The 56,394-nt window shown below is 51.0% G+C and overlaps 1 protein-coding gene across 2 annotated transcripts; it reads right to left on the bottom strand.

Annotated features, from left to right (window-relative positions):
• Positions 1–4,804: 4,804 nt before the first annotated feature.
• SSUH2 (ssu-2 homolog) lies at positions 4,805–31,483 on the bottom strand. Of its 2 annotated transcripts, none has more exons than XM_038565267.1 (12): positions 31,430–31,483; positions 21,778–21,876; positions 21,324–21,405; positions 19,705–19,837; positions 18,502–18,562; positions 17,096–17,220; positions 16,004–16,066; positions 14,263–14,348; positions 12,820–12,912; positions 12,145–12,250; positions 10,168–10,275; positions 4,805–5,385 (listed from the first exon to the last, which is right to left on the bottom strand). In XM_038565267.1, the coding sequence occupies exons 1-12, from the start codon at positions 31,455–31,457 to the stop codon at positions 5,239–5,241; spliced, it is 1,131 nt and encodes a 376-aa protein (XP_038421195.1). In that variant the 5' UTR covers positions 31,458–31,483; the 3' UTR covers positions 4,805–5,238. The 2 variants fall into 2 exon arrangements, with proteins under 2 accessions (XP_038421195.1, XP_038421196.1); XM_038565268.1 differs by having other exon boundaries at positions 19,705–19,834.
• Positions 31,484–56,394: the final 24,911 nt, after the last annotated feature.

Raw genomic sequence — 56,394 nt, 5'->3', positions numbered from 1 at the left:
TTTAGGGTGCTTCTTCTCTATATACATCTTTCACTCTGAGAAAGAATCAGAAAATAAGCTCACATCAAGGGTTTAACTCTCTTTAAAAAAAAAATGACAAAGTTTTCAAGAGTGTCCTGTGGTCCATTAGAGATGCAGACTATCACCCAGAGAGACTCTGGGCTGGCCACGTTCAAGTGGGTGTCATGAGGTGAGAAGGGGGCAGACATCAGGGGACGGCTCTGGACCCCACCCATACCTCAGCCACAGCGGCACCACTTGGTCTATGAGCTGTGTTTAAATATCTGGGCCCCACATGAGATCTTATTTGAGGAGAAGGAAAGGGTACCATTAGAAAGAAAAGGAAAAAGTGATCCAACCAACTATTCATGGTACAAAAAGCAAATGGAAGCCCAAGAGGTAAAAGGGCTTATAGAGCATCACGCAGCTGGTGGAGACTGGGGTTAAAATGCAATGTTGGTTGTGTTACACCAGTATCCTGCTCCTTCATTCAGTCGATGAGTCACACTTGGTAGTATTTACTAAGGGCACCTAGATAACCCTGCAATGAGCAAGGATACAAGTCAAATCACGGGAAAAATACACCTGTAATTTCTGCTGAGATCCTAGCTCTGAGCAGGGGCAGCAGGGCTGGCCTGACCTGAAGGTGAGGAGAAACACTCTTGGGAAGGGGTGGTTGAGCTGAAGGATGAAGAAAGGGAGAGCTGGCAGGGAAGGGAGCTGCAGCCGTCACTGGGGTGCATGAGGCATGGCTCATCGTCACCAGGGGAGACCCTGTGACAGCCTTCAAGTGCTGCTCATCCGCCCCGTCCCCAGGGGGAGTTTCCTTCAGGGAGGACACAGCCTTTCCCTGTAATGAACACCCACTGCCACCGAGCTCTGCACACCTCATCCCTTGCCAAGCCACCCTGCAGAGCAAGTCATCCCCGTCACACAGCGAAGGTAGAGGGCTCGGCAAGGCTAAGTTGAATTGCCATGTCACACGGCAAGAGGCAGGGCCAGAGTTTCAACCAGAATGTATATGACCCCAGACCCCTGCCCTCTCCACGATCCCTGACCACTTGATGTGCGCAGAGGGAGACCAGACCTCCGATGTACCCACTGGAGCCAGAGGGTCTCTCCTGCTGAAAAACATTAACTCCACTTGGGTCGTTTGTCCTGACTGTGAAGAAAGCAGTTCTCTCATCATTCTCCGTACCAATGGCTGCACATGTCCTAGAAATTGAAGTTGGCCGTGGGCTCAACAAGCTAACCAAGTGACGAAGGCCGGGAACTACAGAGAAATGACAGGGGCCTGGAGCAAAGGGACGAAAAATAGGTCAGAGGAGGAAGCCCTTCCTGCCTTCTAAGCAGTATCCTCATCTGGCAAATACACACACACACACACACACACACACGCATGGGCACACATCCCCCATGCATACCCCATGCACACATAAGCACAAATACACACACATGCATGCACACCCCATGTGCATACACACAATATACACACATACATATGCACACATATACATACATATACATACATATATGTATGCAGGCATGCACACACACATAAACACAGATAAACCCTCTCTTACCAGGACCACATGCCTCCCCTGAGACCAAGATCAGTCCAAATTCTTATTTTAATAGCCAACCTGCGGAGGCGTAGCAACCCTACGACCCCAGCAAATACAGGGAAAGGACCGAGCCTTAATCTTACCCATCTGGCTCAGGATGTCATTTGGGGCAAAGTACACAGAAAACTCCTGAACACCATCCCTGGATAAACTCGGCACTTTCTGTGTGTGCCTCTAGTGGACCGATGCCCAGCTTCCGGTGCCCTTTCTGAGAGCCCCAGGCTGAGCCCAGCTTAAGGGGAGGGGTACATGTGACCAACTGAGTCGTTGCATTCACTGGTCAGTGATCGGTTCAAGAATGGGCATGTGACTCAATACAAGCCACTGAGAACCTTCCCGGGGATGTCTGTGGGAGTTTCTTTGGCAAAGCAGCTTGTAGCCCCCACTTTCCAGGGGTCACTGAGCTCTTATGATGAAATTCCAGAGCTGCTGGTAGCTGTCTTACTGCCAAAGTAGGGGAAATCTGCCTGAGAACAAAAGCAAAAGTGAGAAAAGCAGACAGGAGAGGCAGAAGGCAGGAGGGCCAGGGAGATCACATTCAAATGAAACCCTTCAAATCCCTGGATCCAGCTGTACCTGAAGCTGGAGAGCTCTATTAAGGGATAAGAACTAATCAATCACCTTTTCTGCTTAGGTCAATTTGAGTCTCTGTCCCCAGTAATCACTACCACTGACTTAGGGATCCTCAGCCTATAAAGCCACCTCTCACGTCCATGCTTTCACTTCCCTCTGCGTACATTCCCTCCTACTATCCTACAGCCTTAGGGCAGAGACTACCGATCCCCCTGAAACCTTCCCCAAGCCCAGCATCGTTCTGGCCACCCAGCGGATGGACCGTCAGTGACTAGTGAAGAGAAAGCAAAGCACTGGAGTCCAGCGTTCTTTTAAAGCTAAACAGAACTGAGACCAGAGTCACAGTCTGCGGTGGCCAGTGCTGGGGTCAGGCTGTCCTTGTGCTCTACTCTCTACCCCCCGGTGACTTCAGTTAGGTTTAGGGCTACACACAACCAGCCAATTCAGCCCTGGGATGATAGAAAGAGGCAGAAATAGAAAATGAAGTCATACCCTGGCTGCAGCGGGGGCCATAAAAATAGGTAACGCTACGAGGCAAAACATGCAAGAGTTATGAAACGGCTGGGCGACCCAGGATTTATTTGGGATTTCTGCCAGAACCAAGGGGACTCATGGCCCTGGAGCTAGTGACCCCTGGTGCCCAATGGGAACGGTGTCCCCTTGGCCCCGCTTTATTCCCGCTGGATTTTTCTCCTCGGGTTCACACATCTGCAGCACGTGCAGGTCACCGGGCCCCAACCTCTAACATACTTGAGGCTCCTTTTTTATCCCAAAATGACACTCACGTATAGTCCACTGACATCCCACGTTTTTAAACACACACACACACACAGACACACACACACACACACACACACACACACAAAGCGACTTAATGCCCAAACTGAAATATAACAGAGAAATGAGAAGAAAGTAACATCGCAGTGCACGTGGGGCGCTTCGTGAAGGCGCGGCCAGGACCGCGGGGGGGGCTGTACCCAAGTCGTCCGGGATTTACTGGTTTGGGCTCTCCGGGAAGTGAGAGGACCGGAGCCATCTCAAGCCACGCTTGCGCGGCAATCAAAGAACAGAGCTGAGCACACGAGGGAGCACTGCGGCCGTAGCCACCGATGAGGTGTCGTGCCACGAAGCTCCCCGTGAATGCGGGCGGCAGGGCGGGGGCAGGATCGGGGGTCTGCGAGTCACGGAAGATGTGAAACAGGCTGCGCTGCACAGATTGCTAGACATCCAGGTCGCAAATGCCGGTGGCGTCACTTCCAATCACGGCGACAACCAGAAACCGAGCCCTCCGCTTGTCCAACGCGCCCAGGGGCAGAAGCACCCCAGTGGAAGGCCACGGAGGCAGGCTGTCGGGACACCAGGGAGGTGCCACCACCCCCCCCCCCCCAGGCTTGCACACGACAGACAGAGCTTCAGGAGGCAGAGGAGGAAGGGGTCTCGTCGTCCAGGCGCCGCCCCGGGGCCAAGGACCGACCTCACCTGCCCTCAGCCTCCCCACATGCAGAGCGCGTGGCACTGGCCAGGGTCAGCTGGCGCGGGAGGCAGAGTCTGAACATGGAAGCCTGGCCGGGTCACGTCCCCTTGATTCTCAGTTCCCCCTCGTCTTCCATGCAATGGCAAGGGGGCTGGACACCCCTCCAAATGCTGCTGCTCCTGTGAGCAAGACGCCAGCAGAAGTTTGGCCAGACTCAGGTGGGGGTGGGGGCAGCAGTAACTGAACAGGATACGGGCATCCCGAGGCTGGGGCGCAACAGGTGAGGGTGCAAGTGCTCATCGGCCTATCATTTGTCACCAGTGCCCCAGGGATGGCCTCCCATTTCCCAAGCTTCCTTCAACGAGGCCCCCTGTGTCCACATCCTCCCATACCCAGGGAACAAGGGCTGTGGGCAAGAACTGGGGGGCCACGGGGGCCCAGGCTGGCCCCATCAGTGTGTGGCAGTCCCCATCCGGGTGGGGTGCGGATGGACTAAGATGACAGGGGCCTCAGGTTACCCCCAACTTGGTGCACAGTGGCCCACTTGGCCCCCAGAGCAGGGCATTCAGTCTGCAGAGAAGAGAACCCCCTGCACCCACCCAGCCTCGCTGCACAAAGTGGGAGCTCCCATGAACACATGACTGGGCGCACAGGACACCCAGTTCACGTCCCACTGATGTGCAGGTTCTAAGGTTGGCACGTGAAGAACCAATGTGTATCCAGAATCGCTCTCCAGAACCTCCCCTTGCAGAGGCAACATGTTAGATGCCAGCGCGCAGACCTTCAGCCCATCCAACTCAGCAGCGCTCTTCTCCAGCTGGGAAACACATCTGTTTCTTCAGTTGGCTGTGCATGACGGCCACTGCCCCTCAGAACCGCCCCAGGGGGTGGAGCCCAGGCTGCATGGAGAGGTGGCTTGCAGGTGTCCCAGCCAGCAGCCACTATCCACGGCCAGACCTCAGGGTGAACCAGCCTCCCACCAATAACCTCAGCTGCCCCCACCTGCTCCAGAGCCCACCCAGCCTTCACATCTTCCAGGTGAGATCCCAGATATCACAGAGCCCGACATAAATGATCTCCACTGTGTATCTGAAATCCTAACCCACAGAGCAGGGGGCGGGGGGGTGGGAGGCTTTGTTCTTGGTGCCTTAGAGCACCCTTCGGGACACATTAAGAGGCAGCCGGTTTGTAGGATATCTTTCAACATCTGAATAACGCTCAGCTTGGCAAAAGGCTCACCCTAGCATTGGCCCAGCAGAACTGAGACAAGCTAAAGGGAGAGGCAAAATCAAACCACACGCTCCATCGGGGCGAAAGCTTGGGAGACCAGGGGCCACTTAAATTATCTGTTCTAAAGAAATGTGTGTAGCTGGATTCTCGTAGGTTAAACACATGATGTGGATTCCTCTAGATGAGCTCTGGAAAGCTTGACAGGTGATTTGTTGAACTGTCTAGAAGGACATACTGGGATTTGTATATGATCGTCCAGTGTAGCCAGTCACTCAGGGACCTCATTTGTCCTCCTTGGGGAACAAGAGTGCAGGCTCTGGAGATAGCTGAGCCATGTCAGATGATGGTGCAGCCACAGCAGTACCGCTCAGGGTAGTCCACCACATACACCCTGTGGTCAGTGCCATAGATGTAGTAGACATAAGTCTGTCCTTGGTACCAGTAATGAACTTCTGTGAGGGGGATCAGCTCGATGGTCTGGCGCTGGGGAGACAATTGGGCAAGAAAAACCTCAGAGTTCTATTCAAGTCACTTGCCTGCTCAAGAACCTCCAGTAGCTCCCTACTACCTGTGGGATGAAGTTCACACTCTGGAGTTGGCCTTTTGGCTCCCATGTGCCCTTCTAGGTGTCTCTCCTATTACACTTCTTCACACACGCTAAGCTCTGGTCCAGACTAACTTCTCAGCTTTCACCACCATCTGATTCCATGTGTCACAAAGGGAGGGTACAGCCATCCCCGGGGGAGTCCCAGGATGTATGGAAAGCCACCAGCCAAACGGGACATCTTACAGAAACATTAGTTTTTAGATGGGGAGGAAGGGCAGGGAAAGGTGGAAAATAAAGTCATTTTAGGGCAGCCCCAGTGGTGCAGCGGTTTGGTGCTGCCTGCAGCCTGGGGTGTGATCCTGGAGTCCCGGGATCAAGTCCCGCGTCGGGCTCCCTGCATGGAGCCTGCTTCTCCCTCTGCCTGTGTCTCTGCCTCTCTCTCTCTCTGTGTCTCTCATGAATAAATAAATAAAATCTTTAAAAAATAAAATAAAATAAAATAAAGTCATTTTAAGCGTTTCTATATTAAAACAGCCATGGAATGAATGAATGAATGAATGAATGAATGAATGAATAAATAAATAAATAAATAAATAAATAAATAAATAAATAAATAAATAAATATCAGCCATGGAGATATTAGGGAGTAGATTATACAATTTGAATGAAATTTTAAGGTAAAACACTGACACTAAAGAAATTCCAAAGTCTAGTGGTCTGCCTCAGGCTTTTTTCTCGGGACCCTCCCTCACCACACTCTTGCACTGACCTTACTTTAAGAGAGGCCTTTCTCAAATCCTCCCTTTCTTTTAGAAACAGGGAAACTGAGGCCTGCAGGCTCATGGAATTTCAGGTTTGGAAGATGATCCAGGTCAAGCCCCAGGGGTTTAATGCTCAAATCCCCTCCCAGCACCACCCTGTACCTAAGAGCCTGGGCGCTCACTCCGCCAGCAGAGTGGTCCTAAAGCCCCTCATGCCCCCACCCCTGCTCTGAGCACTTGCTCTACTACCTCCCAAAATTGTGGGGCCGTGAGTGGAATGGAGGTGACACTACTAAGACACCCACCTCCATCAGCTTTGGATGCTGCTTGGTTAAGGGCAGCTGCACACAGCTAACGTAGGAAAGTTATTCCTAGTCGCTGAAGCTAAGCTTCCTTGGGGATGTACTGTGGTGCAGGCTCTGCGTCAAAGCCCCAAAGTTCTTCCGCACAAGATGCTTCTTTGTCCCAGACTCACATTTAAGGGTTCCCAAACCCAGAGGGAGGTGGTGTGGACAGCCCAGGGCTGGGTCCTTTTTGGGAATTTCAGGAAGTTCCACTCCTTGGGGACCGTTCCAAGTCCCCTCACTCTGTAGGTGACGGTCCAGGGGCCGCCGGAGAAGGGGAAACAGGCCAGGGAGCGGATTTTGAGAAGCGGGGTTCCTCACTCCACTGGAGGGACAGCCAAAGGGCAATGCGACATTGTGGCCAGAAGAGGGGACTCAGAGTCTTCCATGAAGTTCCCTGAGTGATCTCGTACTTGCTTTTTCTAGGAAATGGGGATCAAAGCTTCTATGCCACAGAGCTGCTGAGATAACCAGAGAAGACCCGGAGACTTCCTGTATGCCAGAAAGTGGTCTCTAAGTGATAATTTTGGAAATCACAGATAGAAGACCCCTCTGCGACATTTTGTTATAGAGGACATGAAATGGGGACTAGGAGACAAGAGAAGGTGGGAGCCCACGTCCCTGCTCCAAACGCCTGGGCAGACGGGTCAGGATCACTCTCGTTTCCAGGCTTTTCTACCAGGATCAAACAGGAAGCAATAGCCATACCACTCCCTTCCTGCCTCCATTTGCTTCTGATCCAAAAGGCCTCCAGAAAAAAAAAAAAAAAAAATTTTTAATTTAATTTAATTTTTAGAAAGGCCTCCGGGTCTGAGGCTACAGATTGGTTGGGACATCAGCTGCCATCGAGTGGCTGCCTTGTGATCAGCCACGGATCTGTGTGCATGCACACCTTGGCCATGACCCCAGGACCAGCAGTTTCCAGGTCTGAGAGCCATGGCGGGGGCACCGTGTCGTGACAGGCAGGTCTCCGGCTGACTCCACTCGCTGACTTCTCACTCCTGAACAGAGTGATCTTTGCCTGCAGAGGCAGGACCAAAAAGGTTCACCAAAGAGCCCTTCGCTCCCGCTGCTCTGAGATGTCCACCTGCCCCGGGTTTACCCTTCCCGCCTCCGGGACTGGTTCCCAGGGGCCTGTGTTGCCCAAGTCAGGACTGCGCTATAGGGGATGTACTCCCCAGGGGGAAGCCTGGGGACATCCGGGCCTGCCACCGACACGGCGTGATCTCGGGCAGCTCACTCCCCCTCTGCAGGCCTCAGTTTTCCCAGCTCCCACATCAAGGACCCAAAAAGGACTCAACTTGTCAGTCTTCGAAGTCAAAGAGGCTCAGAATAACCGCGAGTGTCTGCGAGCTGCTGAACTTGGGCCCTTATCTTCTTCCCCTTCCCAGTGACGTACCTCAATACTGGGGGCTCTTCGTGTGACCCACACCATTAATACTAGTGAGGCAAGACCAAAGTCCCCCAGGGACGATGCTCTGGGGGCTTCCATGGACAATGTTCTCGTCTCCCCCGTGTTCCCACAAATCTGCTGCTTCTCTGCTACTCACAGCCCATTGCTCTTCCTCGGGGTCCTGTCCTTGGATACAGACCCTCGCACACAGGAGCACAAAGTGCCTTGGAAGTTGTGCCCGATGATTGGATGGTGCCAAACAACAAAAGGCCAGCTCCCTCATCTGCAGGCACACGGTTGCTGAGGTGTAACCGGCGCTCAGAGCTCCGACGGGATGGGGCAGTCACTGATCCCTTGCCACACTGTGCCCTTGTGTGACCCCTGCCCCTCCAGCTCTGGCTCCCCTACTCCTTTACAGGCTTTTTCTCCTGGGAGCCCTTTCTTGATAAATGTCCTGCACACAAGCTCTCATCTTGAAGCTGCTTCTGCAGACCCCAATCTAAGGCAATGTCCAATCCAGCTCATTTTAAAGATGAGGACATTGAGGCCCTTAGAGGGCAAGAGCGTGGCTTGGGGCCATGAGTCATGCGCCAGAGCTGGCAAGCAGATGCTACCCTGGTAAATGAGCTGTCCCTGCAGTTTCTGGCCCTAAATCCCTGTCAGCTGACATATCCCAATAAACCTGCACTGGCTTTGAAGGAGTTACGTATCTTGAATGCAGTGAGTAATCACCTTAGGCTTGGCACTAGGGAAGTGGGTTCTGCTCCTGGGCTCTTCCACCAAGAAGCTGTGTCACTTTAAGTGAATTACTTCCACTCTCTGAGCTTCCTCTGATTTACTGGGAGACTCATGGGTTTGGGCTAGGCAGGGGTAGCCGACAATAGCCCACAGGCCAGAGCCAACCCATCAGCACATACAGTATTCCTAGCATTTTTTTTTCAGCTAGCTTTTTTTTTAATTTATGATAGGCACACAGTGAGAGAGAGAGAGGCAGAGACACAGGAGGAGGGAGAAGCAGGCTCCACGCACCGGGAGCCCGACGTGGGACTCGATCCCAGGTCTCCAGGATCGCGCCCTGGGCCAAAGGCAGGCGCTAAACCGCTGCACCACCCAGGGATCCCATTCCTAGCATTTTTAAACGTTTGTTCTCAATATGGAAAAATTAGAAGGTTTCATATAAAAATCCGTGTTTTTAGAAGATCTGAAATCTCTGCCCCTGTGCCGATGCAGAAGATGAGTGGTGGCCCACCCCTCTGGATAGGGAGGCTCTCCCACCCATGATTTCTGAGGCCCACTACAGCTCCAAGAGGGGCATCATTACTTTTTAATTAAATGTATCTTTTTCTCTCCTGCAAACAGGGGAGATGTGCAGAGAGAGAAGGGGAAGTACTGGTTGCAAAGGGACCAGAAGGAAAAGGGGCATTTTGAACACCAGGTTCCAAAGCAAATTATTGCATCTCTAGCAAACCCTGAGGTGGTGCCAGCGTCTCCTTTTCACTCATGAGAAATCGGACTTCAGGGAAGAAGTAGCTGGGCTACGACCACATTGAGACACAGGAGAACCAGGATATAAGCCCAGGCTATAAGACTCAGGGAGCCCGGGCGCTGGCCATTCCCTGGCCAACCCCTCTCCCCCGTCCCGGGTCCCCCCAGACACCTGCAGCCGTGACCACTCAAAGCCGCAAAGCAACACCGCCACCTCGTGGGCCTCCCAACACAGCACCGGAGCAACCCTTCCCTGGAAGCCATCCCAGCCTGGAGACGCCTGGGATTTGCAAAGTGCTCCCAGGGGCAGGACTTGGGGCTCCAGACTTGCCTACCACCCCGAGGCTTGCACTTTTCTTCCCCCTCTCTGAAGATGCTAACCCACGGGGTTAGAGTCAAACTCATGCTGAGCCACGGTCCTGCCTGAAACCCTACGATAGCTTCCAGTTGCTCAGGATAAGAATCCTGCTCTCTATGTCCAGGGGTCCCACCTGCCCCTGAGGCCCCACACTGCTCTGCTCTCTGCCCTCCGGCCACATGGCTCTGGTCAGTGTCAGGTACTCCCTCCGCTTCCTAAACCGGGGCTCCTTTCCGCCACCCTTCCCCTAGCCGACGCCTCCCTCCCTCCTCTGGAAGGGGCCCCCCAGCAGAGGGAACAGCCCATGCCCTCCTTCATGGGACCAGAGGGCCGGCCCCAGAAGTCTCCCAACGGGCCCCAGCCCCCACCCCACTCACCTGCTGCAGGACTCGGGCCCGGGAGGCCAGGGCAGCGCTGTGCTCCGCAATGCCCCTCTGGGAAGCCAGAGAGATCTCCCGCAGCGGGAAATCCACAATGGGGTACACCTGCCGGAGAGATGCAGTCGCCTCGCTGCCCTGACCCAAGGTGTCAGCACCTGAAGCCTTGCAGCTCTGATTCACAGGGGGCAGGAACACGAGCCCAGGTAGGAAAGGGCCTGAGGCCACTCAGTGTTTAACCTCCAGGGGACTTTGATTCCAACCAAGAAAGGGGGGCTGTGGGTAGAGATGACTCCTCTACCTGCACCCCCCTGCTGCCGTCTGACTCAGGCTTGGGGCGGGCAGGGGTGCTTCCTGAGGGGCCGATGCCTGAGCTGGGCCTTTAGGAAGCCACACTGATTTGGGGCAAAGGAAGGAGTCTGAGAATTACTATTCCACCATAAAAAAGAAGGAAACCCTGTCCTTTGTGACAACATGGATGGACACTGAGGCCATTGTGCTAAAGGACATAAATCAGTCAGAGAAAGACGAATACTGTAGGATCTCTATGCTGAATCTAAAAAACAAACTCACGGATACAAAGACAGATTGGTGGTCGGAGGGGAGAAGGTGGTGGAAAGGTACAAACTTAGTTATAAAGTCGGTCAGAAAAATAAATAAATAAATAAATAAATAAATAAATAAATAAATAAATAAATAAATAAATAAATAAAGTCGGTCAGTCCCGGGGATGTGCCGTACATCTTGGTGACTATACTTAACAATACTGTGTTGCATATTTGAAAGCTGCTAAGGGACCAGATCCTAAAAGTCCTCATCAGAGAAACTAAAAACCGTAAGTATGTGGTGAGAGATGTTAACTAGACATTGTGGGGATCATTTCACAACACATACAAATATCGAATCACTGTGTTGTACACCTGAAACTAATACGGTGTATGTCAATTATGCCTCGATTTTTAAATATACATGCTATAAAGTGAGGGGAAAAAAGCCAATCTGAAAAGGCTACTTACTGTAAAAAAGAGAGAGAGAGAGAGAGAGAGAGACAGAGAGAGAGAAAAGGAGGCTGAGCACCTGCCCTCTCAGAGAAAACAAGCCCTCTCAGATGTCCCATAAAAGCCAAGTTTCCTGCCAAGGCCTACAGCAGAGGTTGGCAAATCTCTTCTGTATAAGGCCACATAGTAACTATTTCAGGCTTCGTAGGCCATCGGGGTCTCTGTCTCAACTACTTGACTCTGCCCTTGCAGCAGGAAAGCAGTCACAGACATATGTCAACAAACAGGCATGGCTGTGTTTCAATAACACTTTATTTATAAAAGCAGGCCAAGGGCCAGAGTTTGCCAACCTCTGTCCCTGCAGGACCCCCCCCCCCCCCCCCCGCCGCCCCGATCTGGCCGCTGGCACCTCTCATGGCTTAGCTCCTTACTCTGCACAACCCACATCCCTCCTGTCCCACTGCCTTGTGCTGCTCCCTCTGCTGGACACCTTGGCTCCAGAGTCCACACTGTCCACACCCCCACTACACACTGTTCCAGTCTTTGCCCAGGGTCACCTCCCAGCCCCCCCCCCCCAAAACCCCACCCCACCCACTCCTGTCTCTTTACCCTGCTGGCATGTTTTCGGTGACCCTAACCACTCTCTGACATGAGGGCAAGACGTGATTACCTTCTCCCTTCACCAGACTATGAGATCGACCTGGGCGAGGGTTTTGTTTTACGGTATCCCCAGGGCACTATCCCCAGAATAGCGCCTGCTAGGAGAGGAGGGTCTCAAGCTTTGTGTCAGGGTGTGGAGGGAGGAAGGAAGGGGGTGAGCAGAGAACTGGCCCCGCGGGGTCCCAGCAGGCTCTCCCCTGCTCAGCCCCTCTGTTCCCACCCAGCCGGTCTTCCCATGAGGATGCAGCCCTCCAGGAGGCGGGAGGAGGAGGGGAGGAGGAACCCAGCTTCCTTCGTGATGGTTCAAAGCCCCCCTTACCATGGTGTTTTCATCCTTAAAGAGGCTTTCTCCTTTGGCTTTAGCAAGGAGCTCCCCAGGGCAATTCAGGCGGTGCTCAGACACAAACTCAAACAGGCTGTTCTTCCTGGAGGTGACGAGCGAGAGGAGCAGGGCACATGGCACATTGGGTTAAGAACAGAGGTTTGGAATCAGTGCCGGGCTGGAGGGCTTGCATTACTACTGCTGGGGCCTCGGGAAAGCTCTTTAGCACCCTCATCTGTAAAATGGCAAACCGCTAGAGTCCTGACAGTTCTGTTCTAGCGCCTCATTTTGTCCTCAGCTGCGAGGCGCTTAGCACGGTGCTCACAGGACAAACCCATCACGCACGGGAGCCTTCCCTGATGGGGGCATTTACGACACAGGGACTCTGTTCCAGAAGAGACGGCCCAGGCCTCGAGTGGCTGCTGCACTAGAAAGTGGCGATGTCAGAATTTGAACCCAGGTCTGTCTGTTGTAAAGCACGCCAGCATCCAGCCCCCGACCCCCTTTCCCAGGGACCTCTCCTCTTCCCAAGGTGCCTGAAGCCCTCTTCTCCTGGCACGAGTCCCTGGACCAGGAAAACCCCAACCACCTGGAGTTCTCCGCAGAAACCAGTCCAGGCCATGTCCCCCGGGGACCCCCATCAGGCCACAGTGCTGAGACGCTGCCACATACCACATGATGACCAGCTGGATGAAGTGCAGCAGTTTCTTCTCCCCCTTGCAGGTGGCGCAGGTCTTGTTTCCCCTCCCTGAGCATGTGCTGCACCTGAGGGGGGCACGTGGTCAGCACCACTCAAACAGCTGCGGCGTCCTGGTGGCTTCTCGAGGGCTCACCCCAAATCCTCCCTCATAGAGGTGGACTGAGGTCAGCATCAGTTGCTTCCACCTGCCCACCATCTCGACCTCCTGCTTCTGGTGGCAATGCCCCTGGTCCCTTCAAAGACCACCCTTTTCCCACCCTGACCACACAGATTGTGGGCTCTGTGACCACCTCTTCTGTGACCAGCCTGGGACCTGGGTTTGGCCAATCAGCTTATTCCATCTGGCCACAGTGGCTGATGCAAAGATGAGCACACATGAGTGCACCTGGGTGAGTGCAATGAGATCTGCCCTAGAACTTTGTTAGAAACTATCAGGAAAGGGACATCTTCATCTACTGAGGTAATGAAGCTTGGAGTTATTGGTTGTCCCCTCTGTCACCACAGGAGACAGCATGCCTAAGAATGAAGCCAACACAAAGAAAAGCAGGATGAGCGATGGAGACAGAGTCCTGGTGACTTTGTTTAAGCACCTGGATCCAGCTGTACCTGAAGCCATCCCAGAAATATAATCCTGTACTTTTCTGTTCCAAGGGCAGAATTTTTTGTTAAGCTCATTTGAAATAGGATTCTTTGACTTGTAAACAAAAAAAAAGCTAAGCTTCTCTCCAAATCAAAGACCTTCTTTACCAACCACAGGTGGTAGGTCTGCCAAAGCTTTGCTCTCTGGCTTCTTAGAAGGATGGCCTGGGTCAAAATGAATCAAAGGTATCATCAACCAACACAACTTTGAATAGTCTCACTCCTCATGGTTTCCTGTTTCCCTCTAATGATTTATAAATAAATACATTAAGGACACGATTTACAAAATGCAATAACCCACTATTTTCAAAGCCCTGTGAAGAGAGATGGAACTTTGTTGTTTAGTCAATCAACCAACCTTCCTTGATGTCTCCACTCAGGCTCCACAATGAGTTATAAATAAGGGTTTGCCTCGGTCCTGATCCTCAGAGCTTTACAGGTCTCACCTTTGGGTGGTTTTCTGTGGTTATTTCCCACCACATGTGCAGTCTCTCCTCCTTAAAGCACCCCTTCCCTTCCTCTCAGCAGTGCCTCATTCCTTACATCTGGCCCCTAGACTGCTGGACGAGGTCTAGTCTCGTCTCGAAATAGCAAGCCTGGAGGAAAGCTCACCCACTCCACAAATATTTACTGAGCACCTACCAGGCACAGCACCCTGGGGCATAAGAGCGACAAGACAGGGCACCTGACTTCCCTCCAGAGGAGCAGACAATGAAAAGCAAGAAGGCCCAGAAGTGAGAGCTCGTCAGCTCAGCGCTAGGGAGACCCACTCCTACCTCCGCCTGCCAGACCCTGAGCACATCTGACACCTCCGGGACTGCTTGGCTTTGCGCTTGGCTCCGCTGCAGGAGGAGCATCTCACCTGTGGACACAGCACAGCCTCAGCCCTGCCGGCCTCCCAGGGAAGAGGGGCAAAGGGCACCTGGAGACTCGGTTCAAATCCCAACCTGGTGACCCTGAACAAGCCACTTCCTCTCCCTGGGCCTCAGTTCCTTCATCTGTAAGATGGGAAAGGTGGACGTTGTGCACCTCTGGGCCCCTCCAGCTGTAGCCTTCAAAGATGCTACATCCTCACATCTGTGTTTCTCCTGAGACACCATCTTCCCCTGCTCCTCTCTGATTCCCCATGACCCCTGAGAGTGCACCCTGACCAAACAGCCACGGCCAGACAGACTCAGAAGGGGGGCAGGCTGGCTGAGTTGGGGATGGGGAGTTCTGTCTTGGAAAGGCCTCCAGGCTTTCCAAGAGTGGACTCTGGAGACATTGCAGGGAAAGCCTGAGGGAGGAGGGAGAGGAGGAAGAGGAGCAGGGGTGGAGGGAGAAAGTATAAAGACCGCAGGGAGGGGCTCCAGGAAGGCCGAGAGGAGGCATGTGGCCGGAGTGAGGGTACAGGAGACAGAGGGGGCGGGACGAGCCATAGGTGGGCCCCATAGGTGGCATGTGAGTAGGCAAGGAATGCACGCAGCAGATGGAAGGTGGGCAGAGAGAAGGATGGGGAGGGCATGGCTTAGGGTGGCAACTGGTCAACATGTGTCCAAAAGATCAGAGCGAAAGGAGAGAGCTGAGGACACCTGAGGAGCATGGTCTCACTCCCGGGAGCGTCAGCAGCCTTGAAGTTTTCTGAAGAGAAGCCTGATGGCGCCAGAGCTTGGCTGTGCACGTAGGGACCTGTACTAGGTTGAAGACCGGCTCCCTCCACCCCCAACCACGACATTTACACCCACCAGAACCTCAGAATTGCCCTTGTTTGGAATTCGTCCTGGCAGATGTCATTAGTTAAGATGAGGTCATGCTGGACGAGGGTGAGCCCTAGATCCGGAGCCTGGTGCCCTCAGCAGAAGGCCTGAGGAGACCTGGGACACACGTCGGGAGAAGGCCCAGGGACAAGAGAGGCAGAGGACGGAGTGGGGAGCCGAGGGTCAGGAGCGGCTGCCAGGCACTAGGAATGTGGCTCGAGGTCTCCCAAGAGAACCAACCCTGCTGACCTCTTGATTTTAGCCTTCCAGCCTCCAGAATGTGAGAGAAGAAATATCGATCGTTTTAAGCCCCCTGGTAGCCATAGGGCTCTAACACAAGGTCCCCATCCATTCTGCCCCCCGAAGCCCCCTGAACTTCACCTCAGGCTCATCACCGCTTACTACATGTGCTGGTCACTTGTCGGTCTTCCCCAGGACAGAGGGTCCCTGCTGGGAAGGCCCTCAGCTCTGAGTCCTCTTATAGGGCCCAGCACTGAGCGAGTGCTCAGTCTCAGGGAGTGTTTGCAGACAAATGAGAAAAAGAGAGAAGAATTAAAATCATGAACCATAAACCATCCAAGGGAACAAAGGCCAGTAGCAAACAGCCGATCCAACTTGCCCGTTTTACAGGTGAGCAAATGGAGGCCCAGAAAGGGAGGATGACTCGCCTCAGGTCACACTGTTAGTGGGGGAGCCCCAGGCCCCCAGCCCAGCCCTCCATCCCCACAGGGCCCCTCCTCCTACACAATCATTAATTCACCAGCAGCCACACAGGACTCACCATGCCGGCCCCATGGCAGCCGCTGCACTTGTAGCGCCCACGCCCATGGCATTTGTGACATTCCTGAAAGTGAGAAGCCCTCCTTGGCTCCAGTCTCCCAAGCACCAAGGCCTCCTGATGTCAGCAGCCCCACACCCACCCCATGGCGTCACCAATCCAAACATAGGTACAGCCGTTCAGGCCCAGCATGGGATGATGGCCATTCTCACTTGACTAGGATTCCAAAGGGCCTTGAATGCCAAGCCAAGGAGATCATGTTACCATTTCCTGAGGGCCCCAGCCCAGTCTGTTCTCCAAGCTCCACGTCCTAACTCATGCTCCCAGGCTAAACCACAAAGGCTGGTGTCCTCGGCCCATTGGGCAGCTAAGAGGTCTTTGGGAATAGAAATCACAAAAAATGCACAGCATTTCTGTGAAAGGCAAAGAATGGGCTATTGCAATCTAATCCCTGAATCAAAACAGCTTTTCCACTCCTGAGAAAAGAATAGAACCCTCTCTTGACCTCTCAAAGTTCTCGTCATCACATGATGCTATGAAAACTCATAGGGGAAAGTTACATACTTGATCAAGTTCTACAGTGAAGATGAGAACATAATAGGGAGTTCCTCATCTGAGGTTTTGTGATACACTAGACCAGCCTCACTTCGTGTCGGGATTATACTTCCATAAGACGGGATAGAAGTCAAACTCTGTCCCTTTACTGAAAATCCAAATAATGTTTGAGATTTGCTTTATATCCATTTCATTCAGCACTTCAGCTGTTTACTGTCAGGCAAAAATAAAAAACAAAAATAAATCTAAAACACTCAGATGGTCTCAGGAATGTGAACACTTACTGTTTAAAGCTGGTGACAGTTTGGTAAATGGAATCATCCCTTCGCTATGTGACTACTCCCTAATTTGCATGGAATTTTGTATGGGTCTATATTCCATGCTCTGGGGTTCCTTAGAATTCGCCTTATGGATAGCCACAGCATGAACCAGCGGTCTGCATTCTGGCTTTCCTTTCTAAAAAGAAAAGGTTTGAGGAAATATGTAGTGTCTGGGAAACCGGCTCAGAGAGAAGGGCAAAGACGCCAACAATCATGTTACCTTGACCACTGACGAGTGAGGGACTTGGAACTTCCTCGTGTCTTCATGAAACATCGGGGGGACCTGGACCCTGATGTCCCAAAGTCTGGGGGAGGTCCCTCTTTGTGGCCCATCCACTGACTGGTCTGACACAGAAAGGGATCATTGTAAGGCCAGTGAACAGCTGCAAGGACAAGCTTTCATTTATCTACCAAATAGTATAGAGCCTTCACTTGATGCCAGGCACTAGGCAAGATGCTGGGCCAAGGGACGGGTAGACAAGGCGCCCCTCGGAGTCCATGGTTAAGCACCCAGGTGTTGGAACTGAGCAGACCTAGTCTGACTCCTGACTCTTCCTCTTCCTAGCTGCGTGACTCCAGACAAGTTATTTTACCTCTCCGACCTTAAACTCTCTCACCTCCAAAATGAGAAAATAGATGGCACCTGCCTACCAGATAGGATGGTAGTGAAAATTAAATAGAAGGCATAGAAATGCTTAGCACAGGGCTGGCCCGTGAGACAGATCAATAACAAGAACCACCATCACAACTGTGACCATCCCCACCTCCTTCCCCTTCCTCGTCCCCACTCCTCCGTTCAAGGAGGTGCGGCACAGCTACAACCACGATACAACGTCATGGGATATGTGGAGTACTTTGGATAAGAGCTGCATGAATGCTCGGAAAGCCCAGAAGACTGACTCCTTCTATTGAGGATGGGGTCAGCAGGTAAAGAAATCCTGAAGGGCTTCATAAAAGAGGTGACACAGGGGGCACCTGGGTGGCTCAGTGGCTGAGCATCTGCCTTGGGCTCAGGTCCTGATCCCAGGATTCTGGGATCGAGTCCCCCATCTGGCTTCCTGCAGGAAGCCTGCTTCTCCCTCTGCCTATGTCTCTGCCCCTCTCTCAGTGTCTCTCATGGATAAATAAATCTTAAAAAAAAAAAAAAAGAGGTGGCACAGCTGCTGAGTCTTGAAGGATGAACCAGAGATGTCAGCAGAAGAGGAAGGGCTTAGGGCTTCCCAGAGGGAACCCTCAGCCTCCAGTGGGGTTCAGCAGCAGGTGGGATGGCACGGCGAACAGGGTCCTAGGGACTCTGGGAGACACTGGGGGCGGCCTCCAAGGCAGGCAGATGCCCAGGCACACACACTGCCTTTGTCTGTGGCCAGGCGGCACCAGTCTGTGGCCAAAGGCAAACACTAGACTTTTTTAGGTCCTCCTGCAAACTGCTTTCCGGACAGGAAGGATTTGCTGAGATCAGCACTGGAAAGCCCGAGATGAAAGCCCACCCGCTCATTTCACAGGGAACGGGGAGACCGAGGCTGCACGCAGAAGAGCACCTCATTCAGGGTTAGTGGCTAAGACGTGTCCTGATATTTTCCACCAGCCCCTGTCAGATTTGCTCCCAGTTAAACTGAATTCACTTACTAGTAAAGGGTTGAAATGTCCATTCGCTTATCCTTGATTCGCTAAAAGTCTCTAGTCGATACTACAGAGGAAAAAACAAACCAGCATGTTCACACTCATGCCCTTTAGGAAGACAGCATGCCACAGAAAGAGGACGCTTCCCCCCTGCAGAGGCTCGGAGGGGAAACTGGAAGGCCCCCTGCCAGCGCCACCAGCTGCTGAAACAAGACTGCACCAGGGATCTCTGCTCCAGATGCCCCCAGACAAGCAGGGAGATCAGTCAGCCCCAGGAAATCTCTCCTGGCGGGCTCACAGCTGGGGCGATCTCAGCCCCCCATTTCTTTTTACCCAGAAGTGTTCTACAAAGCAAGCTGTGGAGCAGCAATTGCTCTTTGACAGATGGAGACCGATGGAATCTGCTTCTCCAAACATCCTCTTTGCAGGAATTTTTCCACCTGATGTCAAGAGCCTCCTTCTTGATCACATCCACAAAAATCCCAAAACAGTGAGGGATCTTGGACATCAGCTGGCTCCTCCTTTGACACTGGAGGAAACAGAGGCTCAGAGAGGCCAGGGGACTCGCCCCCGGTCACACAGCGACACAGGAGCCTCCTCCCCCAGCCTCCCACTCTGACCTCTCACCAGAGGGTGGCTGGGCCAGTGACACTAGAAAATAGGAGTTTTAAATCTGTCCCCTCGGCCCTGTCAATGCAAAAGGTGACATAGGTACCTGCGTGGTCTCAGTACCAGACAGAGGATTTCCCTGGAGCTGCAGGCCCAGGGGGATGATGAAATGATTCGTTGGCACAGATGTCACTTGGGGGATCAAGGGAGTGGATGGAGCTTTCTCGGCCCACCCCTCCTGGAGGCGGGTTAGTCATGTGTTTCAGGACATGGACTTTGGTACCAGCAAGAGAGTCCCAGCCCTGTCACTTCTAGCTGTGTGTTTGGGGCAAGTGACCTTACCCCTCTAAACTTGCAGCTCCTGCCCTTGAACTGGTGACCGTAATATCCACCACGTGGGGTCACCCCTGAGGACTTCGTAAGACATACATGTAACGTGCTCCCCACGATGGCCAGCACATTCCAGCTTTTCAGCAGCTACAGACCAACAAGGGCTTCAGCGTCACCACTATTCATAGACACCGCCCCCCAAGACTCCTTGCACCCGTTTGACATCACAGAGGCCGCCCCCAGGGGCCCGCCAGGCCCAGGCCCCCTTACCCTGCAGAGGGTCTGCTGCTTGAGCTCCTGGATGACGAGGTCCCCGGCGGCCGCGCTGCCATAGCAGCATTTGGAGCTCACAAAGCTGAGGAGGGCTTCACGAGCCACTTCCTCTGTCACCGTGGGGACTCTGCTGGGGACAGAGCACAGACGCAGGGTCTCTGGAAAGGGCCAGCCAGCACCTCCGGATGCAGATGAGGCCGGGAGAAAGGGAAGGGCCCGGCCGCGGCCCATCACACTCATGAAGCTCCCGGGGCTGCCCCGGGGACGGCAGCTCTGGCCCCGGGGGGCCGTGTGAACCCATGTCCGCGGTGGGAGCACAGTAGCTCCTTCTAGAGGACAGCAAAACTGCATGAGCTCAAGCGCGGGGCTCACGGGAAGGGCTGAATCTTGAACCCAAACACACACACACACACACACACACACACTCACATTTTGAAGATGAATTATGCCATTTTACAGATGGGGAAAACTGAGGTCTGCAGAAGATGTCACACAGCCAGGAGGAGGCAAAGTTAGGCTAGACCACGCTCCTGCCCTTGGAGACCTTGACCTCGGGCAGGAGCTGTGAGCAGTGCCCACCGGAAGACCCCAGCCAGGAGCTACCTGACTGCGGTGCCGACACAGAGCACGGTGGGCCGCAGCGGCAGTGGCTGTGAAGGCAGCAGCTAAGGCCCCTTCCTTGGCAGTCTCCCTGGATGCCTCCCCCTCCTCCTAGAAAACCCTCCGCCCGGGCCCAGCTGCCATGTCCCCTCCTAGCGAAGTCCCCCCGTGCCAACACCTCCAGGAAGCAGGAATCCTCTCCTCCTTCCTCCTCCCTCACATCTTCATTTACTTCTTTCTCCGCAGCAGCCCCACTCCAAAGGCCCGTCTCAGGCACAGCGATGTCTCCAGCACCCCTGCCTGCGCACAGAGGGGCCTGCGTGCATGCACCCCAGGAGGTGTGGGTGCCGGAATGGCCAAGAGTGCTCCACGGAGGAAGTGGGGTCTGCCCCGGGCACGGAAGATGGGCGGCCAGGGAGGAGAAGGGGAGGCGCTGCGGGCAGCAGCGGGGCAGCAGCAGCCAGGAGACCCCTTGAAGGCAGGACACAGCCAGCCAGACAAGAGGCCAGACCCAGAATGCGGGCCTGCACCTTCCCTCCACACCAAGCCGGCTGGGAAGCCGGAGCTCCGCCCAGAGTCCTGGGCCCGGGTGTCAGCAAGCTTCTCTAAGGGACTCGACAGTAAATCTTGTAGGCTTCATGGGCCATACAGTCTCGGCCTCAATCACTCACTTCGGCTCGTGTGGTACAAAAGCAGCGACAGACAGTCAATAAACAAATGAGCATGGCTCGATTTACAAAAACGGGCAGTGGGTTGGATTAGGACAGCCCCTGGTCGACACCGTGGTTCTCAACCCCAGCCTGGTAGCCAAACAGCCTGAAGAGCTTGGTAGAATCCACCTTCCTGGCCCCCGTCCCTGGAGAATCCGGTCCAGTAGGTGTGGCATCCCGATGCACTGTCAGGATTGACATCCATAGACCCTAAAATCCCCAAGGAGGGGCTCTGGGGAGGGGGGGCAACGGTGACGCGAGGGTCACCACATACGATCCTCTGTGACGGTGCTCGCTGCAGCTCACCTGAGGTCCATGAATGAGGACCAGCACCTTTGGTCCAGGGGTCTCCCGGGAGCCTCCAAAGGTGGAAAGAATATCTGCCGACCTGGAGGAGAGAGGAGTCCGGGGCTCAACGGCCTAGCTCAAAGGCACAGGCATTCGTGCGGTGAAGGGAGGAAAGACTGAATGTGCGGCCGGACGGGACGAAGGGAACGAGTCCCACATCCTAAGGCACCTAATGCGAGAAGAATGGTTCTCACACCTGCATGATCCCAGTCTTAAAGGACATGGATATGGTCACGGAATGTTCGTGGACACAGAGTCGTCCCACTCCCCCCACCCCGATGGTGACAAGAGGTTTCCCAGGACCCCCCCAGGGGAGGGGCGAGCTGTCCCGGCCTGGCCCGTTCCAGAGAGGTCTCCCCAACCAGCCCAGGCCCCGGGAAGAGGCTGCAGAGGCAGGCGCTCGCGGACTTACCACCTCCTTGAAGAAGCCAGTCATAGCTGGGCAGTCTGTCCAGGAGCTCAGCGGGCGGCGCCGGAGGACTGTCGGCCTCGAAGCTGAGGTCGGCCACACCTGCGGAGGGAAGGCAGTCCCCAGCCTCTGGGAGGGACGGGCGCCGCCGTGACAGCCGGCAGCTGTGCTCACCGGTTAACTAAGCCAGTCTCGCTCTGGCCCCCGTGGCACACACATTTGCAGGGCAGGCAGGGATGGGGCGGGGTGTGCTAGTGGCAGCACGAATAATCACGCTGAGAGAAGCGTTCAGAATGGCAGCTCCTGTGTGCTGGGCACCTATTCTGGGCCGGCCACCATGGCAGGTGCTTTATTTAGTTCTTTTTGTATATTTTTTTATTGCAGTTCGATTTGCCAACACATAGTATAACACCCAGGGCTCATCCCCTCAGTGCCCGTCACCCTGTCACCCCAACCTCCCTGCCCACCTCCCCTTCCAGTACCCCTTGTTCATTTCCCAGAGGTAGGAGTCTCTCATGGTTTGTCTCCCTCTCTATTTTTTCCCACTCCGTTCCCCTCCTTTCCTCTATAATCCCTTTCACTATTTTTTATATTCCCCAAATGAGTGAACCCATATAATGATTGACCTTCTCCGGTTGACTTTCTTCACTCAGCATCATACCCTCCAGTTCCATCCACATCAAAGCAAATGGTGGGTAGTGGTCGTTTCTAATGGCAGGTGCTTTAGAAACATGACCGTATTTCAGGACCCCAGGAGACATACTGATTTAGAGATGCTCACATTTCTTCGATGCTTCTCTCATCAAGAGATGCATCTGTATCTCCTCGCCTTGACCCTGGGCAGGCTTGCGACTGCTTCAAGCAAGGGAACACAGTGGAAGCAATGAAGAGACCACAGCTTCTACTTCTTCCCTCCTGGAGCACTGCCCCCTGAGCCGAGCTGCCGGGTCAGAAATCAGGCTAGCTTCCTGGGAGACCACGTGGACTACATGTAGACCCATGGACAGAAGCCCAGCAGAGCCCGGACTTCCAGCCGCCCGTCCATCCTGCCAAGCCACCAGGCCCACGAGCAAAGCCATCAGGCCCGCCAGGCCAGCTGCCTGCTGAATACCACTGATTGACCCTGTTATGGACCACATGTCGGTGTCCCCCGGACATTCATATGTTGGAGACCTGACCCCTGATGGATGGCATTACAAGCTGGAGCCCTCGGGAGGTGATTAGGTTTAGATGAGGTGGTGAGGACACAGCCCCTGTGGTGGGATTAGTGCCCGGGCAGGGAAAAAGACTAGTAGGGCTCTTTCTTTCACTGCCCTGTGAGCACACAGTGAGAAGGTGGCTGTCTGCAAGCCAGAAGCAGGCTCTCACCGGACCCTGGGTCTACCGGCACCTTGATCTTGGCATTCCCAGCTTCCAGAATTGTGAGAAATACATGTCTGCTGCTTAAGCAAGGCGGTCTATGGTTTGTCGCAGCAAACAACCTAAGACAGACCCTAATCGGTTATACAGGGAGCAGAAGGATCACCCAGCTGAGTCTTGCCCAAATTCCAGACCTGCAGAATCATGAATGATAATGAAATGGTGGTTGTTTTAAGGCACTGGGATGTGGAGTGGGTTTTTTTTATGCAGCTTCCTGCAATGGGCAGTCTTTGCTCTGGGACTCCCCGCAAACCTGGGCAAGACTTTCTTGGAGCTACACCACAGTCTGAGGCTCCTTCCTTCCCGCCCTCCTCTCACAGGTGTCCACCTGCAGCGTGGTCTGCCCACACCGGCTCCCTCTCCTCTTTTCCCTCCACATGTGTTTCCAAGGGACCTCTGACACATCTACTGCCATCTGGGTGTCTACTTGGATGATCCAAACTGACGCATATTGTCCCATTCTCCTAATGAGGAAATGGGCTCAGAAAGGTTGTGGCTCACCCAAGATCACACAGCCAGTGAGTGACGGAGCTGGCTTCAAACCAGGGCTCGTTGTTCTCCAAAAGCCATGTTCTTCCCACGTACTTTTCAGATATATGGAAGAATCATTCACCGTATATCTGCTGTTAAAAACCTCACCTTAGACTCCTGCAACTAATATAACACTATGTTAATTATACTTCTATTTTTAAAATTTAAATTTTAAAAACCCCTCAGCTTGGTCTGTCAGGCTATGACAGAGATACACAGCCCTGAATCTCCAAGGAGGAAAGCATAAGGTAAGAAGAACTGGCTCCCAGGGGGCACCTGGGTGGCTCAGTGGTTGAGTGTGTCTGACTTCAGCTCAGGTCATGATCCCATGGGATCGAGTCCTGCACCAGGCTCCCTGCATGGAGCCTGCTTCTCCCTCTGCCTGTGTCTCTGCCTCTTTGTGTGTCTCTCATGAATATATAAATAAAAATCTTTAATAAAAAAAAAAAGAACTGGCTCCCAGAAACAGACAACTCATAAAGCACCTCCCAATACCTGCTGCTACTCCCCACCCTCCCACCTGGAGATACAGGAGGCAGGACTTCTAACTCCATTTAACATGAGGAGTCTGAGGCTCAAAGAGGTTATCCAGTATTCCTAGGATGCACAGCAGTGAAGTCACAGCAGGCTAGGGGCTCCTTGTTCCAGTTCCAGCACACTGAGCCACCCCCAAACCTATTCCCTACAGCCCCCCTGCTGGGAGACAAGAACTCCTCATCTCTGTCCTTGCAGGAGCCAATTTGATTACAGGAAGTTGACTTTAAAGGGCAAGCTGATAAATATGGCTGGTGGAAAGTAATTCTCTCCGCATGAAGTCACTAAACACACTCTGGTCACCAGCTGATCCCCCTCACCCCTTAGATCCCTTCCTTTATTTTTTTTCTTTTCTTCTTTTTTTTTTTTCTTTTTAGCTCTTTAAAGCCTACAGCTCTTCCCCTCTACAAAAATAAAAAGTGTCTGCCCTGTCCTTTCAAGTTCAATAGAAACAGAAGCCAGAAGAAGCAGCAGATCTTGTTCTAAGCTGGAGCAGCTGAGTCTATCTGGAAGTGGGACCGCAGGTGGTGAGGAATGCTGGAATGCTGAAACCCACAGCTAAGAACAGTGGAGGGAGAAGGGGAAGGCAGGGTGTCATTAAGACAAATGAACAACCTCATTCTTCCACTCCCCCTAAATTAGAAATGTCTTAGTCCTCTGACTATAAGAAATGCATATGCATCTCTACAGTTTCTCTCTGCAGGAAACTTACAAAAGAATGTTTCTAGATGCAGACAGTGCCTGCCTTAGCAGGAAAGCTTATCTTTGTAAGCAAATGATTCTGCGCAGACACACGGGAGAGATCTGGGATACATATGGGTGTGATGCAAGGGGACAGCATCCCAAGGCTTCACACTGGTGCCTGCCCACGTGTACTGAAGTCCCCAAGATGATAACTCACTAGGAATTATCGCTCATACCTGGCTTCTCAATATCATTTGCTCCTAATAGGCTTATTAGCATTTTAAGTTCTTTTAGATGCCAGGAATCAGCAAACATTTTCTACGAACAGCCGGGGAGTAAATACTGTGGACTTGTGGGTCATATGGTCTGTTTCACTCACTCAACTCGGCCGAGAGCAGCCATAGCTAATGCACGACGCAGTGAGCACGGCTCTGTTCCAATACAACCTTGCAAAAACGGGCTGTGGGGCAGACTTGAGCCCTCTTTTGCCTTCCCTGCCTTAGACATCCCCTGTGTGCATAGGTCCCCTGTGTGTTTGAGGGGTTCAGAAAGAAGGAGGCTGGAATTTGAACCTTTCTGGGATCAGGGCCCAGGCATGTCATTGCAGTTCCTGTGAGCCCAGGTGTCAGAATTAAGGATAAAGGTCAGGGTTGGACTGTAGCCAAGGGTGTCCCGAGTCAGAATTCCTGAGGCACGGTGGTTAGGGACCTGGGCTCCGACACATCTGAGTCATGGACGCATGATACCGAGCCCGCCACACAAGCCCTCCCTGCTGCTGTGACACACGCAGATGGTACTAGTGCCCCTCGGGTAGGACAGCGTGCGCTCGGCTCTTAGCCGCGAGGCTCGCATGCGATAAGTAAATGCTCAGTCAAGGCCTTGGCCCGGAGGAGGGAGGGTCTTCTTCCCCTTCCCTTGTGCTCCTTTATGCCAGAGGGGAAATGTCAAGTGTAGAGAGAAAGGCAAGACCGTCACAGCCCTCTCCCCGGGCAAGGCCCTCGCCCACCCCCACGTCTGGGGCCCGCTGGGGCATCCCCACTCCGACAGCCAGAAGACAGACACACATGCTGTGGCTGCGACGCCCAGCTGGAAACCAAACAAAGCGGCAGGAAAAGGGGAAGAATAAGAGGTGGGAAGCTCAGGGCTCCATCCATCAACCAGGAGCCGCCCTGACCTCTCGGGGCAGCCCTAATTCGTCAGCACTAAATTAATCTCACCATTATGTTATGTACAAAAATAAAGGGCTCCAGGCTGACCTGCAGGCAGATGCGTCATTTCCTGGGCCGATCAGCGGGCACAACAGGAACGTGGACGTCGCGGGTCATTGTGTGACGCCCAGCGTGGGGCGCCCCGAAGGGCCCCCCAGCCGCATCACTGTTTCCCCGGGATCGGGGCTGAGCGCCAGCTGGGCCACCCCACCCTCCGACACGCATTGTGTCCCGTGGCTCACAAGGGGATGGCGCGGGCCTGATCTCTTTTGCGCTTGACAATAGCCACCGTTTTCCTTGCTTTGCAGAAGAACGAGGAGACAGAGAGATGCGACGTGGGGCACGAGGCTCACACACTCACGGCAGAGCCAGGAAGAGAACTTAAAACTCAGATGCGGACTCTAAGCCGGTGACCTGTCCACTTAGCCGAACGCCCTATTGCTCCACGCGAAGGGCATCGAGTGGTTGCTGAGAAGGCTTTGCAGAGCGTCTCTACGGTGATGCTCACCAGCCACCAGCTATTTTTCTTTTGTGTAGAAAGGAATTTTTTTTCTTGTGGAGCAAGGTGTAATTAATGGATAATCGCTTTAACTTCCTCTTTTTAGAATGCCATTCCCTTTATTTCAGAGGATAAAAGGAGTCCACATCCTCTGCCTCTGATTCCAGTCCTAATTATCTTAAAAGCACTAAAACGATGCCCCTTTTCTGCTCACATGGCTCCCCACTGCCATCTTGCTTTTGTTTGTTTCCTACCTTGTCTCCTCCAAGAGGGGTGAGAGCCCCCTTCAGAAGGGAAACTCCCCCCTCCTGCACAGTCAGTGCACCAAAGTGCACTGTGGTTAGAATTACACTGAAGATGGGGCAGGAGAGACTCAGGTGGCCAAATCCACACAGACATAAAATAGAATGGTGTTGGCCAGGAGCAAGGAGGAGAGGGCAGTGGGGAACTGTTTAATGGGGCTAGAGATGAAAGGATTCTGGAGATGGATGGTGGTAATAGTCGTACGATAATGGGAAGGTACCTAAGGTCACCGAACAGCACAATTAAAAGTGGTTAGGATGGCAAATTTCACATTACATGTATTCTATCATAATTTAAAGTAATAAAAATGGGAGAGTCGGGTGAAGATAAGAGAAAGAAAAAAGTCCCGCTCTGCCGGGAAGAAGAAACAAATAATTGGCTACATTATTTAAAAGCCTTCGTAGCAAGACCAGAAAGCCTGACCAGGCCGTCCCACGTCTTAACCACGGTGGCGGCTCACCACAGCCCACAGCTAACGTCCAAGCTCCGGCCTCAGCGGAGCAGGCCCTGTATCCACAGGCCCCATATTACCTGCGGGACAGAAAGAAGAGATTCTAGTCTCCTCCCCGGCTGTAGGGAAGAGACCTGCCCATGCTGCCTGGAACCTGAAAGGGTGAGAGAAGAGAAAACAATCACTGTGGCCCATGAGGGAGTGAGGACAAAGAACAGAGCAGAAAGGGGGAGGAGAGAGAAAGGCCTCTGTGGGAGCTTCGGGGTGGGAGCCAGTGAGAACACATTTGGGAGAGCAAACATGGCGCCCGCCATGGGAGTGAGACCAGCATCAAGGGGCATGGGGAGGGGGCCGGGGAGAAGTTCTCCTTGGGGTCCTTCAGGCCCCTGTGGCATGCCAAGAGAGAACCCAGCCAACGTTACAACAGATTTTTCAGTTAGGGTGTGGAGCTCTAGCTTTGTAGGAAGTGTCATCACGCCAAGACAAGGCCACAGGGTGGGGTGGGAATTCTAAGTGCTGCCTTGTCCTTCGGGACACTGATGTGTGCGTTCACCCTGGCACATGCACCGAGTCATTTCATCCAGGGCTTGTTCTGGGGGTTCCTGCCCATGACACACCCGCTCACCCCCTTCGGCTGGACTCAGCCCAGACTGGATCTCCTACAAAGCCTGCCCCGCTGTGCCCCCGCCTCCCCTCAGGACTCTGTTCCACTCTCTGCTGTTGCTTTTGCCAAACAGCTTTCTAAGAATTATTGTAAAAAGTCTATCTGGGGTCGGCCTCCCCCACTAGGCTTTGAACACCCAGGAGGTAGGTCAGCGCATTCATCCTTATGCCCCCAGCCATGAGCGCAGCACCAAAGAGCTAGCCTACTGTGTCATCTGGGGGGGACATCACTGTATATTTTAGGGCCCTGGTCTTTTTTCCCGACAACAGGGCTCAGGGAATATAGTCCCTGAGACGAGCTATTGGGAAAACAGAAAGGGACACTCTATCTTTCTGCTAAGAGTTGCCCCAAGAGGTCAGGGCCAAACTGACAGGGAGGGCCTGTGCTTCTGGTGGCCGTGCCCCCATCCCAGGGGGTCCGTGATGCACTAAAGCCCCACAGTCAGTCGCCAAGGCTCTTAGAAGCTGAGCGCCTGCCATGAAGTCCTGCATCTTTCCTACCAAGTTACCCTGAGAGCTTCATCCAATCTCTGGTCTCTAATTCAAAGCTGGGATGGGAGGAAAACTGATGAATAAGTCTTAAGGGAGCAGAGCTGGCCTGGGTACCAAGGGATGAGCCCCATCCCTCAGCAATGGGTCACTGATGGTGACAGTGGTGTGGCTTCCGATCACTGCTCCCCCTCCCCAGCTATCAGTGCTCAGGAGTAAGGAGTTGCCACCTGGGTCATATTGTCCAGAATCACAGCAGCCCTGTCCTTAATTACGGTTGGAGGGTGGGGGCCCACCTTACTTGAAGAGGCTCTTGCACATCATTTCTGGGAGGGGGGTCAGTCTATAATAAAATAAGTTGTATACAAGGGATATGGTTCTTAGAATAAGGGAGGGGATTTTTCTGCTTCATTTCTGGGCTAAGACATCTCCCTCCCGGACAAGAGTGATTGAAACCACATTATATCTGGGACTATTGAAAAACAGGACCTGGTCATGCTAGAAAAGAAAAAACTCGGAAGGTTTCTTATTTTAAACAGGGAACAGACCTATACTGAGTAGCCTTGGGGGATCGGGGTGTAGAACCAAGACCAAAGAGTAGAAGTTCCAGGGAAAGAGATGTCAAGGGAATGCAGAAGAATTCCTGACAGCCTTAGCTAAGGAGAGGGGACCAGCCTATCACTGGAAGTGCCCCTGCCAATAGCGAGAGGTGCCACCTGTAGCCGGGATGCTGTGAGAGGCAGCCCGGTGGCTTGCAATGGCCATGCTAAGAGGCCCTCATGGTGACTTCCACGTGGATGCCACATCCAGAATGTCTCTGTCTGTGCCTCCTTTTGGTCCCAAAGTGTGTCACTGGAAGAAGATATGCTGCCTCTGAAGCTGCCCACGTTACAGATTCAAAAACTGAGGAGACAGCATTTTGGGGACTGGGGAAAGTAACTCACCTGGGACAAAGTGGGCAGCGACCTCTCTCACCTAAGGAGGGACATTTCACTTACGTGAGTCCCACCACAGGCTCCCTCTCTGAAACCTGGACAAATATTGACCTAGTTTCAGATTTCATCAGAAATGAAAGACTTTAAAAAAAAAAAGAAAGAAAGAAATGAAAGACTTGCTTCTAGAAACTTTCCTGAACAAGCCCATACCTCGCAGTAAGACCCTATGGTTTGATTATATTGGAAACCAGCATTTAGGTGACCCTTTGGCAGAATCAGAGTTTTTAGAAGTTTAAGGGAACTAAAGAGTTAACCTTGCTCTCACCTGGCTTACCAAAAGGCATGATGCCAAAACAGAAACACTGCAGGTGAAAGTATTTTTCATTAATGGCAGTTTACTTTTAAAGATCTGGGAGACATAGTCTGATCATTTTCTAGAGCTATCATTTATTCCATCCCTGCTCAACTCTAAGTGACGTTACAGGCACTTCACATCCAATTAGTCTTTTACCAATTCTTCCAGATGATATGATCTATATTTTCAATGTGAGAAATGCAGCTCAGAGAGGTTAAGTGACTTGAGCAAAGTCACCCAGCAATTAGGAAGCAGAACTTGTATCTGAATCCAGATCTGACCTAGCCCATTGCTACTAAGAAACTCCAAGTATAAACTGCAAGACTGCTAAGGAGCAGTATTTCAAAGAGGAAAAGTTACATTGGCTTATCAGTAGAAGCTTATAAGATCATGGCTACACAATTCCAATATGTCAGAGAGCAGATTAGGTCCATCTCAAATACATGATAAAATATCTCTGTACAGTCTCTCATTTCAATATGAAAAAGGATTCCAACAAGATTTTAAATGTGTTGCTGAGATTTGCATGGGTGTATTTCATACCCCGCTTCAGCTCTGAAACCTAAAGCTTTCAGCTACCTACATTAAAGACAATAGTGCTGGATCTGCAAAGGACCTTCAAAGTCCCCAAGTTCGGGAACTGTGAAAATGAACTCGTGTCACAGGTCTCTCCAGGATTCAAATGAAAGCTGAGGACCACCTCCCTTCTCCCCCCCCCCCAAAAAAAGTACATTCATACAACATTTTGCCTTCACCTTCATGGTCTTCAAATTAGGAACTCCTGACCCATCTCCTTTTATACCTGGGGAAACTGAGACTCAGAGAGTTTAAATGACATAGCCAATTCAAAGCAGAGCCAGGACCCGAACCCTAGCCTCCCAAGCCCCAATCTTATAGTCTACCACACTGCCCCTTCCAAATGCAAGATCAGAAATTTCTTTTTTTTTTTAACATAGCACATTTCTTCCTAAAATGCCATGTCCATCTTCACCTCTTTAAATAGTCCTTAGATTCCACTTGTATTTCTGTTCCAGGAATGACAGCATCGGGGCCACCAGGACTGTGTTTCTGGAGCAGTAATGAACAAGCACCTCTTTGCTGGAGGAAGATCATGAGTAAAGACCTTCCAGGACACTTTTTTAAAATTAACCTCATCTCAGAACTGAGCCCAAGTGCGGTATTCAGGCTCACCTGTGGCTGGGGCAGGAGCAGGGTGGGGAACTGTCAGCCAGAGAAAGGAAGATTGAAGAATATGAGACTTGGACGGTGTGACATGGTCAGGGAGGAAAGTTCTCGACTGGGTTGTTATCCTCTTCCTCCTCCACTGCCCAGAGGCACACTCTGGAAGAACAGCCAGCAGGCTGCAAATGGGCTTTCCATGAGGAAGGAAGGAAGGAAGGAAGGAAGGAAGGAAGGAAGGAAGGAAGGAAGGAAGGAAGGAAGGAAGGAAGGAAGGAAGGAAGGATAGATGCTCTCAGCAACACAGACCCAGAACCCAGGACAGCACGGAAGACAGAGGGAAGATTTTGTTGGGTCAGTGCTAGCCCCAGAAGTGGGCGCCCCACATCTCCCAGCTGTACTTACTGTCCTCGTCACTCAGATCCCTGTCCATGGTGCAGACGTCCAGCCAAGGAGGCGTCTGACCTCCCAGTGGGCTGGGGCTGCCGGGATCTGAGGGACCACCCTCGGCCCCTCCCAGAACCCGGGCCCATTGTTCCCCGATTTGAATACAACAGAGGGAAACCATCTCGGGAAGGCACAGTGTCCATCAGAGCTGCTGCTCTGATCCAATCTCCGGGGGTCCTTGGAGCTCCTTGAATAGGAACTTCTACGTGCCAGGCTCCTACGGGGTGTTTCTAGTCCCCTGTGTTCTCATACAACCCTGTGAGATGGGCACTTTTACGGTGCCCATTTTTTTGAGCTGGGATTCTGACTCTCAAGTCAGAGCCCCTGACCACTGTGCTAACTTGCTCATCTGTCAGAGGCAGGCTTCTAAGTGTTGTGGGGGCAGAGGGAGGGGATACAGAGAAATGCAGTAACACAAGGGTTACCTCCCCCAGGGGGAGAGTAGATATGGGCAGGGTCTCTGAAGTCTTGAGAGTCAACCTCCTCCTCTCACCAGGGAAGCAATGAGGCAATGCTCCAAAGCAATTTACAGCACATGGTGGGCAGAGCCAGCTCCCAAGCCAGGCTGCGCATGGCCACCGCTCTCATCACACCAGCCTAGCTCCCTAGGAAGCATCTGTGGCTTTTTCAAAGTCTCTTCCTGAGCCTTTTGTATTGGAGTTTGAAAACCCTTCAACCCAACACTTGGAGGATCACTCCTTTCTTCTGGATGAGTCTAAACAATGAACACCTAGACCTGGGTATCCTGGTGGTGGAAGCAGACAGCTGTGAGCTGGAGCCACCTGTCCTGCATCCTTGGCAATGACCTCTCATGTCTCTGGCCAGGGCAGCCTTCCTCCATAGGGAAAGCAAGTACCCCACGTCCGTGCTTGCCCAGCCCAGAAACGGCCATGGGGTTGTCCCATGATACTTCTCAGTGAAGACTGGCTATTGCATTCACCCCAGAAAGTCCTGTGACTGACCTGTCAGCAGCCTATCTTGAATGGCCCCAGCATACACAGAGAGATGGCCTCAAGGGGTCCCATGAAGTGCCTTTCGTCTCTCTGCACTGCATTCACCTTTATCATTCACTGCCTACCCTTAACAGGATGCTAGTAGCAATAATAAAAATAAAAAAGCTGTACCAATACTTTGGCAAACACTTCCTAAATACAGGCGGGTGACTCAATGCCCACAAATAGGTTTTTATGGTTGGTAGGAGCACTGAATCCTTAAATTTGAGAGTTATGTACGTTTCATTACTTCATATTCATGAGGAAGACCCAGATCCTGAGGAATAAATACAGTCTTTTTTTAATGGAACTGTGTGTGCCCTACTAGGTATAGTCTTTTATATTCTTATACATTAAGCAATTTTTAAGCCCTTGTAGAACTGTCTCCATGGTAACAGAATTACCATGGATGTGTGTATATTTCACTCTAAACATAATGTGTGTGTGTGTGTGTGTGTGTGTGTGTGTGTGTGTGTGTGTGTGTATTTAAGCCTAAATACAATAGATAGATGATGGACAGACAGATAAGAGAGAGAGAGAAACTACTTGTGGCTTAACTAAAACAATATACCACTATCATATCCTAAGTCTTTTTAAGCAGGAATATATGCTTGCCTAAAACCCTACTCGGCATTTGAAAGAAACAACCAGAGAAAATTCTTTAAACGGCAAAAAAAGGAACAGCATGTCAAATAGAGCAAAGTATTAAAGAAGCCAGAAATCTGGAGCCTGCACAAATGCAGATAACCCTGAGTGGTATCTTCAAAACCAGGAGGTACAGATCAAAGTGGGTGACAGTCCTTGCTGCATACTAGATGGATCTCACAGCAGTAGGTTAATAGACATCTCTTAAAATACATGAAGATGAATAAACCAACGGCTAGACCTTTCTAATCTTGCTTAGGCATCAAGACAGGAAAGCTGTCTATAATGGTGATTGAAGGCTTGAGTGATTGAAGGCAGGGAATGTACCCATCGCCACCTAGTATTCATGGTGTCAGCAGGAGCAAGCATCATCGATTCCAGGACCCAGGCTAGCACGAAGCTAATACTGGTCCCCACCTCCCACTAGGACCAAAGGGGCTTTGGGTGGGAGAAGAGAAGCACCAACCAGGCTTCTTAGACTCATTCTGTATCACTGCTGTTGATGTCAGGAAGTGGGTTCCTTAGAGCTCTTCTTCCTGAACCAGTCCTCAGTGGTCCATGGATAGGATCCAACATACACGGCCTACACATGGCAAGTACTCATGAAACATTTGCTGAATGAACATTGCTGTCCAAGAGCTCACTCTACCCATTTACTTCTGACTGTACCTTGTTTGTTCTTGGAAATAAAGTCTATATAACCTCAGTGGTTGTCTCTGGATGTTGAGGGTACGTCGTGGTTGCAGGAAACACATCAGGATGGTGGATGCTTTAGAAGAAAGTCAAGAAACCACATTGTGTGGTTGCAGTTGAATATGATGGTAAGAGGAAGGCCTACAGGAAGGGTTCAACAAATGCCTTCGAGTATTTAAGTGGCTGACATGGGGGAAGAGGTGCAGAATCGAATCTCAGGACACTCACTGAGGAGTAGGCATACTGAGGGCCGGTCCCCAGTGGGCGACCATCTTCAACTTACCAAAGAGAACATCTGTCTGGTGAATAGAGCTCCCTTCCATTTGGTTGAGCCTCCTAAAGAAGATTAAAACAGAAGTGTGATGATTACTCAAAGTGGGGAGAAGTACAATGTAACAGTTTAAGGCTTCAGAGTCAGTGTAAACTGTGTTTGAACCCCAAAAGTGGACACGGAAGCATGGCAGTCCCTTTCTGGAGCACCCCTGGTGGACCGGTGAAGGGCCATCCTCGCAGGGGCAGACCCGTTGTACGCAGCGCACCCAGTTGTACATTTTGCCTGCAAGAAGAAATGGCCACAGGTGAGGGTCTATACCAATTCATGTGCTGTGGTAAATGGTTTAGGTAACTGTGGTATATGGTCAGGAACTTTGGAAGGAACACTACTGGAAAATGTGCCTTGGAGGTCTGAGGTAGAGGTATGCTGACAGGTTTCTCTGGGTGGCTAAAGAAAGAATGTGAAGAGATTTGTATTCCACATTAGTGCTCACCAAACGCTAACTTCAGCAGAGGGGGATTTTAGTAACCAGGTTGATGGCATGACCCATTTGTGGGCACCCGTCAGGCTCTTTCCTCAGCCATTGCTGCCCATGGCCCGGTGGGTCAGAGTGGCAGGGATGGAGGTGTGCACGGGCTTCCACCCACCAGCGCTGGCCTGGCTACCGCTGAATGCTCCGTCTGCCAGCAGCAAAGACCAGACACTGAGTCCCCAGATGGCACTGCCCTCCAAGGTGGTTAGCCAGCACCTGGGCAGGTTGATTACACTTAACCACTTCCACCTTGGAAGGCGTAGCGCTTTGTTCTTCTGACCCCTGCTTGCCAGCTCCCTGCTAGTACACTTCAGTTCCCTGGGGGCCACTTTGGAGCCACCCAAGCATCCCAACATCTGGTTGCTTCTACCTTTTTGCCACTGTGAATCACGCTGCTGTGAACATGGGTATACAAACATCTCCTCAAGACCCTACCTTCAGATCTTTTTGGTTATATGCCCAGAAATAGAATTGCTAGATTGTATGGTGGCTCTATTTTTAATTTTTTGAAGAAGCGCTATACTATTTCCACAGCAGCTGTACCATGTTACGTTCCCGTCAATGGGACCTAAGGGTCCCTCTTCTCCACATCTCATCTCCACTTTTCTATTTATACAGCACTTTACAGTTTACAAATTGTTATTCCTATTTCCACGTGATAGATGTTTTTTTTTTAAGATTTTATTTATTTATTCATGAGAGATACACAGAGAGAGAGAGAGAGAGGCAGAGACACAGGCAGAGGGAGAAGCAGGCTCCTCACAGGGAGCCCGATGTGGGACTCGATCCTAGATCCCGGGATCACTCCCTGAGCCGAAGGCAGACGCTCAACCACTGAGCCACCCAGGTGTCCCGTGACAGATGTTTTTAAAAGGTTCAAAGAGATAAAGTGAGTTGCCCAGGATGACACAGTGAGAAGCCAGTCTGGAGCCTTCTAACTCCCGGGACTGCCTTGTCCCAGCACCACACAGGGATACGGGAGCACTGGCTCCAAATGCAGTCTTGCTCTTCTTTCCAGGTGAGGCTCTCGCCCTCTATGTCCTAGAGCTCCCAGTCACTTATTTATCCAGTGAGCACTCGCTGAGCATCTACTAGGAGCCAGGCCCTGCCCCAGGCCCTCTCAGCTCTCCATCTAAACCTGGATCCACCCAGAATCACCCTCCCCGCCCCGCCCCCCCAAGGAGCCAAGACTGCCCAACAAAGGACTTCTGCCCTGAAGGGCCTGGCAGCTGCGATAACATTGTTACCAGCTTATCTGCAGGCTGGGTGGATGGAGCCCGGTGGTGCCCATGGCAGGAATCAAGGATGGAGTGGAAGAGAATGGTCCTGACACAAATAAGAAACTTGCCCAAGTGGGAGGTTCCTGGAACACTGCACCAAGCACCCCCCCTCTCCCTGAGAGCCTTTCAGGTCGGAGGCCTGGGCTCCTAGCCACACAGACCAGAGAGCAAGACTGAGTCCTTCTGATGCCTCCCAACACCAACGATGAGGGGAGATGCCCTCGTGGGTGCTTTCCCGCCTCAACCTTTCCAACAGTGCATATCTACTTTAACTCCTTGTGGATAAAAAAGCAAGGACTCAGAGAGGGTGAGGTGCCTCCACCAAGGTCACACAGCTCATGTGTGGCAAAGCCAGGATTCGAGCAAGATTTGTCCGCACAAAGGCCCTGATGCAGAAACTACACACACTTCTGTGCATTGTTATATGTCACTGAAAGAAGCTGAGGGGAAACAGAGTGACGTGGTTTTCACTGACCCAACGAGAAAACAGCTTGGTCCCTGTAAGTCTGGCTCCCCAATGTTTTTCCTGGCTGGCCAGGAAAACAATGGAGGAGTTAGGAAATTAATGACTGTAATTCCTTGGCCTTCCAGAAGGTCACCCTTCCACCCTTCCCTTTTCTGGCTGAGTGATAATAGTCTGAACCTCTGTTTCCTTGACAACAGGAAAGCCACACTTCAACAAGCATCCCTCCCAGGTCTTTCTGGAAGTTCCTGAGCACTGCTCTCCATTTCACTAATATGCGCCAGCCTGCGTTGTCACTGGCCATCCTGGTCTGGTGCTCTCCCCTTCTCTCCTTCACCTCCTCCAGGCTTCTGCTCCTCCTCCCCATCCCCCTACCCTGCCCCCGGTTCCCAGATGTTAGTGAGGCCCCAACTTTGAGTCTCTAGAACCAGGCCGACTCATGTCACAAAACTAAGCTGAGGAAATAAGGGAACACAAAAGAAACATAACCTGGACCGTGGGCACATCACAGCTGCCAGGTTCCACTGGTCTTGACTCTCCAGGGAACCCCTGAACAGACCCTGGCCTGCTACTATCTTATAAGGGCCTGGTCACCTCCCTGCAGTGGGGCGCTTCAAGGGGCAGGTGCCGGGCTGTACCCCCAGGGCCCCCTGGGCACCCAGGCATGCACTCCCCAGCTCAAGTAGCATCAAGGCCGAGGCCTTTCTCCAGGTCACCCCTGAAGGGCCACCTGGCTCCCGAGCTACTCCTGGCATCGGCTGAGGCCTCTGTTGTGACTGCCCTACAGCTCGATGTTTCCTCACACAACTTGATCCCAAGAGCACCCCAGCTGACTTCCCACATGCAAATCTTCCCCCAAAGCAGCCCAGACAGGATCTCTCACCACATCACCCGGCCAGGGCCTCACAGCCATGAAGATGGCAGCAATGCCTTATCTCATCACATTACAGCAGTTCCTGGGTGGTGACCTCATGCAGCTTCACAAACTCTAGACCCTCTGTCCTCTGGATCCAACCGGATGTGTCACAGACATCTCAAAGCCCACATGTCCAACACTGAACTCCTGATGTCCACCCCCTTGACACCTCCCTGTTCCTCACCCCCTCACCCACAACCCTTCACATCCGCTGTCTAGGCCATATCACATTCCCACTCACGTGTGAGCTCCCTCTCCTCTCACCTGGGTCACTGCAGGGGCCTCCTCCCTGGTCTTCCTGCTTCTCCCCTCAGTTCCTTGCCCCCAGAACCCGTGTCCACAGAGCCCTCAGACTGATGCTTTTGTAACGGCCAGTCACATAAAGACTCTCCTCCCGCAACACCCTCCTTGGATGCCATCTCACTGGTACTGAAAGCCAAGCCCTTGCCACGGCCTGCGAGAGGCAACCTGCATCTCCCCCCACTGTCACTATCACTGTCGTGCTCCCCCATCACCCCTACTCCAGCCTCACCAGCGTCCTTGTTGCTGGAGCCATAGTAAGCACATTCTCACCTCAGGGCCTCTGCACTGGCTGTTCCCTCTGCCTGGAATTCCCTTCCAGCTCTCCATACAATTCACTCCCTTGCCTCTTCCGGCCTTTGCTCCAATGTCTCCTTCCCAATGAGGCCATCCTTGGCCCTCTCTTTAAAAGTGAACACCCACCAACACACACACACACACACACACACACACACACACTGTCACTGCCAGTAAATCTCCAGCTCCCTATTGCCAGTTCCTGGTTTTTCTTCATAGCACTATTACAACCCCACATCAACCGTCTTATTATTTACTTTGTTTAACATCTCCCTAATGACCCTAAAATCAGGATGTAGGCTCTGTGAGGACAGATTTTTGTCTATTTTGCTCCCTGTTGCCTGCTTATCCCCCTGAATGGAACATGGCAAATAACAAGTATCCCATAAATACATGATCAGGATCATTCACAATCTACATTCTCATGCAGGGACTTTATCCTCCTGTCTCTGGACTTCTGAGCAGATTTCTCCAAAGATGAATTTGTTCCATCTGTAAAGAGAAAGAGATAGGCAAAGACCGAGAAAGATGGAGACAGAGAGAGAGAGAGACCATTAGTAATTTTTAAATATCAGTTTGTTTCTGTTTCCGACTTTCACAATTTCAAGACCTGAGGCACCCAGTCTCTCTGTGTCTCATTACAGGGACAGCAGGGGGGATTCACAGTGACCCTGGGACTCACATACTGAACTAAGGGTGCTTCCTCCAGAAGTGGGGAAACAAGGAGAGCTCTGTCCCCACAGGGTCAGAAAACTGGTGACAGCTCAAGATCCAGCCCACGGGCAAGACTCTGGAAGGCACATCTCACAGAGCTCTTGAGCAGGTCCAAGGTGAGGTCCACCCCCTCGTGCTTCAGATTCGACCAACGAGCACCAGTTTCTGTGGTCTGGCTGCTGTCTCTCTGGGCTAAAACCTGGCTCCTGGCAGGCAAGGAGGACAGAGTGGTCTGTTTCCAGCAAAAGTCCGAGATGCTAATCTCATAAAGAGCGAGGCTGCCCGCCAGCAAGTCCATGCACATGCACGTGGAGCTATCCCTCCATTTCTCCCTCTCTTCCTGCTAATCCAATCCATTTGTCTCCAAACCCAATTTGGAATTCGAAAAGGCCAGTCTATTTGGTCACTTAAAGTCTCAAACGTAAATTCAATTTGTTTTGCGAGGCACCGCCAGCCTTCCCAGGCCTAAGCCCTAGCCCTGGGACACGGGGTGGGGGGGAGGGGCTCTCTCGCCAGCCTGTGCTTCCCTCTGCCACCCAGCAAGGAAGGCCATGCAGCCAGAAGAAGGTCATCATCGCTGGTGGTGAACACGCGCCAGCACCTCAGAAATCCCCGTGTCCTGCCTCTACACCGTACACATGGGGAAACTGAGGCCAAGCTAAGGGAAGGGACTTGCCCACAGCCATATGGCAGTGAGTAGCAAGCCCCAGTGTAGGATTTCTCCTATGACAGATGCGCTCCCCACTTGGCACTGAGATCCCCAGATGTGCAATGACTTCTGAAGGCCGCGCAGGGACGTGGGAGATGGTGGGGAATAGGAATTGGGCCTTTTTACATTCGTCATCATTACCAAGCTGTGACTCCCGCTCAGAGACCTTGATGGGTACTGGTGCCACAAGAAATACTGGACATCGCCCCATCAAGGTGCCTCCCGGGGAAGGCAAAAGTGGCAGAAACAATTCTCTACGCCCTAATGTTGGGCCTCCCATTTGATGTCAACCAGAGACACAGCCTTGAGCAAGGATGAATGTGTTGCAGTGACTCCAATTAGTTTCCTTCTTCTAGGCCAGGCCTCCCCTCTTCCTTGGCCTCTGCTTGCCCCAAGGCACATCCCCCTCCAGCCTCAATCTGGAACCCTCTAGTTATCCTCAACTCCTGCCTCCATGTCTCCTGCCGTCTGTCCTCCCTCATCTCTGCGGCGGCTGCCTGGCTCTGGCCCTCCAGCCTCCACGCGGCGCCCCCCTCCTGTCACCTGCCAGCGCGCCCCTGCCACCCATCGCCCCCGCCCCTTCCCAAGCAGGTCTAGGCCTTGCACTTGTGCTATGGGGAGACAGCAACCACCAGGCCACAGGGAGGGATCAGTGACCAGCCGAGCGGGAGCCCACTCAGGGTCCACGGGATGCTACGAGGGACATCCTCCCTTCTCCTGGTGAGTCTTTGCCCCACGGAGCCCACCTGGGCCCCCTCTCTCTGCTCCCCTGTCCTGCCTCTGCTTCACCTGCTTACACTCACCCCCAGAGCCGCACAGGCAAGCTCCGGACCCAGACCGTGCACGGCTTCCTGGGCTCTCCATTCCTTCACTTAAAACCCCCACAAGGCTGGCACACCTGGGTGTCAGCTGCCTCTCACAACATAATCCTGACAATCTACAATGTCTGCCAAGACCGTCTTTCATTCCTACCGGTCAGAGGCTCCCTCTCTGGAAGGGAGAATGAGAGAGAGAAAAGGACAGGAGGATCAAAAGCTCTCTCCTTCGATGTGCATAAATCTCCTGCTTCCAAGCATCCATGGCTCCCTATTATCCCCACAATGAAGCCCAGTCTTCAGTCTGGCTCCAAACAGTTTTTCCAGCCTTGACCATCATACTTTCCCCTGATCCACCCATGTTGTGAGTTCTCAGTCACCCTTCACTCCTACCAACCCCAACATTCAAGCCGTCAGGACTGCAAACCTTTGTGTGTGTGGTTCCTTCTGTTTAGAACCTTCTCCTCCTCTATTTTCTGCCTGTCAAACTCCTACTCATCCTCCAAGGACCACTTCAGATGCCCCCTCCTAAGGGAAGTCCTCCCTGATTTCCCTGGGTAGAACCAATTGTTCTCTCCCTCCTGTCTCCACACTACTCTTCACAGGGCCATTATGTATGGATATAAGCATGTGACTGGCATCTCCCTGAGGAGGAAGGGAGGGGGGACAGCTGGGAACTGCTCCCTGAACAGCCATCCTGAGGCACATCCATTATACCTTGCTTCCAGATGTCAAACTTGACTTGGAGAAAGAATCCACAACAAAACCTCAAAGCAACAGCCACAGGAATGGACAAAGCTGAAGGCCTTTGTGGATCTATATTTAAAAACCATAAATAGAGATGCAGTGCCATACAATTCAAACCTGACCGTCCATATTGCTGGATATATAGGTGCTCAGTGTTCATCACAGACTCCAGAGTGGGAAGAGGGGGCTTCAGATATCATCTGCTCCAAACCTTTCATTTCCTTTCCCCTTTTATTTCTCCCCATTGTCCTTTTTTACATTTAAAAAAGAAATATAAAAAAATAAAAAAATAAAAAAATAAAAAAAATAAAAAATAAAAAAAAAAATAAAAAAGAAATATCTTAATGCTATGGAAAAAATCAAACCCACAAAAGATTAAAAGTGTCCATACACCTAAAATGTCCATACATAAATTTATATAGAGATCTGCATATTCGTGTCCATACACTTAGCATTTTTAAAATCACAAATGGGATTATACTATAAGCATTACTCAGCATCTTTTATTAAACAACAGACATATGGATACCTTTCTGGGTCAGCATACATCTTTTACTCTGTAAATTTTGGTGAATTCTGTAGCAAATTTTGCTTTTAGTGTACACATGTGGGACTTTAGCAGGGACTGAGCTCGAGGGAGCTCTCTGGTCTTATAAGGGCACTCATCCCATCACGGGGCCCCACCTTCAATCCTTCATCTGGCACAATCACCTCCTCAAGGCACCACCTCCAAACACCATCACATCAGTGGGTTAGGACTTCAGGGAATGGATTTGGGGGGACACAGCGTAGTGCGTAGCAGGTCCCTTTTGTAGCTGGCTTCTTTCATTCAACATTACGCTTTTGAGAATTATCCCTCATGTCCCAGTCCCATCCACTTCCCATATGTCACAGTATCCCTCCGTAGGAATGTGCTGTGACGTTTCAATCACGCTCCTCCTGATAGACTTCCAAATTATTTCCTATGTTTTGCAATTACCAGAAGCATTGTGATTTTAAAAAAGAAATTCCTTTCTTACATATGCCTGCATGTTGTGTGCATGACTCCACAGGGGAGATGTGGAGAAAGAGAACTCTGCAACTGCCTCATTTTACAGACAGATGCTGAGGCTCTGGGGGAGATGTGAGCACCTCCACGTTTCAGTGCATGACCTGCCCATGTTCGGAGTGGGTGACACAAAGGAATCGTCTCTCCAAGGCCGCACGCACAGAATGGTCTCTCCAAGTTACAGTGAATGGTCTTTCTGAGGTCACAGTGAGTGAATGGGCTTCCAAAGGTCACACTAAGAGACTGCTCTCCACGAGGGCACGCTGAGAGTCCTCCTCAAGGTCACAGTGAGTGGGGAGCAGAGGCAGCGCCAGCGCCACGCTTCCCTGACTTGCCAGGCCTGCCCCCTTAGGCCGCATTCCCTCTAAATACATCGAAAATAGTCATTTGGAATTAGTTGTGCACACAGACTCCTTGGAATCCCGAACATGCCTCAGGCCAGCTTTCTGACTGCCACCTCCAGCTGAGTGTGGAGAGAGAAAACACGCCCATCTCTTTGTTCGAAGCAAATCAGGCGGCCTAATAATAGGGCCCCGGCACCACACAGCCCTTTGTCCACCGTGACACTTGATGGCTTCTGAAGCCCAAGACCTGGAGCACTGGCTGGCAGTGGCAGGGGAGGCAGAGAGACACTAGGGCGATTTTGAAAGCCCCGTCCTCTTCTTCTTCAAGTTCTGGATACCAGGCAGGAAATGTTTCAGATTTTTCCACATTTCTCCTGCCCCTTGCCCCACAGTGGAGCAGGGGAAACTGAATTTCAAAAGAATATTATCTTAACTAAATAGAAGCCTGTGCTGCTATGAAAGCAAGGTTTTGTTTTTGTTTTCAATAACTCTGTCCCACGTCAACAATGGCCAAGGAAACACGATTTTAAGACACAGGGTTAGTGCAAGTCTCCAATCAAACACACCACTCAAAGGCTCAGAATTGAGAAATCCAAATCTCTGGCAACACACCCTCCCTCTTTTTTGTCTCCTACTAAACAGCTAATTTTCCCATCAACAAGTCTGCAGGAAAGGGAACAAAAGGTCTGGCCCAGGACAAACTGTAGTATTTGTATTCTGACAACACATGAGAAAGGGGGAGACCTCTTGTAATGGTGTGTGCAAGCCAGGGGAGGGGCGAGGGTCCTTTGGAAAATGGGAGGGTCAGGGGATGCAAACAGCCAGGCCCCATGCAATGCTTGCCATCATCTTCGTCGGGAGAGCAAAGGCAACCTGTCGAACCAAAGTTTGGATCCAGACTTGACACGTGTCCTGGGGGGCTCTGTTCCCCTTCTCTGGATTCAGTTTCCTTGTTCACGGGATGAGGCTGGGGGCTGGTCCAGGGAAAGGGGATCTTGAGAAACTGCCCCCGCCAGGACGTATTATACAGACCAGAAGCAGGAGGGAAAAGAAAAGGGTCGATTGATTGGAAGTTTGATGCAGAGCATATTTAGGACCAAACTGGCACAAAACCTGATCATTTCAACTCCCAGGCTCTCAGCATCCCATGGCCAGCAACAGGTACCCGGGGACGCAGAAAGGGCCGTCCCGCAGAGTTGACCTGCCCCCTCCCAAGCAGGAGTAATGTGACAAAAGGGGAAAGGGCCAGGGGCCTGGCACACACCATCTCAGCTCGTCCTCACTACGACCTTGTAGGGGGGTATGACCATCTCTATTTTCTAGATGGAGAAGCTAAGGCACACAGGGAGGGATGTAACATGACCAAGCTCCCACAGCTTGGTCAAGCTGGAAGTGGCACAGCCATGACTCGAATATGAGTTTCTCTGACTCCTCAAACCTTTCTACCTCCTCTTTCAAAGGATTTACCACTCTGGTGGCTGTAAGTGCTTCCCTCTGCAGTCAGATGTCTGGTTCTTGTCCACTGGGTCTCCATGCCCCTAACACTGCACTTGATGCATATTTGCTGAATGGGGGGTGGGTGGGTGAGTGGGGACTAGATCCTGTGCACAGGATGGAGTCATTGAAGATCTGAGGCCAGAGCAGTGATACAAAGTGATGTAAAGAAGCACAAGACCCAGCCCCTACCCTCAAGCAGCTTTCAATCCAGTTGGGAAGATTTGGCATGGACACTTGAAATGTCTCTAACACCAACAAGCCACTTCCACGGAGGGTCCCTATACTTACAGACAGAGTGAGTGAGACAGGAGGTCAGGTGAGAGGCATCCCACACTGCTCTGGACAGCAGACGAAGTCGAAGTCGGAGAAGGCTGCCTGGAGGAGGTGGGCCTAGAGCCAGACACTGAAGGATGGGGAGAGTTGGATGGATGGAGAGGAGGAGGAGGGAACGAAGGCTGACTCCAAAGACCAAGCTCTCTCTGCCACATCCTACCAAGAGGTGAGAACAGAAGGAAGGAAGGGACAGAGAGAGGAGAGACAGAGACAGAGAGAGATGGGGAGAGAAGGGGAGGGAGGGAAGGAGGGAGCACAAGCTTTCTCTAAGGTACTTGTGGAGGATTCGGTGCTGCAGGATCCTGACCCCAGGCTCCCCCTTGCTCAAGGGAGGACTGGCATGGTGACACACTCATTATGGGTGTTGTGGCCTGGCATTAACAGGCTGTTGGGGCTCTCCACATCTCTCTCCATCTCCCAGCTCTCACAGGCCTGCCCGTCCAGGAGCACAGGCATGACTCCCCCTAGGAAGTCACAGGCATGGAGAAGCCACAGATTCGCCGTCCAGGTCAAAGGTAAGACCAGCACTAAAGCAGACCCCCCGATTCCTCCCCTTCTTGGGCCACCCCGCAGCATAGGCAATGAGCCAGGTGAGAAGCGCATCCACTGGGCAACCGGCAAGCCTGAGGCCAAAGCACTTCCCAGCTGGTTAACTCTGAGCAAGTCACTTAACCTCCCCGAGCCTCAGGTTCCACATCTGCAAAATGGGGCTATTCCTCCCAGAGCTATGACAAGAGATGGTGCATGTAAAGAAGTCCGCACAGGGCCTGATAGCCAGCACAGTCTCGGAAAGCAGAAGTCATGACTCTTAGCAGTAGCATTGCTTTTATTCAGATTACATTAAAGGATAAACTAAACCCTGTGGCTTCTTGTCTGACAACTTGGGAAACTCTGAGTGAGAATCCTGAGCTTCTACTTCCCAGCTGAGAGAGGAAGGCGCAGGCGGGGCACTCCAGGACTTTCTGGGACACCTGGCCTGCCTGCCAGGGAGGCTCGTCCCCAGGGCGCCCAGCTGTTTGCTCCTCAGTCCCGCCTCCAGGAGCCAGTCCCTCACTGGCAACTGGCTCAGGCCGCCAGGCCGGGTGGGGCTACATTCTTGGGCCTCCCAAGGTAAAAATAGTTATGCTTTGTTAGGCTGGGTGGTTACACACTCCTTGGCCTGGCAGCCTGCCCGCTGGAAAGGCAAATGCCAGACTATTTCAAGCTGTGAAAACAAGCCCCCACCAGGCCCCAGCGTCAAGCCCCCAGAGAGCGGTATTAATATTCCACTATCTCATTCTTTCAGGCCAAAAAAAGAAGGAGAAAAAAAGCTCCATATCTGCAAGATTCCTCCTTCTGTTACGAACACAGCTGCCAGAACCACTGCAGACAATGCACATGACCCTCAAGGCCGAGTTCTCACAAACAAAACAAAACCCAAAAGGCTGCAGAAGGAATACTAATTAATAATAGCAATAATAATAGAGGGCTTACCATACACGAAGCTGTATGATAGGCGTGCTGCGTCCATTTGGTCATCTGTTCACAGCAGCCCTAGGAGGTGCCTATTACAAGGCCCGTGTTCTAGAAAAAGAAACTGAAGCTCAAAGAGGTGAAGTAACCTGTCCAGGGTCACACAGCTAGCCCTCATGGAGGTGAGGATCCAAGCCCAGGTCTACCTGACTCTGTATTCAAAGCTCTTTCCTCCACATACTTCTCCTGATGTCTTAGTAAGACAAAGCATGACTCTTTCCTTGGTTTTCCCTGTTTTGCTCTAAGTAAGCAACCCCTCTGGGGCATTTCCAATGGCTTCCCAGTGCCTTTGAGATAAATTCCATGCTCCTTAGCATGGCCTTCAAGGCCTCTTGCAGTCTGGCCCCTCCTATCTTCTTTGTATCCCCCCAAAATTTACAGTGTGAAATCCCAACTCCCAACATGATGGTATTAGGAGGTGGGGCCTTTGGGAGATGATTAGGTCATGGGATTAGTGCCCTTACAGGGGACACCACAACTTCTTCTCTCTGCTCTCTGCCATGTGAGGACACAGCCAAGAGGACAGGAGAAGGCCCTCACCAGACACCAGATATGCCAGGGCCTTGATCTTGGACTGCCCTGCCTTCCAGAACGGTAAGAAGTAACTACTGGTTGTTTAAGCCACCCAGTCTATGTTTTTATTACAGCAGCCTGAGCAGACTGACACACCACTTTTTGGTGCCCAGCTCCACCTCACCTCCTCCAGGCAGCCTTCCCTGCTCTCCTTGCCCAGAGCAGAGTGAGCTCCTTCCTGTCTGCCTATCACACCCACTGTCCGTGTGCCTGGGGTAGCTCTGCAGAAGTGGTCTTTTAGGATTAGAAACATCACATGTCCGTGTTGTGTTTTCCCACTTGGGTTAGAAGCCATTGGAGGGTAGAGGTTACTTCTATGCTTCTTCCTGTGCATATCCCTCCCTGGTCCCCAAATCTTCCATGGCCTGGGATTCTATTTATCCCTCTATCCATGCATCATCCATCCATATATTTATTTGTTCACTCAATGAATATGTACTGGGTGCATTGTAGGAAATACAGAAGTCAGCTCAATAGCCACAGTCAGAGGGTGAGACACGAGGAAAGAGGCCTATGAAACAAGGCAGTCAGTGCTGTGGAGCGGGGGGGCTCGGAGGTCCTGAGAGTCTTGCCAGGAAAGGGGACACCCGAGGTGGGCTCACAGGAAGAATGGGGGTTCATTAGGTGACACTAGACCAGTCTTACAGGCTTTGGCACTCCCTCCACAGGCCGACCTGACATGTCGGCTCCTGGCAACCACCGTTATCGGTCAGGATCCTCACTCAAGTCAGGATCACACAAGAAGTGTTGACTTTCATGGGGATAGTTACACATAAAGGGCCAGGTGGGGGAACCACAGTCAGTGTGGTCACCTGGCTAGTGGGAACGGAGCTAGGCCTGAAAGCGTGAGGACAGGGAGAGTCTGTAAAACTCGACAAGCAGAGACTTGGGTAAAGGCCCCAAGAGGAACAGTGACTTTGCTGAACAGTAAGCAGGGAGCCCAGAGGAGCCACCCCCCGACCTCACTCTCCTTCCACCCACTGATCTGCTGGGGCCTCCATGACCAGCCCAGCCAGAGCAGGCAGCAGGGCAGAGAGGGCTGCAGGTGATTCCAGAGGGGCAGGCAAAGCGTCCACCCCGGCCAGCCACGCATCTCTGGCTCCAGCACACTTGGAACAATGGCAGTCCCTTGGCCTTCATACCTCTGTCTTTGCTCATTCTGTTCCCTCTGCCTGGAACACCCCTGCTCAGCTGCTGAACCCATCACAATCCTAGGCCTCCTTCAAGCCACACTCACAGGCTGTGTCCCAGAGAGTCCTGCCCTTACCGACTCAGGAAGGACTCCCCTTCTAGCACCTGTGTCATTCTCTCAGCCCCTTTTTCCTCCACCCCTTTGAGGGCAGGGGCTGTGGCTGATCCACCTTGAAAACCCTACATCGTTGCTTCCTCTGTCCTATGAACCTAGAATCTCTCCAAAACTGTGAAGGGTACCCTATCTGCAAGTTTAAGAGTTAGGCTGCCAGTTTTGTGGCTACTGGCAGAAAGACACAAGATTCCTGGATCAGAGACAAAGGACTTTATTACCTCTCACAGAAATAGGGTAGCCAGACAATCAGCATTTCTGCCCCAGCTCCCTGAGCACCAATTCCCATGGGACCACACAAGGAGAACCAGGTTACCCTCATTCATGCACCGGGTTGTATTACAGGAGAGCAATGATGAGCTTACTAAACCCAAATATCTTAGAGTGGGTGGCAAGTTCTTTGTTCCAGAGGGAGTCACTATCTCTGCCTCCCAAGGATGTCTACTGTGCAAACTTCCTAGAGAAGATAGTCCAGAATAAAGCACAGACAGGGCCTGTGCTGGTAAAGGATGCAGAAACACTGGAGGCCCGTGGAGAATCGGCCCACAACAGACCCTAGTGGGGACCCACTAAATGTGACACACATATCTTTGGTCTCACTCTCCCCTCCTGATAACAATCATCAGGGCTGAGTATCCAGTCAGAGCCCTGACCTGGTCCCTCCTGGGGGCTCCCTCCCAGTGGATGTCAGGCCTCACAGTGATGCTACAATACTGGGGAGGTAGGGGGGGAGGTGATAGGTAATAAAGAACCTGACTGGTTCGCCCCAAACCCAGGGGGCCCTCAGCCATGCACAGGGGTGGAGACAGGATCAAGCAGAGGCAGTAGAGGATAGAGGACCCAGAGAAGCTTGCTCTGGTCCAATCACGCTTCTTACCAGTCAAGGAATTCACTCCTGAGCCCCACATTCCCATCTTAAAAGGAACACAGTAACACTAACTTGCTCATGGGACAGTTGAGAGGATGAAATGAATTCATTCCTGTGAGGTGCTCAAGCGGACACGCAGCAGGGGCTCTAGGTATTAGCAAAAAAGAAAGAAGGAAAGAGGAGCAGCTGTGCAGAAGGAGCAGCAGGCTGAGAGCATGGATCGGAAGGGAAGGGCCGGCCCTGGTCCTGAGCAGGCCCCAGAATCAGGGCCATGAAGGGCGAGAACCTCACCCCCCTTCCCCATTCCCCCAGGCTTGACTGCGCACTCGCACTCGGGCCGATGGGACTTCCTACAACCTTGACTCTGGTCTCCATCCTGCCTCTCCCTGCGCGGACGGGGCTGGATGATATCCACGTAGCTGAGGGTGGCCCCAGGTTCCAGGGCTGCTGGCTTGGGACTGATCATTACCCACTAAAAAAATGGATCTAAACAAATCATTTTGGAATCTTTCCAAATGCAAACCACGTCCTGGGACAACATCCGTGCTATTATTCCGGCTCTCAGTTAGAAACTGATTTGCGCCCTTCAGCGGCCACCCCATGGACCAAACCTTTGGAAGACCACAGTGGCATTAATGAGGATAGCCACGGAGCGTGCTAACGAACGTGCCAGGCCCCGAGCTAGGCCTCTGCAAAGATGCTCCTATTTGAAACTCACCATAAGCCCATGGTGAGTTTAATGGGACCATTAATATGGTCCCATGGTAATGGGACCATTATCATCAGCTCCACTTTCTGGATCAGAGGTGATGGAGATGAAAGAACTTGCCTGAAGTCCCAAGCCCAGCTATAAACCCAGACCGGCCGGACCCCGAAACTCAAGCTTTCACAAAAGGCAGCACAGTGCTACAAGGAGCCTTGGAAATCACGGACACCCCCCCCCCACCTCCCCAGTCGGCAGGCAGAGGAACGGAGGCCCTCAGAACAGCAGTGGCACATGCTGAGTCCAAGAAAGTGCCTTCAATAAACACCAATTCCCAGTCCAGACCTCTGTACCCCGATCCTTTGTTCTCTGATAGCATCACCGCGACTTTGTGAGACACCAACACAAAAGGGGAAATAAAAGGGCAGAGAAAATTAAGAAGGTGGGTGTGGAGCAGGAGCCTTGGCAGGGTGGCTGGGGCTGGGAACGCCATCGCTCCAGTTCAGCCAAATCCAAGAATCCCCCCGTCAATTAGAGCAGCGACCTCCAGCAGGGGGCGCAGGAATTTGTTAGAAGCTCAACTAAGCCTCCATACAAAACGGTGCAGAATGCCCTCGCCCCAAGAGGGCTTCCCGGAGAGTGGCTCCCACGGGTACCACTAGGAGCACATGAGGGCAGCTATAAAAGGCGCACAGATGAACTTCTAGGAAAGTTAATAATTATGTATCTTCTAAGATAATTTAGTTTTCTTCTAAAGGCACTTGGCCAAAAAAAGGGATTTGCTTTCTGACTGAGCTGTCAATATTTTCCTTGGTTAGAAAGGGAGGGACTCTTTAACCCCTAAAATATAGCTTCAAAGAGAAGGAACTGAAGAGTCAGATTGTTTCATCAGCTCTTCTGGCCCTTATTGATGTAAAATTTGTGCTTATCCGGCTGCCCCATGGCTGCTGCTAGTCCAAAAAGCATCGTAAGTCTGTGTTTCTGTAATGTGAGAGAGATGAAGAGCCCAGGTGGGTTGTTTTGCAGCTCCTAAGAAAGGAAACTCGTCAGAGGCGCATAAGGGAGGTTCCATCTTCAAGAGCCCCACATTCTTCTTGGCAACTTCAGGTCACTGAATGCTTGTGCACTAGAAGCAGGGCTCCATGTTGCACAACTGCAAGGACTTGATTCTCATCATAGTCTTTATGAGCAGTGTCCCCCTTCCCTTGGAGCTGTGTATAGCACGGCCATATTTGGGGTCCCTGGATGTGAGCATTCATCCATTCAACCGTATTTTCAAGCAATTGCTTTTTGTCAGATCCTATGGTAGGCCTTGCTTTTGAAAAACACATGGCCCAGAGCACCAGTGGAGGAGCAGGGGACACAGCTTTGAATTGAGGAAATGCATCCCATTTTGAGAAACCCAACTTTCCCATTTCAAAGATGAGGAAGCTGAGACCTTCAGAAGCTATTTACACGCTGATGATGACAAAGCAAGACAGCAGCAGAGCTAGGTTTAAAGCCCAAGTGTCCTGGCTCCTGGCACAGTGCTCACCATGCTGCCCTCCAACGAGCCAGGGACCCTCAAAATACCTCTGACAACCACTGCTCCCATTTCACAGAACAGCAGATTCAGGCATCCAGAAGACAACCTAGACAGGTTATCAGATCAACAGCCATTTGCCTCTCTTTTTTTAAAAGATTTTATTTACTTATTTGAGAGACAGAGAGATAGTGAGAGAGCACGAGCAGGACAGAGAGGGAGAAGCAGGCTCTCTGAGACCAGGGAACCCGACCTGGGACTCGATCCTGGCACCCTGAGATCGTGACCTGAGCCAAAGGCAGACACTTAACCAACTGAGCCCTCAGGTGCCCCATCCATTTGTCTCTTTAACATTCCTCAAGAAAGACATCTTCCTATTCCCACAAGTCTTCTCCAGATGCAAATCACAAAAACGCTGAACTTGTACTCTCTCTAGCTTCTAGCACTTACGATGCCACCTTTACCAGCGCCCTCTTTAAGAACAGCCCTCGCACACGGTCCTTGCCTCTACACCCACTGGGCTCCCCACCACTTTTCCACAGATACTCTGCTTCCAGTCCAGCTGGGGGATAGGGTGTCTTTTGCATCAACGTTTCTTGTCAGAAAGGTAAGAAGCCGTAATCACTTTGGTTTGGGTGCATTTCAGTGGCCACCAACAGAAAGAGGGGGGAGAAAAGAGAAAGAAAGAAAAATAAATCATGGAGGAAAAATCATTGGGAAAGAGGGAAAGAGGAAGAGAGGAAGTAAAGGGAGTGGAGGTAAAAGAGAGGAGGGAGGACCGTGGGAGGGGCAGGGAGGAAAGAAGACAGGAGAACAGGCTGCTAATGAGGACCATGCTCATCCCAGCCAAAGGATCCAGAAGAGCCAAAGATGACAGTGTATATTGGTAATGTCTACTGAAACAGCAGGGTTTTCACTCTGCAGTCTCTACCCCTCTGTGTTTGGGCCTGAAACCTAGGTGTATGGAATTGCCACAGCATCCCCTGATTAGGGGAAAAGGGATTTTGATTCAGAGCATTTTTTCTTAGAGCATCTTAGGATCAAAGGATGTCAGAGCAGGGCAAGACCACAGAGAGGCCTACAGAAGCACTCACCACCTTCAATGCTCATCTTCTCGCCATTGACCCCAAAACAAACAAACCAAAAATACCAGCTTCCTTTAATGTCACCTGGAATGTACAAACAGATTAAGCATCATCAGCAAAAACAAAGCAAGGCTATGGCCATTGGAGATGAAAACAATTTGATTCCCTCCCCACACACAAGGGAAATTGACTCTTTATTTTACTCACATGGTATCAATCCACTTGCTACCCCAGTTTTTCTCTCCTGGAACACACATGGCAGCTAAAACAAACCCAAGATCATCCGCAACATTGAGGCTATTGCATACCTTTTTTTTTTTTTTTTTTATGTTGATGAAAATGGGAAATAATTTACAACCAATGGTTACTTGCTTTTAGGAAGTTAGAGAGATCATTTACTCCTGCAAATCTTTAAAGTCAATTGGATGCAGGTCATCCTGGTCACTAAGTGAAGCTTGACTTCCAAAAACACCTTTGGGAGATCTGGCAAAGACTGAGTCCTGGTGAGGAAAAGGTTCCTTGCAAAGTTTCAAATGTGCTTTCAGCCACAATAAAAAAAAAAAAAAAAAAAAAAAAAAGAATATATATCCTGAATTCACCAGCAGACACATTAGATGAAATACTTTTTTCTTTGAAAGAAAAAATATCACCAAACACACACACACACAAAAGAAAATTTTAAACTAGTATAATGTCTCTATAGATAAATTTTGGTTATAATTTCTTTTTTGGGGCAGCCCAGGTGGCTCAGCAGTTTAGCACTACCTTCAGCCAGGGCCTGATCCTGGAGACCCGGGATTGAGTCCCATGTCAGGCTTCCTGCATGGAGCCTGCTTCTCCCTCTGCCTGTGTCTCTGTCTCTGTCTCTCTCTCTCTCTCTCTCTGTTTCTCTCATGAATAAATAAATAAAATATTTTGTTTTAAAAAATAATTTTTAAGGGGTAGAAAGAGGCCCAGGGAGAGATGGAGAGAGACTCTTAAGCAGGCTTCATGCCCAGTGTGGAGCAGGGCTTGATCTCACAACCCTTGAGATCATGACCTGAGCAGAAATCAAGAGTCAGACACTTAAATGACTAAGTCACCCAGACGCCCCTTGGCTATAATTTCTTGACATATGAAATACTGAGAAAAGAGGTGGGTGCTTATTTCTTAAAGTTGCATAATCAATGTATTCAAAGCTTCAAATGTCTCTGCCAAGTATGCTAAGTATCTTAGGTGAGACTACCAAGAAGTAGACCCTAGGTGAGGATATGTGTTAAAGGGAGTTATTAAGGAGAAACCTGTAATGGAATAAGGGAAGCAGGACACATAAAGGGGCCTCTCAAGCAGGTCCCAACCATGTCTGGAGACCTCTGGAGGATGAGTTACACACCAGAATTTGCCCCCACCCCAACACAAGGGAGAAAGACTTTTACACCCAGCCCTACAGTCACTGGCTACAACCACCAAGGTACTATGAACTCCCAGAGGCACTTATGCTCTTTGCACCTGTGGGCAGAGGGCCCCAGTGGCCCAAGGATGGTCCTAGAAGAAAGCAGCAGGTGCAGAGCACAAAGAAGCCAAGGCATGAGTGCTTCAAACCCAGAATAGGGACCCAAGGGCTCCAGGTGAAGCACTGAGAGTGTCTACTATACCAAGGTATATGGAAAGTTAATGTTTTTAAAAACTTGAAAAAGTCTTTCCTTGGGTATTCATTGATCCCAGCCAGGTTAATTTCCCTACTAACTTCACTATTCTGGAATCAACTCTCAACTCTTCACACACACAAAAAAGGGAAATGACCTGATGTTTCAAACACTGTTTTCCACAAACTGGCTATCCTGATAGCTAGATTGAGCTGCCCTCACAGAATTGTCTGGTTCAATGCTTAGCAATGAGAAGACATCCTTGAAATATTCATCTTCTCTTGGATTTTTGTCCCAAATGCTGATCTTGGACAAGGCACTGCTGAAATAGCATCAGTAGACACCTAATATTTTTTTTCTAATTAAGTTCATTTAACAAAGAATTTTAACAATGCTTCAAAGACATCATCAGCCTCAGGGGTCCTCTCCCGGGCTCTTCAATGCAGCATGGGTAAATACTCAGTGAGAACAATTTTCCCTTACTGATGATGAATTAACCTTGAAATTTGATTTTCCCAGCTCAGTCATCTTTTTCAGCCTGTGACTGTAAAATCAGACATAACAATACCTTGCAATTTATTTGTCATTTTCTCTCCTAGCAAAGTTTTGGCAACACTCAGAGCTCATGGTTTTCATGAATCTCTTCAGCATGAAGTTCTTGTCATTCATTGTAATTTTTTTAAAAAATCCTCTTGCAGATGTTCATAACCTAGATAGATTCCTGATTTTCTATTCTAGTACAATCCACCCTCATATGCCAAAGAGAATGGTACCTTATGATACAAAAGGAAGAAAAAAATCCACCATCTGTTAAAGGTTTGTCTGTGTAATTCCAGGAAAGCCAAGCTGCCTCACGTCTAGTCTTTGCATCCTCTCCCATTCAAATAAACACCAGTTCAAGATAAGAAAAAGCAGTGAAAAGCAATGTTAATTATTTGTACTTACTTGTACTGTTAAAACGAAAAAAGTCACACATCGTGTCAAAAGGACGCAAGTGCCAAGCTGAAAGAGTTCCCATTAGCCAAAGCTGAAATAATTGGGGCAATAAAATTAGTCACTGTAATATTTTATTATAACCCCTCAAAATAATTAAAATTAATTAAAAATTAATTGTTTAAAGAAATATCCATGAGCCTATACTGATTTTTTTTAAAGATTAAATAAATAAATAGGGTGACATGAGAACCCTTCCTTACAGAAACAAACAGAAAAAGGAGGAAAAAGAGAAAATCATCATCCAAGCTGGACAATGGTAACTACCTCCAGGTCCACCAGTAAATACTCAAATTTGTGGGTGATAGTTCAAGGAGAAACAAGCTATAAGATAACTTCAAAGAATCCTCCCTCCCAAATATTTACTAATTACAAAAGGGGAAATAGTAATTTTCTGGCTTTCTGCTATCCACCACATGAAGAAGATTAACATGAGCAGTAATAAATGTATGCACATCACGTTCCCTAACGCTATGCATTGAGAAGGGCACCTTGCCTCTGTGGCATTCTTCCCCCAAATCCACAACCTGAGTCTATCTAGTCATGAGAAAATATCATACAGACCCAAGTTGGGGGACATTCTACAAAATACCTGACCAGTACACTTCAAAACTGTCAAAGTCATAAAAGACAAGTAAGATTGGGATGCCTGGTTGGCTCAGTGGTTGAGTGTCTGCCTTTGGTTCAGATCATGATCCCGGAGTCTTGGGATCAAGTCCCCTATTGGGCTCCCTGCAGGGAACTTGCTTCTTCCTCTGCCTGTGTCTCTCTGCCTCTCTCTCTCTCTCTCTGTCTCTCATGAATAAGTAAATAAAATCTTTAAAATTAAAAAAAAAAAAGACAACTAAGACCGAGAAACTGTCCCACGTTGGACAAGATGGAGGAGACAGGATGACTAGATATAATGTGAGAGCCTGGATGGCATCCAGGAACAGAATAAGGACATCAGTGGGGAAATCCAAATAAAGTCTGAGTCTAGAGTCTACTTAATCTTCTTATGCCAATATTAATTCTCAGCTGTGAACAAAGATACAGTGCTAACATTATGGGAAGCTGAGTGAAGGGTATCTGTGAATTTTCCTTGCAAGCAGTTCTCCTGTAAGTCTATAATTATTTTTTTTATATTTTTAAGTGTTTATTGTGACAAGCCAAACAGAATAGGAGATAAAAAGAAAAACTTTAGGGGCCCCTGGCTGGCTCAGTCCATTCTTGGTTTCTGCTCAGGTTACAATCTCAGGGCTGTGAGATCTAGCCCCGCATCGGGCTCCATGCTGGGTACGGAGCCTGCTTAAGATTCTCTCTCTCCCTCCTCTTCCATCCCTGTTCACTCAGGCATGCTCTCTCTCTCAAGAAAAAAAAAAAAAAAAGGAAAGAAAGAAGGAAGGAAGGAAGGAAGGAAGGAAGGAAGGAAGGAAGGAAGGAAGGAAGAAAGAAGAAAGAAAGAAAGAAAGAAAGAAAGAAAGAAAGAAAGAAAGAAAGAAAGAAAGAAAGAAAGAACTTCACCCTCCCCCCCCCCACTCATCCCACCCCTTGAACTGACCAGTTTAGTGTTCCCTTTATGGTTCTTTTTGCTCATAAAAAAATATATGGATGTATATAGATATACATTTATTGAAATTTTCTGTTTTTTATTTGACTGTTTTTAAAAATGGGTTGTTCTAAGGAGCAAAGTAAACATTTACTGATTTAACCATTATGGAAATCTTCTTAAAAGGCTCCAAAGAGTCATTCTGTTGTAGGACATCCAGCAAAACATATGGGAACTCCTCTTCACCCCTGATTTCTTTCTGGGGCTTTTCCTCCTCAGAAACCTTTCCTCTGCTTTTCACTGTATCCCAGATCTCTAAATCTACTCAGTTTATTTCATTCCATGTGGCTACTTCCCACCTTTTCCAAGGGAAACCAATTCTGCCTCCTGCAAATGCTCCCGTCCACTTAGTGCATGAGCTCCATTGCCAGAGTGAAAAGCGAGTTAACAAGCAATCCTTTGAGACAGCAGAGAAACTGCAAAGGTATCAGCATCTTTGTTCCTGTCACACTGGGAAATGGGGGTGTTTGCTGCCACAGTCAGCAAGCAGCACCCCGAGAGAAAAGGGGTGTGGCACATACTATAAGGAGAGGGACTGCTTGCACTTTCAGG

This window comes from Canis lupus, chromosome 20 (assembly GCF_011100685.1).
Source record: "Canis lupus familiaris isolate Mischka breed German Shepherd chromosome 20, alternate assembly UU_Cfam_GSD_1.0, whole genome shotgun sequence".
NCBI lineage: Eukaryota > Metazoa > Chordata > Mammalia > Carnivora > Canidae > Canis > Canis lupus.
Note: the sequence above shows the minus strand (reverse complement) of the source record. Positions and strands in the feature narration are given on the sequence as shown.

Coding starts and splice junctions, on each gene's coding strand:
- SSUH2 (XM_038565267.1), bottom strand. CDS start 31,457: ATGGACAGGGATCTGAGTGACGAGGACA. Junction 21,406..21,777: donor CTGGCTTCTTCAAGGAGGTG/GTAAGTCCGCGA, acceptor TCTCTCCTCCAG/GTCGGCAGATATTCTTTCCA. Junction 10,276..12,144: donor TTAAGGATGAAAACACCATG/GTAAGGGGGGCT, acceptor TCTCTCCGGCAG/GTGTACCCCATTGTGGATTT.